Source organism: Nipponia nippon, unplaced genomic scaffold, assembly GCF_047370975.1.
Source record: "Nipponia nippon isolate SJK-2023a ecotype South Korea unplaced genomic scaffold, ASM4737097v1 scaffold_66, whole genome shotgun sequence".
Classification (NCBI taxonomy): Eukaryota; Metazoa; Chordata; class Aves; order Pelecaniformes; family Threskiornithidae; genus Nipponia; species Nipponia nippon.
In genome coordinates this window covers 299853-366511 of record NW_028262387.1, presented here as the reverse complement: position 1 = coordinate 366511, position 66659 = coordinate 299853, and the positions used below count along the sequence as shown (strand labels likewise).

Sequence of the window (66659 nt, the reverse complement as noted above, 5' to 3'; positions counted from 1 at the left end):
ATCCTCCTTGTGCCGGCAGGCACCGCTGTCCCCAGGCCGAGCCCAGCAGTCCTGCAGAGATGGCTCTGTCCCCCGGCACTCCACCTGCTCCAGCCAGATGGGGCCCGTCCCCTCCCCAAACGCAGCCTCGTCCAGGGCAGACACCGCGGGGCCACAGCCCAGCTGCCTGCAGGCCACCTCGGCATCCCGCATGTCCCAGGAGTCGTCGCACACCGTCCCCCAGGAGCCGCGGTGCCAGACCTCCACTCTGCCCGAGCACCCACTCTCGCCTCCCACGGCACGAATCTTCTCCCTGTCTGGAGAAGGCAGAGACCTCCCAGGGCACCGGGACAGCAGGCAGAGCCCTGCCAGGCCAGAGGGGCATGCAGAGGAGCAGCTACCTGTGCAGCTCGTGGAGTTTGGGCACACGGTCCCCAGGGCCGGGGGTGTTTCTGGCCGTCTCCCTGCAGAAGGAAATGCTGCGGTGAAGGGGCTGCTGAAGGGGGTCGTGCAGCAGAGCGTGGGGCTGAGCTCTGCTCACGCCTCCCCGTGCCGCCTCGCTCACGGCAGCAGCTGAACCCCAGTCCTTCAGGGGACACGCACGGCAATGTGGGGGACCCTGACTGCTCAGCCCCAGAGGGACCCTGGTTCACAGAGCAGCAGGAGGGTGTCCATGGAGGGGACGCTCCTTGGAGCCCTGGCTGGTCTCTTCTGAGACCTTGCCTGCAGACACCTCTGCCTCCCCCGGGCGCTGCTGGGAGCCTGCATGACAACTCCAGGGGAATGTGTGGGGCTCTGAGAGCTGAAGTCCCATTTGTGCCACCACAAGCAGCAGGGTCTGGCACGTAAAGTAAAAGCCCCTGAGGGCCCTGTCTCTGCGCTTGACTGTGCCCAGCAGGGAGCAGGAGCTGGGGGGATGCTGGTGCCCGGGGAGCTCCGAATTACCATTGCAGGTGATGTGGGTCTCGTCTCGCAGGTCATCACACGACTGTGGGTCCCAGGGAGCAGAAGGACACTGCCAGAAGGAGCTGTTTCTCTCCCCACACTCCACGCGATCCAGCCAGGTGGGGCCAGACACCCTACCATAGGGCAGGCGTGTCTCCAGCGTCCCTCCATCCCCACAGCCCAGCTCCTTGCATGCCAGCGACACCGTTTGGGGAGTCATTGAGTTGGAGCAAACGGTCCCCCATGTGCCATTGTAGAACACCTGCAGGCGCCCGGAGCAGTTGGTGCTGTTGTGCAGCCTCAGGGCCATGAAATCTGGGAGGAAAGACCCCAGAGGGGAACAGGCTGGTGTGGGGCTATGGGAGCAGAGAAGCCTCTTCACCCCGCAGGCCCTCAGCCAGGCAGAGGCACGGCCAGCAAGTCACCCTTTTGCTGGGGCAGAGAGAAGTCCCTGACGGACAGACACCCATGCCCTCCCCGCTAAGCCTTGGGGACAGCTCAGCTTCCAAGGGGCCCCCAGTGGGACCGAGGGGGTTCGTGCATGGGTGTCCCCAGGACAGGCTCAGGCAGGGGCTCAGAGGCAGCCAGGGACAGCCTCGGCCGTTGCTGGATCTCCCCTCGTCCCGGCCTCCCCGGGCACTGGGCTCCCACCACAGCTCCCAGCACAGACCTGAGCAGACGACTCCTGCGTCCTCTTTGTGCCCGCAGTCGTGCTGCCCCCAGGACCCTGCCGGGCAGTCCCAGAGAGCAGCTTCGGCCCCGGAGCAGTTCACGCTCTCCAGCCATATCTGACCGGAGCCTTCCCCAAACCAAGCGGAGCCAACCGCCTCCACCACCCCTCCACAGCCCAGCTGCTGGCAAACGACGGCGGCATCAGACAGGTCCCAGCCGTCATCGCAGACAGTCCCCCAGCTGCCCTGGTGGTAGATCTCCACTCTGCCAGCACAGCGCCCGGGCCCGTTCACCAGCCGGACCTGCCGGCTCCCTGCAGCAGGAAGAAACCCCAGCTGCCCTCAGGGGCCGGCTGCCCACCCAGCCCAGAGCCTGGGGGGGCCTGTGCAGTGCCACTCACCCCAGCAAACGACCCCCACGTCCTCTGCAATCCCTGCTGCCAGCGCGCTCTCAGGCACGGAGGTGTTGCAGAGGGTCAGGTTGGCCTCGTGCCCTGCGCACCGGACCCCTCGCAGCCCCACGGGACCCGTCCCTCTCTGCGGCTTCGGGGGGTTGTAGGCTCTCTCTGCCTCTCCGCACCGCAGCTGCCGGCACACCACGCTGGCCTCCTGCATGTCCCACTGCTCATCCAGGACTCGGCCCCACGTCCCGCGCTGCAAGATCTCCACTCGCCCGTCGCACCGGCTCCCTCCACCCACCAGCCGCAGGGATGTGGAGCTGCCTGGGCCTGGGGAGAGCAGCCATGCCCCAGCCCTCAGCACCACCAGACAGCCCACAAACCTGCAGCACCTCTCCAGGTTCTCCAACCCTCACAACCCCCTGCAGCTCACCCACCTGCCCCCAGCCCTCTGCGGTCAGCTTCAGGAGCAGCTTTCCACAGGCTTGGTTCCCCAGTCCCTGAGCCTTCCTGAGCAAGACACTCTCTTTACTCTTGGTGGGGCAGAGCCACCCAACACGTCCCTGCTGAGGCAGATGGGGCAGCTCCCGCAGGAGGGAGCAGCAGCCGGCAGTGGCCTGGGGACAGGCAGCCCCAGGACAAGCCTTGCCCCACCTCAGCGCTGCCATTGGCACTGCTGAGCCATGGGGCAGAACACCCACGCTTCTGCCCCTCTGCATCCCTGGGGATCTGGGCCTGGGAGCCTGTGTCCCTGGCAGGGAGCAGAGCAAGGGGGGCCTTCCCGATCAAACAGGACAGGATTGGGACTTGTGCTGACCAGAAGCGAGGGCAAAGCCCAGCCCTGCTCTGTAGTTCACACCCAGGCCTGCTGCTGGGGGCACCTGGGCAGCCCCCACGGGTGTGGGATTGGGCTCTGTGGGGGTCTCTGTGGGGCTGGGACAGGGCTGCCTGCAGCCAGAGGGATGGAGCTGAAGCCAGGATTTCTGAAGGGAGAAATGCAGCCCGGTGCTGCCATGGGGTCCCTCGCTTTGGGTGGCCATGTCGCACCCAAGGGACAAATGGAGTTAACACAGCGCTGTCCCAGCACTCACCTGAGCAAATGACAGCAGCATCGTTCTCATGGGAGCATGGTGAGGCCCCCAGGGCGGTCACTGGGCACTGTCCCAGGTGGGCTTCAGTCCCATCACAGTGGAATGAGTCTCTCCAGACAGGTCCCGTGCCTCTCCCAAAATGCCCTCCTCTGGGAATGGACTCAGCAAACCCGCAGTCGAGGTGACGACAGAGAACGTGGGCGTCCGAGAGATCCCAGCGGGAGGCACAGAGGGTGCCCCAGGTCCCCAGCACCTGGACCTCCACCCTCCCCTCACACGCCGTGCTGCCGTTCACCAGCCTGAACCCTGTGTACTCTGGGGACAGAGAAGGATGAGACAGGGCAGAATGGTGCTCTCGCTTCCACTGGAGCTGGAGGAGCAGCCAAATGGAGGAGAGCCTGCCTTTCTCCTCTTTTTGCATGATTTTAGGGCTGGAGGCAACGACATCACCCTTCCAGCCCTCACACCCAGCACAGCATGGCACTGTCCCTGCCCTGCTCCCCTTGGCCCCAGCACACCCCCAGATATGGAACACCCCACCCTCAGTCCTTACGTGTACAGGTGACACCAGCGGCGTTCGTGTGGGTGCAGGGCTGGTCTCGGGGGGATCCCCTGGCGCAGGAGAAGAGAAGGGATTCATTCCCCACACACTGCAGCTCTCTGTCCCACATGGCACCAACACCTTCTCCAAAGTGAGCTGCCCTGGGCACAGGCAGGGCTGCACCACACTGCAACTCCCCGCAGACCACGTCGGCAGCTTTGGGACCAAAGTCTGAGTCACAGACAGGTTTCCACTGGTTCCCATCGCGGATCTCCACGCGTCCTGAGCAGGGGCTCTCCCCTCCGACCAGCTGGACAAATCCTGGAGCAAGCAAAGTCCCCAGAGAGTTCCCAGAGCCCTCTGGCAGTTACATGCCCACGTCCCACCTGGTCTGCAAGGTGGCCACAGGCAAAGAGCCCCACGACCCTCCCAGCAGCTCCCAGTGGCTGCTGATGGCTCAAACACACCAGGGACACCCTGCCGCTCCTCAGACATCAGCACAGCACTTGTGGCCTTGCTTCTCTCCCAAACCCCCAGCCTTAGGCACTGCTCAGACAAACTGCTGCCATTTTGGAGACGCTGGGCTTCCTGGCAGCGCTCCGAGCACTTGGGGCCCAGGGCCACTGGCCAAGGCACTGTTGGCTGCTGCAGCCTGATCTGCCCACTGAGCTCAGGGCCTGGCTGAGGAACCCTTGGAATCGCTAGAAACACACCCTTCTCTCAGGGCAGTCTCAGGCTGTTGGGGCACTGCTGTTAGATGGGCCATTTCACGGGGTACAGCTATGGCACAGCTCTAGGTACAGTCAGTGTCTGTGCCAGCCCCCCACTCTGGCACCTGCCCGGGGAGGGGGTCCTCAGCCAGGGCCAGAGTGCACTGCCAGGCACGCACATCCCCACCAACGGCCAGGCAGAGGGCAGGAGAGCGGGCAGAGGAGCAGCCCTGCGCTGACACGAGCTCCCGGTGCAAGGACAGGCACCGAGCACACTGCAAGGGCTGGCAAAGCCCCTGTGGCACAGGGCAGCCGGGGCTGGGGTAGGCAGGAGAGGCTGGGCAGCGGGTCAGCACTGACAGCACGGGGCCATGTCCACGTGGGCTGGCTCTCGCGGGGTGACCCTGGGAGAGGAATGGGGTGCTGTGTGCCCCTCTGCTCCTCTGCTCAAGGCCAGCACTTTCCCCCTCTGAGCAGCCCCTTTGCTTAGGCCGAGGGACTCATGCCTGCCAGGAGGCACAACCTGAAAGTCCCCCGTTATTCTGCACCCTTCCCTGGGGCTGTGGGTGGCCGCATGAGCAGCTCTCAGTGCCTCTGGCATGGGGGGACCTGGCCCCTGGCAATGCCAGACAGGTCCTGGCTGAATGGGAGGAGAAAGATGGGCACCAACAGACACCAAGGGGCAGGGAGGGGGTTTCACCTGAGCCCCAGGCACCAACGGAGTCTGGGCTGAGTCACCTCAGGGACCAGGAAGGGTGTGCGCACCCAGGGTGGGCTCTCACGGGGCTTTCCTCAGGCACTGGCAGAAGCAGCAACATATGTCCCAGCTCAGCAGTGCGACCGGCCACACTGGGCCCTGATCTGGTGTCTGCTCATTTCTTCCTGAGGGCACAGCCAGTTCCCTCCCTGCATCCTGGCCTCAAAGGTGGGGAAATGGCTGACCCCTTACCTGAACACGTCACTCCAGCATCCTCACTGTGATCACAGTTGTGTTTACCCCATCCACTGTGTCTGCAGTCAGACAGGGCAGACTCGGTGCCACCACAGTCAACATCATCCATCCAAATGGGGCCAGATCCTGGCCCAAAGTGTGCGTACTGAGGAGCTTCAACAGCAGACCCACAGCCCAGCTGCTTACAAACCACTGCAGCATCGTCCATGTCCCAGGAGTCACTACACACGGTCCCCCACTGGCCCTGGTGTTTCACCTCCACTCTCCCAGCACAGCGCCTGCCGCCAGCCTCCAGCCTCACCTCCGCAGCCCCTTCAAACACCAAAACACGGGACCGGTCAGGAGAGGGCCGAGCCCCAGACTGCAGGTCTGGGAGTCGAGTCACAGCACCAGGCTGGGAGCCCTCTCCTCCCTGAGCTGTCCCTGGGGAAGTGTGGGGGTCCCTCCTCTCCCCATGGGCTGTGCAGGCTGCAGGTGCCAATTCCGGCCCTGCTGGGCCATTCACTGCCCCACAGCCCTTGGCACCTCCTCCCACTCCAACAGCCCCCTGCCCATGCCCACCCACACACCGTGCCCCCAGGCCCTGCACAGGGCACCGTCTCCTCCCCAGCCAAGCACACCCTGGAAAGCCCCATGCCCCCAGGCCCGCAGCTTCCCCTGCCCACCACCTGCCCTGCCACCACCCAAACCCACACCGCCCCCAGGGCTTCCCATGTCCTCAGGGAGCACCGAGATGATCCCAAGTGTGTCCCCTCCTCATCCCAGGCATCAGCCCAGCCCCTGTGCTTGGCCGGAGCCCCCAGGAAGGAAACTTCTCTGCCACCTGTGGATGCAGACAGCCCGGGCCCCTTCTCTCTGTGGGCACAAACCCCATTCCCAAAGGGATCCCGATGACCCTGCTGGTAACTGCTGCCCCTGGGCTGTGAGACAAGGGAACCGGCACTTACCCCTGCACAGCTGCACCCAGAGGAGCAGCCACAGCACCCGAGGGGACAGGACTGCCTCCATCCCCATCCTGAGCCTCCTGCCCTGCTGGCACAGCCCTGCTGAGCCCCACTCCCTGCCACGGCTCCTGGGGACTCACGGGGACAACGACGATGGGAGGGTAATATATCTCTGCAGATGCCGACCCAGCTGCAGGAGGAGCCAATCAAAGCAGCAGCACCTTTTGAGACATTATCGGGAGCTATCTCCCCTCCGACACAGCCCAGCCCTCCAATGAACTTCTCCAGCGCCGTTCATGACCATATATGAAGGACATATGTGTCCCGCTGCCGGTGTCATGGTCACTGCGGCAGGGGATCGTCATGGGAGAAGCTGAGCAGGGAGGGGAAATGAGTCCGTCACCCCTTGCACCCTGCTGTGGGGACTGGGAGCACTGAGCATCTTCTACGGTGGGCTCATCCAAGAGGCCAAGAGACAAGTGTCCAGCTCCACCATGAGACGAGGGAACCACGGAGCTGGGACTGCACCGGGGTCTGTGTCAGGATGGGAAGGAAACAGCCCCTGCCCCTGCTACAGACCCCACTGTGCTGGGAGCAGCAGCTGGGCAAGGGCCTTGGGCAGGGGAAGAGCTCCATCCCAGGAGGGCTGGCTCGCCCGTCCCTCCCTGCGCAGCCCCACCCTGGGTCCCTCGCAGGAGCCAGAGCTGGGCCATGGCCTTGCCCTGGCAGCAGACCTGCAGCCCAGAGGCTCAGGCAGGCCCCTGACTCTCAGCCTGTCATCGAGCGGCCGTTCTTCCCCACAGGCGGATCGGGAGCTGGAGCCTGCAGGTGCACAAACCACAGCCCACGGGGCCTCGCAGCGCTCGCCGCGCTCCCCCCGCAGCGCAGCGCCCGGGCAGGAAGTCTGTGGTTTCCTCCTGGCACCGTGCCCAGGCACATCCCTGCGGTGCCCCCGAGCCACCCCCAGCCCGACTGCTCCAGCCAGGGCTGCAGGGGCTGCTCCTTCGGCCTCGCAGACACGGGGCCGGGCAGCTCCCAGCCCCCGGCATGCCCCGCTGATGCACACGGCCGCTCTGCACCGAGCCCCACGGCCACGCGGTGCCATCGGTGACGGGACTTCAGACCCTCCTCCTGCCACAGCTGGGTGCTTCTGAGTTATAGTGACGGTGACCTCACACCCTCCTACAGCCACCACTGGGTGCTCAGCAGTTATAGGGACGGTGACCTCACACCCTCCTGCTGCCATTGCTGTCTGCTCAAGAGTTACACTGTCACACGGGTGTGGGTGCTGTGCATGGGCTTCTGCTGATGATGGTTCTTCCAAAAAGCCATGTTTGGGTGGGATCTAAATATTATTTTTGGTGACATCAGAAGCACCCACACAAGCCCTATGCCTGCTCTTGGCCTATAGCTGATCCAATACTGGTGAAATCACAAGCTTGTACACAAGCCATGTGCGTGCTCCTGGCCTATCCGACTCTCAGCCACAGGTGATGTCATAACATCTAAACCTGCCACGTGCCTGCTTCTGGCCTGTCAGGTGTTCTGACACCAGTGACCAAACACCTACACAAACACCTACACAAGCCATTGTTCTGCTCCTAACCTATCAGCTCCTCAGGCACCAGTGACACCACAGCAACCTACACCACCCGTGGCCCTGCTCCTGGCCTATCAGCTACCAGGGCAGCAGTGACTTCACAAGCACTTACACAACCCAGGGGCCTCTTCCTGGCCCATCAGCTCATCGGTCACAAATGACCTTGCAAACACCTACACAAGACAGGTGCCTATTCCTGGCCTACCAGCTTCTCAGGCACCTGTGACCTCAAAATATCCAGCGCAAGACATGTTTCTCCGGGCCTACCAGCTACTCAGGCACCACTGACATCACAAAGACATTCACATGCCATGTGCCAGATCCTGGCCTACTGTCTGCTCAGGCACCACTGACCTCACCAGCACTTACACAATCCATAGGCCTGCTCCTGGCCTCCTAGCTCCTCAGGCAGGAGTCACCTCAGAAGCACAGACACAAGCCATGGGCCTGCTCCTGGCCTAGCAGCTACTCAGGCAGCAGAGCCCTCACAACCAGCTGCACGTGCCCTGAGTCAGCCCCTGGCCTATTGTCTGAGAGTGGCCTCACAAGTACGTATCTGCCCATTTCCATGTACTTGCCGTTGAGGTACTCAGGCAGGAGTGACGTCACAAGCACATACCAACCTATTTGCTATGTACTCCTCTGGTGATATATTGTATATATATGGTGATATATATTATATATAATATATATCATTATATATTATATATATCATAATATAGTTTAATATAATATAATAATTATTATATTTTTAGAATTATAATACTTATATTACAATCATATTAATTGTATAGTTATAATAATTATTATTTTATAATAATTTTGATAATAAATACGATAATTACACTAATTAATATAATATAATATAATATAATATAATATAATATAATATAATATAATATAATATAATATAATGTAATGTAATGTAATGTAATGTAATATAATATAATATAATATAATATAATATAATATAATATAATAATTGGTATAATATTATATTATAATATAATTTAAAAATACAATTTATAATATATTATTATATAATTCTGTATTATATACATTGTGGTATACATAATATCACATATTATGACATTTTATACATATTATATATATAATATAGATATATGTGTTGATATCTATTCAATATCGTGTGGCAAATGAGTCTGTTATTCCTTGGAGGTGGCTGTAGCCCCTGGGCACGTTCCAGCTTGTCCACACCCCACCACCTCTCAGGCACCCTTCTGCCCTGCTGAAGCCCCCCCACCCCAGACCTCTCAGGGCTCACTCCAGTAGCTCTTCTTAAAAAAGGTTTTATACATTTCATCCCTATGTTTTAATAGCTACCTATATTTACTTGCTATAGCTCTATAAATATTTACAAAGATATATAAATCTATACATAAATACATATATAGGGGTACATCTATTTAAAAATATTGTACCTATTTATATATATGTGTACGATTATTTATAAATATATATATTACATAAATGTATCTTTATATCTGAGCACTTCCTGGACAAAAGGTGGTGGGCAGCCAATCACAGGGCTGCCTGAGAACATGTGGGTATGAAGGCGTCATGAAATGGCTGTCAGCCTCTTCCTTTTGTTTGTATTCACATTTAAACTTTAAGTGCTCACTCCAGGAGCTCCTATTAAAAAAGGTGTATCCATTTCGTACCTATGATTTTATGGCTACATATATTTACTTTCTATACCTTTATAAATGTTTACATATACATAAAAAATTCTATACTGAAGTACATATACAGAAGTATATATATAAAAAAACTGTACCTATTTAGAAATAAATAAAAGATGTATTTGTACATATTCGTACACTTATTTCTAAATATATATTATATAATTGTAGATATTTTTATATCTGAGCACTTCCTGGACCAAAGGAGGTGGGCAGCCAATCACAGGGCTGCCTGAGAACATGTGGGTCATGAAATGGCTGTCAGCCAATCACAATGCAGGATGAAAAGACGTGGGGAATGAGGCTGGCAGAAGTGGCGGTCTCCCTGTAGGAAATGACAAGGGCCTTCCTTTGGGACGTGCCCCTGGGGACAGCGGGACGGGTGGCCGGTCCTGCCAGCCAATCACAGGGGCTGCTGAGAACACACGGGTGTGACGGTGTCGAGAGATGGCCATTAGCCAATCACAGAGCAGTATGAGCTTTAACAAAAGGGCAGCTCACTGCCATGGAATGGCGGCACCCTGTCCCAAAATGGCGACCAACCCAAAATGGCGGCCCCTGTGGATGCAGGGGAAGGGCCTTCCGGGTCTGATGTATCTCTGGGCCAACCGGCAGGGGTGGCCGGTCCTGCCAGCCAATCCCAGCGGAGCACATGGCCGGTAGAGGAGAGCCACTTCCGGGGCACAGGGCCCCTGCGGGTGCTGGGAGGGGGCGGGGCTTCCAGCAGAAGCTGGTGGGCGGGGCCCCGGTCCCGTCATGTCTCCCGCAGCAGCGGTGCCCGTGCTCTGGCGTGTTCCAGGGCAGGGATCCCAACAGGCACCGGGAAGGCACGTGGGGAGGTGAAAATGCTTCTTGGGAGCCGTGGGCAGAGAAGGGCTCACTGTGGGGTCAGAGCTCCCGGCTTTGTGCCGGACGTAAGACCTTTCCCCACCTCCCAGGGCTTCGAGGCTGCGCCACCTTCCTAAGCAAAATAATTACAGAAACACCTCCAACAACAAAAAGTCCCCACTTAAATTCCAAAACACCCTAGGAAAAGAGGATGAGGGGAGAGAGGCAAGGGTTAAAGGAATAAAAACCTCAGAGTTTCTGCATCTGGTCAATGTGACGGATACACTTGGCTCCGAGCCGCACTTTGGTTCAGGCTGACGCAGGAGCAACAGCCCTCACGTCCTTGGGGTGAACGTGTGAGCTGGAAAGCCCCTGGCTGACGTACAAGGCAGTGAAGGTGTCTGGAACAAGATTTCAAAAGGTGGTTTTGAAAGCCAAAAGTACAAGATGCCAGAGCTAAAATGAAGACATCTTGTCTATACTGCTGACTAGCAGCCAGCTACTTCACCCTAGAAATATTACCATCAGGATGGGCCCAATGTGAGCTCTGTCTGCATGGCAGCTGGACGGCAGGCGAGGTGACTCTCCCCTCGAGCAGGGACGCCTCTCAGGGTTTGAGATCCCTTTCCTGAGACTGAGAGATCCTTCCTTACCCAAGGCAGAGAGATCCCTCACCTGCGACAACACCCTCGGTAAGTGACTGCGAGCACGCTGAATTAATACTATGAAACAGTACTTAATCCATGTAGCTCCTCAGATATTATAAACATGGTATGGAGAATTCCATTAGACATGAACCGTTGATCAAGTCTGAGACTAATTAATAAGGTGAACCTTGCCGTCAAATTTATTGAACCTTAGTAAACCACTGTTAGACCTTTGTTAAATTCCATCTAACTTATTGAACGTTTTCAAATTATTCCTTTACCTCAGTAAAACCTATTGCTGCTTCTCTCTTTTAAGTGGGGTGCATTCTGCTCTTCTGCGACACCATGGAAGGCTAAGGTCCTTCTTTTCCGCTCTCTCCTAGTAGGACACCTGTGAGGAAGAACCTTTTCCTTCTTTGTTCGTTGCTTAAAGAAATGGAGAAGGAAGTTCAGAGAGGTGAAACATGGAGGTGTGCGCTTCTGGGTGTGTTACTAATCCCTAAATGTGCTCTGTGCCTTCTGAAAGGTGAGAAGGGCCTTCTTCTAGAGGGCAATGTCGCTGCTGCGTGCAGAACCCCTTCTGACTGCCCAGGTGAGATGCTCCACAGGCGTGCTGCTTTCCTGCTGTGTATTTGAAGGCACAGGCCAGAAAGCCAAGAATGAAAATCATAGCAGCCAGAGGAACTGGCAATGAGCGTTTCCAAGGCGAGTGATATAAATCACCCTGGGACGGTGGGAGCTGCTCCTGGAGTCACACAGAGAAATGTCCGGGCTCTGTGAGGTGCCCACGTCTGAGCTGTCCTCATGCACTCCTCATGTACACAGGGGTGTTCAGAGATACAAGTCCTTCCCTTGCCCAGGCACAGGCAGTGCATTGCAGCAGTCGTAGTGTCTCTGGCCTCCTGTTGCCACTCCCAGAGGCTGGCAGGCACCTCAGCCTTGCGGTGTATCGCCCTGCTCTGCACTCCTCTGAGATGCCCCAAGGCATGAGGAATGGACACGGGGACCTCAGTTCTGGGAACCACATCTCAGTGCTGCATGCGGGTGGTTTCCCAGGGGATGTTACTCTCAAGGGGAAGTGACTTGGAGACACCGTGTGTCCCACAGACATTCATTCATGGGATCCCCAGGAGCAGCTGATGGCATTTGTGCTCCCTCAGGTTCATCTCCCCACGCACACACCATGTGCATGCTTACGACTTGTCTGTACAATGCAAACATGGACTTCTGACCTAGTCATTCCGTGTCCCTCGGTGGAGGGACAACCAACCTCTGGGAGCTGGGGTGAGAGGCCAGTGCTGGCAATGGTGGGTGTTATTGGCTGGTGTGTGACGATTACCCTGGGGCAGCTTTCCCAGGGTGTCCAGCACACATGGGCAGAGACCAGGTCCTGCTCTGCTGGTCCTTCACGTCTCTGCCAGGAGGCCTGGCTGGGTGTGCGAGGACGCTGCTGTGTGCCCCTACCCTGCACACTCACACACTTCAGCAGTACACTGGTGTTTCCCTTTCCCCAGCACTTCCCAGCCCAGGCATCCCAGCCCCTTCCCAGCTCTCCCCACTCCCCAGCCCTCTCCCCAGCCGAGCAGGGCAGCCCAGTCTGGTGTGGCCCCGCAGCAAGGAGGAAATGGAGGTCAGTGGCAGTGTCTCTCCTGCTGTCATGTCCTGGAGATGCCATCCCAGGAGCCTGCAGCCCCCTGGGCCAGCCCCGCTCCCCAGGACAGCACAGAGTCCTGGCCCTGGGGCTCCTCAGGCAGCTCCCGCTGCCCCAGCCACAGGGCACCCTGCCCTGAGCTGGCACCCACAGCAAAGGGTTTCTCTTCCCATCTCTCCCCTGCACACACATGGTGTCCTGCTCTTCTCCCAGGACATCCCATCTCTCCACAGAGCCTTTCCTCAAGGTGGGCACATCTGTGCTGGCCTGGCCGGCCATTTCTGCGCCCCCTTCCCATGCTCTCCACAGCCCCTGAGCTGGTGGGGCTGCTCTGCAGAGCAAGTGGGCTGTGGGACCTGGGGTCACAGGGTGACTCCCCAGGGCTGTGCTGGTCAGGCTGGGAGGCAGAGCCAGCTCAGGGGCATCACTGCCACTGCCTGCCTCCCACAGAAGCTCTTCTGTGGCCACGGAGGGTGCTCAGAGCTACCCTGCCTTATTGCCAACACCATGAGATGCGTTTGGGTGCTGCACTGGATGCAGTCTACAAAAGTCCACTGACGGTAAAATGAATCACTCACCAGGCTCCTTTCCCTGTGCCTGCTGCACCCCCTGGGCTTGCAGAGCCCTCGCTTGGCGGTTCACACCCAGATTTAGCACTTTATCTCTGGGTCCCTCCACCTTGCGCAGGCCTGTGCTCAGTTCAGTGGGCTCCACTCACTGCTGACCTCCTGGCACACGCTGTCCCTGCAGATCCCCTGTGCTCTGCTGGCAGCTCCTGATCCCTTCCAGGAAAGCACTCATCTGCCATCAGCCCTAGCACATGCTGTAGAGCCCCAGGCAGGTTAATTGGAGACCCTTCCCCATCTGTGTGGGTGCTGTCCCCCAACCAGTAACACCTGAGACATGGCTCAGTCCCTGGAAGACCATACTGGGACCCATCCCACTGAGCCCAGGGAGAAACAAGCAAAGCAACAGTCCTCTGGAGACTCTGTTCCTTGGGCATGTTCTTGAGAACGACTTTGGACAAAGACCTCAGCCTTCGGGCACTGCCCTGAGGAGATCCCCTTTCCTGATGGAAATGGTGCTAGAGAGGCCAGCTCTGTCACCGATCTGCTGTGCAGGGACTCTGGACACAGGAACTGGCTCTGCAGCTCCAGAGAAGGTCTTGGAGGAAAAATCTCAGACAAAAAACAACCCTGCAGGGTCCTTCTTAATGTTGAAATGCACAGAGGGTGTGGAAATTCATTTGTGCTCTCTCTGGGTCAAACCAGACAGGTAGATAATGAATTTGAAATGGTATGAGTAATGAAAATTCCTTGTGGACAACATTATCAGAAGTGAAAAAAACAAAACAAAACAAAACAAAACCCCAGTAACATAAACAACTACAAAACATATAAAAAACAGGTTGGGCCTGTAATGGGTTATGTTACAAGTGATACGTAGAAGAAGATGGGCAGTATATTGCTTCTAAAATACCATCTAGTCATCAGTTTCCGCACTGCATCCTTGAGCTCCCGGTTCCTCATGCTGTAGATGAGGAGGTTCACTGCTGGAGGCACCACTAAGTACAGAACTGCCAGCACCAGGTCCTGGGGTGGGGAGGAGATGGAGGAGGGCTTCAGGTAGGCAAACATGGCGGTGCTGATAAACAGGGAGACCCCAGCCAGGTGAGGGAGGCACGTGGAAAAGGCTTTGTGCCGTCCCTGCTCAGAGGGGATCCCTTAATGGAAATGTTCAGTATCTGCACTCCTGACTCCTAAGCCTGTGGGCTGCAGAAGAGAGGCTTAGCATGTCTTGATGACAATTTTCTCTGTGTCTTTTATTTTCCACCATCACATCTGGAGAGTACTATTTGTAGGGGTAGAAATCCTCATTTTTATGACTGAATGTGTGGAGTCTTGAGACAAGACAGGCCAAAGGGCTCAGCTCCTGTGGCTCAGGGCAGAGTCAGGGGAGCTGCAGTGTCCATCAGTCTTGTTCCCAGCTGCCCTCTGCTTTCACTTCTGCTACCTCGAGCATGACTGCACGCACGTTACTCTTGAAGAAAAGAAAAGCAACTGGACTCTGATGAAAGCAGGGGAGTCCTGTTTCAATGGGCAGATCTGCAAACTCTTCTTTTGCCAGCACAGAGGTGTAGTTGTGATGGAGAGGGCAGGACACGGCCCCTCTCACAGAGAAGCAAAGGAATCTGAGAGGAGACTGGCGCCCCACAAGGGATGGCTCAGCACTCCCTGGGATCCTACAGGAGAGCCGTGCCTTTCTGGGGGCCAGCACGCAAGCCCGGCAGGATGGGCAAAACAGACAGTCGGGTGTCCTGAGGATGGGGTGTCTTAAATGGAGAGTCAGCTCATTGCCCAGCAGACAACGGCCAGCAGACATCTCCAGTGAAGGCCCAAAAGAGAGCTGCCTGAACGCAGCCTCTCCCAGTGCTTCTTTGCAGTTGCCTCCCACTCCCTGCCCACGGCTCTGCTGGTTGGAGCTGGAGTTGCCAGGAGCTGTTTCTCTTTCCCCAGGTCTCCTCCCTGTCCCTGCTCACAGATCCCATCCCACGCGCTGGGCACTCAGCTCTGCCCTGCAGACACCTCCTGGCAGCAAGGCACTGCCCAGGGGGATCTCCCTGCTGGCAAGTCTTCAAGAGAATATCAGGATAACCCTGAGGAGACCACAAAGCTGAGGTTAATGCTTTCAGTACGCTGAGGCAGGTGAAGTGACTTCATCAGGTTCCTTGAAAAGCCTATCCATCACTCACTGTAATGCTGTAGGAGTCCCTGTCTCTTGTGCAAACCTGACAGCTCCATCACCATTTCCACCTACCATCACAGCTGGGAAGTGAAAGCACCGACCCCGGCAAGCGCCTTTCCTCCCAGGTAGCCCCTGCCTTGATGTCCTTCTTGAAGAGTGCCCTGTGAAATGTCCCAGGGGTGATATGGAGCTGTGAGCAGCCCTCACCCATGCAGCACCCTCTCGACAGCAGAGTGACCCTGCCCTGCCCCACGGGGGGTTGCTCCTTCCACGCAGAGCTGCTCCCCGCAGTGCCATGGGGAGCTCCCCGGGCAGGCTGAGTGCTGACCCTGGCAGGGGGCAGAGTCCCTGCCCCAGCACACAGCCCCCTGGGGTGCGGGGACCCTGCTCGGAAGGACAGCCCTGGGCACCTCCAGCTGCACACCGTGGCTTCACAGCAATGCAAAATTGCCTAAGAAGAGCCACCTCCTTACAGATGCCACAAGCTGTGGGCTGTGCCAGCTTGAGGAGATGCCTCCAGGAGCTACAGCTGCATCGCCCTGCACCCAGAGACTGACCGTGTCCAGGGCTGCAAAGATTTCTCCTCTTTTGAGCTCTCAGTCCTCCTCCCAGTCCTGACCGCCTTTAAGCTCTCAGTCTGCCTTGCTCATCTCCCTGAGAGACCCTGGGAGGGCCCTTCGCCCTGCTGCGCTTTGCAGAGGAGCTGCTCCTGGGCAGAGCTGTCTCTCTGCAGCACAGCGTAGTTGCCAGGAGCTCCTTCCATCCCAGCCGCCTGGACCAGCTCAGCAGCAGAGGACCAGCCCAAGGCATTTTAACGACCCCTCTGGTGGGTTTGGTGCCGAGTCCATGAACCTCAGACCCTGAGAGAAAGTTGATGAAACCTCTCAAGAAGTCAAAGTCAGGTGCAACCTCCAACGTCCCTTGGAGCTTTAATGGCTCCCACTGAGGTACATCACTGAACAAAGCAAGCCTGGGGGCTGGTTAGAGCAGACAACTGGAGGCAGGGATGAAGGGTAGGCAAGGGCTTTGTAAAGGTGGCTCTGGTGCTGAGTAAACCTGGATGTGTTTTATCAGGCCAAGGCCTGGCCCCAGCCCCTGGGAAGGGAGATCCCGTCCCACACACATGGCTCGGGGCAGTGTTTTGTGGGGACGTGCAATGCCAAGTGCAGGACTAGGGTACGAGACCTCCCAGGCTCTTGGGTGGAGACAAGGAGGCCATGAGGCCCTAGTGCTGTAAGCAGGAGGTGTCTCCTGGCAGGCCTTGGTGACACAGACAACAGCCGCAGCCAACAGGAGAAAGACCTCAGCTCTGTTGGGGGCTTTCAGCCTTGTCAGCTCCCTTGACCATCTCCACCACAGGCTGTCCTATGGTGTCCTAGGCCTGCACCTGCTTCCTTGAAGGCTGTGGACATCCACTGTGGACTTTATTCCCTCCTGTCCCTACGAGCAGTTCTGGGATCACGCACAGGGTGTTTATAACCCTTTAGACCGATCCGTCTCCAGGCACAGGCCAGTCAGTCCAGCTGGGAACAGCCCCAGAGCTCTTTATTTTGGAGTTAGAGGTGGATCTCGGCAGCTGAGAAGCCACCCAGCCCCTTTGCTAACAGCCACTGCTACAGCTGCTGCTCCCGGCACCTTCCCCTCTGCTGCGGTACCAGCATCTAGTGCTAGGGAGGAAGAAAGAAAAGTGCATGATCGTCTGACCAGGGAGAAGGCAGAGAAATGCTGCAGGCGTAGCTCAGGCCGCCTGTGATGGGATCTGCTTGCGCTGAAGCCTCAAGGTGCCTGTGAAGTGGGAGAGGTCCCTCGTGCCCAAGCCCATGAGAAGGTCCCAGGTGCAGCCTGGGGCTGAGTCAGGTTGGGCCAAGACCTTGAGTGTCCCATACAGGTGTCCCCCCTTGGGGCAAGGTGTCTTGGCCCAGGACTCTGCAAGGGAAGGACATGCTCTCTGGTTTGGCAAGGGGAGAGCCAGCCATCAGAGGGATCCCTCGGTCTTCAGCCAGGACTTTCACATCGCCCATGGAAAGCCAATCCTGGGTGCCCAGGCAGACCCCTTGGGTGTCAGGGAGGTCCAGCCCAAAGGCAGCCTCCAGAACCTGCTTTGGTCTTGCGAGGGCTGTCAGAGAAATGCCTCTTTCCCACAGGGCTGCCCTCCGTGCAGGGATGGGCCTTGCAGCTGGGGGAAACACCACCCCTTTTTGGAGATAGTTACCAGGGGAGCTGCCTCTGCTGCTCCTGCCGCTGCCTGTTGTTCTCAGCGACGTGCTGGAGTATCTTCCTCTGCACGTGATGTGGCTCCAGCCTTCTCAGGACCTGGACCGCTCGTGGGGAAAGGTGGCTGCAACAGCAGGGAAACATCATCCCTCAGCCCCTGCCGGAGACCCCTTCTGCCTCTCCCCTCGTCCAGCCTCTGCACCCACCCGGTCCCGCATGTGCCCACCCTTTCACCCTGTGGGGAGTTTTGGGCCTTGGCTGTGGGGGTGACCCACGTCACGCCCATGTTAGGAGACATCAGAGGGTGTCCTACACAGCCCCAGGATGCAGGGATGGGGGTCCTGGACATCTCTGTGGGGTCACGACTGCTCGACTGCCCCAGGCTGTGGCCAGAGCCAGTGTACACTTACTCAGGCTGGAGTCTGTGCAGCTGGGCTGCTGCTGCCATCTGCTCTGCTGGGAGAGGCTTTTCAGCCCTTCTCCACCTCTCGTTGAGCTCCTTTCTCCTGGGCTGGGCTGGAGGGTGGGGAGTCCAAGTGCCTCCAGTGCCGAGTGCCTGCCAAGGAGGAGACGCTCTCAGCAAAGCGGATGGCAAAGAGGGGTGCTGCTTCCCAGAGGACCTCTTGAAAGGGGCCTGCAGCAGGACCTGGGAGCTGGGTAACTCAGCACCACGTGCCCGTCATCACAGCTGACGGCTGCTTTTCCCCCTCGGATCCTGCTGCTGATCTCTCCCTCACGGGGATGAGCAGGCAAACCCCTGCCCTGCAGCTGGGTGTCAGTCCTGCTCCCAGCCCCTGGAGACCTGCCGCCCTGGGTGCCCTGACAGAGAGGGTCGCTGCTGCTCTCAGCGGTGTCAATCACTGCCCGTACCTGGGGCGGCTGTCGGTCCTCCCCTGCAGCCCAGGCTTCCCACGCCGCCCATTCTGCCTGTGCTTGCTGTCGCCGCTCTTGCCAATGGGTCTTTGTTTGCTCCCACTCTGCAGACAGCTGCCAGACCTCCTGGAGGGCATGGAAACGCAGCAGCAGGCAGGATTAGTCTCAGCTCCTGGAGGGGGATCCCTTGGGTCTGACCCGCCTTGGTGCCCCTTGCCTCAGCTTTGCCCCTACCAGGTCAGGGGCCGTGGAGTCATGCCAGGCTCCTCAGCTCAGGGCAAACACAGCTGAGTGACCAAAGACCTCCACTGTCAACGGCCTACAAAGGACTTGTACATTTTCCAGAGCCCCTGGCCACAATCAAGTGTTTCACGACAACCCAGGGGGCAATAACAGGCGGGAAGGATGCGCAGCACCTTCCTTTTTGTGAAGAAGATGTGAAGGAGGTGACGGACCGGTTACAGTGAACGCACGCCAAGGGATCCTTTCAGGATGGCTCTCTGCACAAAAAGGCTTTTGCCCAGTCTCAAGCAGCACGGTCGTTACAGCAAGGCAGAGCACGTACCTGCAACGCTCTCTTGCAGCCTTCAGAGGACGGGAGTGCAGCGGTGCGCCTGGCTGGAGGAGCTGGCTCCTGCCTGCCTGCCTCCTTCGTCCTGGGGGAGCTGCCTGGACATGGCGGGAGCACACTGCCAAGAGACACCAGGAGGAGTCGGCGTGAGCACGGGGCAGTTTGCTCTCCCATTTTCATCTGCTATCAAAGCTCCACAGGCTGGCAGAAGCAGCAGGGGAGGTGGGGCCGTTTCCCATGGCAAGGGCAAGCCTTTCCTGAGCCCCATCAGATGGATGGGAGAGGACTGCACCTCAGGTCTGTTGTAAGGGCAAGCAAAGTGATGAGGGCTGCACTCAACATCTGCCGTCTTCCCCACTAAGGGGCCTGCGATGGGGCAAGCAAGCTCCCAAAACCCGTGGGGCATGTGTCATGGACCTTCCCGAGTCCCTACAGCCGGAGTGTCCAGAGGGGATGTCTCTCCTACACGGGTGCAAGGATCCCTTTCATCCCTTCCCACAAGGGGCTCACCTGGCAGAAGTCTTCTTCCCCACGTCTTGCTGCCTTGGGCCTGGCCCCTGGCTTGGCAGCACGGGGGAGGAAAACGTCACCCGCCTCTGCAGCAGCTTGTCAGGACGCCCCTCTGTACCTGGGAAAGGAGGAAGCTCTTCAGAGCAGCCCCGTGGAGAGTGCCTTTGAACCGGGCTGTGGTCACCCTCCGTGGGGCAGGGCCCCACCTGCACAGCAGGGACCCGTTCCTGTACCTCTTCTGGTCCTGTGCTTTTCTGCAGCCTTCTTGTGCCAGGTGGAGAAAGCCTTGGCCACCCTTCTGCTGATCACCAGGAACTTAAACCTGGAAAGCAGATGATGACAGAGGCTTGAGGAAGGGTGACCCCCTACCCTCTGCAGCTTCCCAGCACTGATCCTCCTGACTGCCGTGCCAGGCATGGCATCCCTTTTCCTTTGGGGCCACGCACGGCTTTTATTGGCAGTCTCCCCCCAACACCAGAAAATACAGCTTCAACTCCTCTCCGTGTGCAGCTGGTTCTCTCTGATGGGAATGACGGCAGGCCAGGCGTGAGAAACACAACCACGACGCCTGGTCACTCCAGGACAACATGCGTGGAGCCCAAACTCAGCATTAGTTAACCAGAAAGCAGTCACTTCAGGATTGATCCCTGACGCAACGCTGAGTGACGAGTCCCAACAACGTGCGCTGCTCAGCAGGAGCTGGGAAGCCGCCCGCTCGGTCGGTCGAGGGCTGCAGAGGAAACGCACTCACCTCGGGAACGCGCGGGCAGGAGCAGCCTGCATCCCCTGAGCGGCGGTCGCTCCACCGGAGACAGCTGCACCTGGCATCCACAGCCTCTGCAAAGTGACACAGAGCTGTTAGGAGGTTTCCAAGGCAGTTTTCTCTTGGCTCCCAAAGGCAGCAGACCTGTCTCCTGCTCCAAAAGAAAGCCATTTCTCCAAACCCCTCTTCCAAATCCTCCTCCAGGAACTTTAGCCCTTGCTCTGCTCTCCAGAAGCTGCACAGCAAACACTGAGATTGCACAACAGTGCTGCTGGGCTTTTTGTAGGGCAAGGGCCCAGGAACTCACAAGAAACTTTCTTTGCTAATGGAGAAGTCCGTGGGGGTGAGCATGGGGAAGGGCGTTTGACTGGCCTGCCACGTCCAGGCCGGCCAACGGCGATTGGGTTGCTCACCCTTCAACAGGCTTCCCAAAGACATTGAAGCAGCCCTCAAAACCTGAGCAACTCACGCTGTGAAGCAGTGCAATCCGGCTGGCCTTGCTCTCCAGCCCTGTGACGCAGTCGTAATAAAACCGCATGCACAGGACATCGTCTTTGCAGGACAGAACGCCAATGTCCTTGAAGGCGAAGGAGAGGCGCTGCCTGTTCCTCAGCTGGAACGAGTACAAGAGTATGGTCTCTTGCACACAGCCCTCCACCACGTGCCGCGGGAAGGAGGTGGCTCGCGACAGCCACCTATAGTCCAGCGGCTTGATCTTGACATCGCCTGTAAGGAGAAGCACCATCGTCACTGCCACAGCAGGCCAAATAGCCATGTGAGATGCATAACAAAAGAAAATTCTCCAAAGAGCAGAGAGCACGCACCCCACCCCCAGACATGGAGGGGCAGAGGGGAGGGTGGCCGCTGCCTTCTCACCGGGCATAACCACTGTGGGGAACGCAAACTCCTGCAGACGTAACAAATCCGTGTCCAGCTGGAAGACGGGTCTTCGAACCACATACACCTCTTCTTTGCCCTGGAAGCGCTCATGCAGCATAGCGAAGGTCCCGAGTCCTGTGACCAGGACACCCTGCCCAGGAAAAAGACAAAAAGGCTGATGAGTGAGGACTTGAGAGAGGGGAAAAGTGAAGGCTTTGGAAAAGGGCCACGATCTCCATGTGTTTTCTTCCCCTCCTCAAAAAAGTTGCTAACATCCCTTGGCTAGAGAAGAGGCCAGGCATTCCCAGCACAGGGAATACCCCAAGGATTATCCTTGTCACAGACCCAGCATAATCCCCTGTCTCTCTGCTTGTCCTCTCCACTCTGAGCACAGGGAAGAGTGAAGCCCTATCGTGTGCCCAATGCTTTCTCAGACTAGATCTGGACTTGGTTTCTCTCCGGGTTGACCAAGCAGCAGCTCTGGGCACAACGGGTTGTCTCGGTGTGCTGCCACGATGCTCAGGGAGGGATCGCTCCCCAGGGCCCAGGCTCCCCAGGGCAAAGGAGGACCAAGACGCCAGCCCACCTTGTCCAGCTTCAGCTGTCCCAGGATGTACGCGGACACAGCATCCCAGATGGCCACAACCTCTGGAAAGCAAGGGAAGGAGGTGTCAGGCTCCGGGCCAGCCAGCTCACAGCCTCTCGGCAGGCTCCTCGCCCAGGGGGTGACAGATGCAGGTGTCCACCAACAGCCCAGACCAACACTGCCATGGCTGCGGAGCTGGGCTGTGCCCCAATTTCAGACTGCCAGCCTTACCCTGCTCCCGGGGCAGGGCTGGAGCAGAAATGGGCATGTGGGAAGGGCTCAGGACCAGGGCTGTGACCATCTAACCCCCAGCAAGGGATGGTGCCCCAGAGCCCAGGATGTGATCTGCCAGCCTGGTGGCACAAGAGGACCCCATGGGAAAGAACAGAGGTTCTCCCAAAGGAGACTAGCTCAAGGCAAAGGGCTGATTTACAGCAGAGGCATTTCCAGCTGGCTCGTGAGAGCCCTGTGGGAGCTGAAGGACACCCCAGCCTCCAGGACGCAGGGCCCCTTTTCATCCCAGAGCCAGAAGCCCAAGAGGTACCAGCTCCCAGGGGAAGCTGGCCCTGGACAGCCCCCTGAGCAAGGGCAACGAGCCATTCCCATGGGAGCCTGGGGGCTCAGGGCAGCCGGGCGTCCTGGTTGCCACATTGTCCCCTGAGCCCGGTGGGACCCTCAGGCAGGGCTCTCGCGGCAGCCCCCAGCCCTGTCCAGCCACCCCCACAGCCCAGCAGCTGCAGCTTTTGACAGTGGACAGCCCCGGTGCGACCCCTCGCGAAGCAGCTCCCAAAAGCCTTACCCTCGGTGGAGAGATGCAGGAGCGTGGGGAACAAGCGGCTCAGCTCCAAGCTGACGGCCACGGTGCAGCAGCCCTCCATCACGCTTGCTGCTTGCCCTCAGCTCAGGGGCAGCTCTTGGCAGCTCCTTGCCCAAAACTCCTCGCCGACGTGCCCCTGCTCTGCCTGTCAGCAAGGGTCCTGCCTCTCAGCGAGGGTCCCCCAGCGCAGCCCCGCTGCCTCCCGACCCCGCTCCTGGCTGTGGAGCAGCTCCGAAGGGCAGCAGTGGGGAGCCCCTGAGCAGTGCCCAGCAGCACCCAGGCCTCACTGGGAAGTGCCACGGTGCTGGGGAGACCTCCCTGTCATGTGGGGCATCCCCCTGTGACATCAGCCTGCATCATCTGAAGGTGCATTATGACGCCAGCAGGGAGACGGCACAACTGGGTACAGAGGAGAGAGATTTCCCCTCTTGTCCTGGGAAATGCTCATCCCCTTTATCGCCAGTCCTTTCCCAAAAACCCGTCTGCCCCTTGCACCAACGTCTCTGCTACTGGGAGCCCGTCTGGGCAGGTGGGGTTTGGGGGCTGGCTGCGGTTGGGCAGTTACAAGAGATGGGAGCAAAGGCCTGTGGGATGCAACAGCCCCTCCAGCAGGCCCAAACACTCCTCTCTGCTGCGTGTCGCTTGCGTGGCAGGAGTAGGACGGGCTTTGCTGCACTGGTTTTGGCTGGGATGGAGTTAAGTTTCTCCAGAGCAGCCCATATGGTGCCGTGTGTTGCACTGGTGACCAAAACAGTCCTGATAACACACCGATGTTTTAGCTGTCGCTGAACAGTGCCTGCACAGCATCAAGGCCTTCTCTGTTTCTCACGCTGACCCACCAGCAACGAGGCTGGGGGTGGGCAAGAAGCTGGGAGGGGACACAGCCGGGACAGCTGACGCCAACAGCCAATGGGATGTCCCACACCATGTGACGTCATGTTTTGCAATAAAAGTTGGGGAAAGAACGAGCAAGGTGTGTGGGGGGTGTATGGTCAAGGATACGGCATTTGTCTTTCCGAGTTGCTGTTGTGCTGATGAAGCCCTGAACATAATGAGCAGCGAAAGGTTCAGTTGCCCTAACTTTTGCCATCTGCTGTCATTTCAATTGGCCAGAGGAATTTCCCAGCAACCTCCGAGCAGATGCCCCCAGATGCTGCCCTGTCTCTCAGAGCTGCTCCAGCAGAGCTTGCAGTTACCTGCACATAGCCTGGACCATCTCCAGTACCTCCTGTGTCCCCAGGTGTTTGTGTCTGAGCAGCTCACTGCTGCCCTCCATCTCCATTCATTAGCAGCAGAGCTGAGAGGAGGAGCTCACATGCAGGTGGCCATTTGGTGCACGGTACACGCCCATTTGTGTCGGGGCAGTACCTGTGTGCTGGTGCAGGGGGGGGATGGGAGCAGGGGAATGCAGGGACCTTTCCCTCAGCGCTGTGGGAGGCAGAGGAGGGAGAGCCCAGGGGCAGGGAGCCAGGAGACATGGACTGGTACCCATCCCATCACCCAGTCCCTGGCCTGGAGAAGGGCCTGTCTGGGAGGAAGCTCACGTGGACACATTTAAATGGCAGAGGGTATTTTGTGTCCCTCCCCTAAAGCAGGCGCTGATGGGAGTTGAGCCAGGGTCCCTCTCTCTCGGCAGGGGCTTTCACCCAAGAAGAGAACTTCTCACACAGGAGTCGGGTGGGAAAATGATTTGGCACTTGTGCAGGAACCTGGAGCCCAAACTGCCCTCCCTGCTCCCGCTCAAGGATCTCCACAGCCCTCTGGCTCTTCCCCAACAGGCTCCTCTGCTGCTGTTTGCAAGGTGTGTTGGTGTCCATGGCAGGGCTCCCTGCGGGAAGCAGCCACAGCTCCTTAGCACTGCAAACAGCAGGATCCATAACCAGAGCAGAAGAGGGGAGGAGGTGGCTGTTGCCATCAGCCTCTCCCACAGCAGTGTTGCCCCGTTCCCTGCTGGGAGCTCCTCCAGCCCTGGGGTGACCCTGGGGGGGCCCAGGGGGAGCCCAGGCTCACACACCCCTCTGCCCTGGTCCCGAGAGCTTTCCTGCTGTCAGCCCCCGGTCCCAAGCCAGCCCCTCCACCCCCAGCCCTGAGCCCATCTCTCCCTGTGGAGATGCAGAGCTGGAGCCTGCCCCGGTGGGGGTTTCCCATGGGATGGAGGCTGTGTTTGCAGTGCCCATGTGTGTCACCCATCCCCTTGGTGGGTCTCGCCCTGGAAACACTGCTTTCCCGTGGACTTCCCACAGTCGTGCTCTGCCCAGCGTGGGGCAGCAGTGCAGAGGGTTGGGGTTTCACTGTCACACCCTCGGGTAGGTCCTCGGGAGCTGCAGGAGCAAGGCCAGATGGGTTGGCTGAGCTTTCAAAGTCATGGCTACACCTGATGATTCAGTAGGGTAAACTAGATCCAAAGAATTTGCGGGAACATGACTTCTGTGAAGTAAAAAAGGAAAAACTATGCTCCAAAAGAAAATGGACATTGGTTGTCTCCGCCAGGCCTCTGATGCCACGTGCTCTGCAAGCCCTGCTGCCCTCCTTGGGAAGGATTCCTAAACCAGCATGTCACTCGGGAGATGTCAGACCACTAGGTCTCCCCATGAAGAATGGCAACCGGTTCCTGGCTGAGTCAGTGGTGACAAGGCAAATGCAACAGAAGGACGCTGACAGCCCACCTGCTAACCATCTCTGTTGAAAACACGTCTCTCTCTTCATACCCTGATCTTCCTGAGAGGAAAAGGCAGAACAGGGAACACACAGTCTGTGGGGTCTATGAATTGTACCTGTCTCCTAGAGCCGAGCTAAGAAAGCTTCCTCAGAAAATCACTGAATCGTAAAATCAGGGCTATTGAGTACACAAGATGATCCGCACTTGTCCGTGGGAGGGCACGAGACCAAAACTTCCACACCAGCCCATGTCAAATGCTGTCTCAGTGGAGAAGAGCCTCCACTGAGTGTGCGCTGAAACCTGAGGAAAGATCACTGAACCTCTGGAGAAAGATCACCCTCCTTCGGCTTAGTTTGTTAGTGTGAAAAGCAGCTCATTCTAGGGTGTTCTAATGGCAAGCATTAGGGAACCTTCACCCAAGGTGATGTTCAGGAACCGAATGGAGTAGGTGCAGCCAGATCCACGAGTTTAGATTGGGTTTAGCTTAAATTAAAAGCCCTTCAGCATCCTACCTGTCTGCACATCAGCATGCTCCCTGCCATCTTCAGGCTCAGGTGCTTTTGGCTACAGCTGCCTCTGGGCTCCCTGTTTGGGCACTGCTCTTCCGTGGATTCCTCTCTTTCTTTGAGTCTGAGGACAACTACGTGAGATCCTCTGGGCTGAGGGAAGGGGGAAAAAAATCCAGATTACTTCCTATATGTAAACGCTACTCAGGCTACATGCTGGCCAGACTTATAGGGAGAGCTTTAAACTCTTCAAAATTAGATTTAGTGAGGGATGAGGAGGAGGAAAAGGACGAACAGGAGGAGGATGAGAAAAAAGATGAGGAGGAAGAACAAGAGACGAATACACAGTAAAAGGGAGAAGGCGGAGAAGGAGGAAAAGGAAGATCAGGGGGAGGAAGAACGGGAGGAGGAAGAACAGGAGAAGGAACAGGAGGAGGAAGAAGAACAGGAGAAGTAGGAGAAGCCTTGAGGAACAGGAGAAGGAATAACAAAAGGAGGAGGAATAACAGGAGGAGGAGCAACAGGAGGAGGAGGAAGATGAGGAATAAAAGGAGGAGGTAAAAGATAAGAAGGAGGAGAAGAAAGAAGAGGAGGAGGATAAGAAAGAGGAGGAAGAGGAGGCAGAGGAGGTACAAGAAAAGGAAACAGAAGAAGAGGAAGAAGATGGAGGAGGAAGGAAAAGGAAGAGAGAGAACAGGAGGAGGAACAGGAGGAATAGGAGGAACAAGAGGAAGAGGCCAAAGACAAAAGGAACAGGAAGAAAAGAAGGAGGAGGAGGAGGAGGAGGAAGAAGATGGGGAGGAAGAACTGGAGGAAGATGAAAAGGAGGAGAAAGAAGAAGAACAAGAGGAGGAGAAAGCAGTAGGAAGAACAGGATGAAGGACGTGAGAGAAAACAAGAAGAAGAGGAAGAACAAGAGCAGGAAGAGGAGTATGAGGAAGAAGATAAGGAGGAAAAGAAAGAAGGACAAGAGGTGGAGGAGGAAGAACTGGAGGTAGAAGAGGAGGAAGAAAAGAAGAAGGAAGGACAAGAGGTGGAGGAGGAAGAACTGGAGGTAGAAGAGGAGGAAGAAAAGAAGAAAGAAGACGTAGAGAAGGAGGAGGAACAAAAGGAGGAGGAACAAGGGGAAGAAGAACAGGAGCAGAGGAAGGAGGAGAATGATGAAAGAAGAGAAGGAAGATCAGGAGGAGGGGGAGGAGAAAGAAGAAAAGAATGAGGAGGAGGAGGAGGAATAAGAGGAGGAAGAACACGAGAAGGAAGAACAGGGGGCAGAGGACGAAGAATCAGAGGAGAAGCAGGAGGAAAAAGAACAGGAGGAAGAGGAGGAAGAAAAAGGGGAAGGAGGAGGAGGAGGAAACGCCTCCAAATTTACTCTAGATTGCCAGCATATCAAAATCAAGGAATGGAGCACCTGGCCCATCCGTTTATCCATGGGGATTCACAAAATCCAAGCCTACTGGTGAAGCCATTACAGGAGTTTTTCCAGGTCGCCGAGATTGGAACTTTCGGGAACCGAGGGGACAGCTCTGGACGACAAAGGCTGTCAGGGGACACTCCAGAAAGAGAAGATCAGTGCAAGAAGATCCCTGTCACCTAATGACAAAGAAATAATTCTAGCTCCATGTAATGAGTACCAAACCCAAAATACACAGAACAGCATCCATCATCAAAACTGTTTCAGTGGTAGCTTTAACTGCTGCGGAGCTGCAGGCAGACAAACTTACTGTCACTGTCACAGGACCCCAAAAGAATTAATAATTAGCAAACATAACTCTACCCGTAGCCCGTATCTAGCCAGCCTTTACAGGTAGAATAGCTCAGCCAACAGCTCTGGAGGTATAGACCAGCCTAGAATAATATCCTGCGTCTACCTACTCACTGATCTGTCTAGACACTCAAATCATAATTCCCCTTGAAAGAGGATGGAACCTGGGGGGAAAGGGGGAGAAAGAAAGACATTGGTGGAAAAAAGGAAAAGAGTAGGCACGCAATTATAAAAAGAAGGAGCCAAGTTATCCCAAAGACCAGCTCAGCCCAACTTGCCTTTGCTGGTGAAAAGCTGTGCAGCTTGGAGGAAAAAAAGCTGACTTTGGTGCTGGGCTGCACACAAATGTCTGGGTTCAGCTGCGAAACAGCAGACAAACCCTGACAGGGCTCCTTGCCACTGTCCCCTTACCTGTGTGCGTGCTGGGACTGCCTCACTTCCCTGAAGTCCTCCCAGGGACGTGGCCTCTCTCCAGTCTCCACACACCACGAGGACTCTATCAGTCTGGGTGGGCTTCCTCTCCTTCTAGACTGAGCCCAACTTCTCAGTAGGAGGACTACGCTGCTGCCCCATTGCTTGCCTGTTTTAGAATATGGAAAAGAATTTATAATTGTCAAACAGGAACTCTACGCACAGCCTGTATCTATCCAGCCTACAGCTCCAAAGGTATAGACCAGCCTATACTTATATCCTGTATCTACCTGCTCTATGATCCATGCAGAAAGTCAAGTCAAAATTACCTTTAATAGAGCATGGATCTGGGGGAAGAGGGCAAAAAAAAAAAGGTGAAAAAAAGAAGAAGTGTAGGCACGCAATTAAAAAAGAAAGGAGCTGAGTTTTCCCAAAGGCCAGCCCAGGCCACCTTGCTTTCACTGTCAGAAAGCTGTGCAGCTTGGAGGGGAAATAGCTGACTTTGGTGCTGAGATGCACACAGATGTCTGAGTTCAGCTGTGAAACAGCAGACAAACCCTGACAGGGCTCCTTTTCACTGTCCTTCTACCTGTGTGCGTGCTGGGACCTCCTCGCTTCCCTGAAGTCCTCCCAGACTAACAGGGACATGCCATCTCTCCAGTCCACGCACCACGAGGACAAACAGGGTTGACCACGAAGGGGGCAGCAAACAACTGCATCTGCAGAAGCAAAGGGGCAGCCGCACCTCGGCTTCGGAGATGCCCAAAGGCGCCCTGAGCCCCAGGAGCCCCTGCCGCCTGGACACTTGCATGGCCCTGAAGCCCTGCGGGGCCTGCCAGCGCTGGGGAGCCCCGGGGACAGAAGCCAAGGACAGTGGTCAGCCCCCGTGGGGAGAGGGACGGGGCTCCGTCCTTCCTTCTGGCCGCAGGAGGATGCCCTGGGCCCCGCCAGCACAGGACGTCTCTCCTCCTCACCGCCCGGGGCAAGGCGAGGCCTGAGGGAGGCCCTGGGCGCTGGGCTCAGCACGGGCGCTGGGAGCGGGGGCAGAGCCCCGTCTCCTGCCAGCTGCCGGCCTGGCCGAGGCCAGCGGCTCCCGTCACGCAGCTCCTCCTGCCCAGGGCTGGGGCTGGAGCACAGGCAGACCCGCAGTTTGGGGAAGACTTGCCGATCCTGAGCAAGTCCAGGGCAGCTCCTCAGTGTCCCGGCGGGCTGAGGAGCCTCTGTGCTGCAGGGGGCAGTGGGTGCAGGGCAGCTCTGGGAGGAGAGGCCCAGGCTGCCTGAGCCTGCCCGGCAACAGCCGCCCCATTGGCCACGGCTGAGCCAATCAGCGGCGCCGGAGGCGGCCTGTCAGTCAGAGCCGGGCTGGGGCGGGGCCGGAGGGGGCCGAGGCCGAGGGGCCTGAGGAGAAAGGGGGGAGAGGCGGGGTGGGGTCAGCCGGGGCCCGGGGGAGCAGGGCCAGGGCCAGGGGAGCTGCAGGAGCAGGAGCAGGAGCAGGAGCAGGAGCAGGAGCAGGAGCAGGTATCTGGCAGTGCGGATGGGCCTGGAGGGAGGGCAATGGAGGTCTCACTGCCCATGGGCCCCGCCATGGCCCAGTCCCCAGCCCTGGGCCCGAGTGCTCAGCCCAGGGACAGCCCCAGCAGCAGGGTCAGAGCGGTTCCTGCTGCTGCCCCGAGGGTCGCCAGCCCCAGCCCTGACAGCTGGGGGTGGGTGTTTGATGTCGGCAGGCCAGGGGAAGGTAGAGTGGCCTCCTCTCTGCAGGCGGCTCCAGGCTTTGGAGCAGGCATGCTGTGGTGGGGAGAGGCCAGGGGCCTTTGCTGTCCCCAGGCCTTCACATGGGTCTGGTGCTCATGGACGGCCCCGTCTCTGCTGACAGCCTCTGAGAAATGGGGATTGCCAGACATGGAGGTGTTTCTCCCTGCTGGTGGGAGCACACAGCAGGGCTTTGTTGCCAGAGCAGCCAGTGGGGAGCGCTGCTGGTTGGATGCAGCTCCCCTGGCAGATGCTTGTGCCCCTCTCTCGGCCCCAGGCTCTGATACCTGCCTTTTCCCAAACCCAAGCTGTGCTGCCGGCTTTTGGGAAATGGGGGTACCGAGGGCGGATGGTTTTACCACAGCCGGGAAGTTGCTGTCAACCTGTCAGGGATTTCTTTCTTCCTGGTTCTTGCAGTAACAGGTTTGTTTTGGGGTTTTTTAAATGTTATTTCCAAGGAAACGTGACCAAGGAAAGTGCAGCATTTAGCTCTGGTTGCTCTCTATGTGGATTGTGTCTGTCCTCATCCAGGCACACAGCAGCTTTCAGAGGAGGAATGGGACTATTCCAGGGTGAAGTGAGCAGTGGGGATCCCGAGCCTGTTTTGTTTAAGGCGGTCAGGTGAAAATGTGCAGTTAGAGCTCTCTGCGTTGCTGACCCTTTTGCTTGGTGCTCTCAGGGTGTTTTCTAACCTTTTCCAGTGCTCATCAGCAGAGAGCCGACGGCCCTGGGGGAAGGGCAGCACCCCCTGCTTTGTGCACCCCAGGATCTTGTCGCGCTGCAGAAGCTGCTGCGCCAGCAGAAGTGGCCGATGGTCGACTTCTTCAAGGAGGCTGGTGTGGGCACAAGGAAGATCCCGGGTACAGACTTCCTTCAAGTCATCAAAGGGGTACGTAGGGGTCAGAACGGGAGTGAACTGCTGCCACTGCCGTATGTCCTTGTGTTCAGACCCAGGGTGGTTCCAGTGGAGGCAATGGTGGTGGTTCAGCAAGGGGCACTTTGTCTTGTCTTACCCTCAGAGGACAACTCCCACAGTCAGGAAAGCTGGAGGGGAAAGGGAGGGCAAGGATGCGAGAAGTGGGATATCATCTAGAGCAGGTTGTGCTACCCGTTGCCTCATGGTCTCCAAAGGGAGTCGCTGCTTAATTCTGTGGCTGCCCGGATCCTGCTGCAGACACTGAACTGGCATCACATTTCCCAGTGTCGATACTCGACCTTTCCCCCACCAGTCTCGTATCTCTGTTCCCATTGCGCTGCCTTCCAGCACATATCTGTGCAGCACGGCTCACCCTGGGCCTCACTTCCCACAGGGCACAGCGGTACGGAGCTGTGAGGAGCACGCTCAGGTGTACGAGGGTTCAGCAGTGCAGTGTTACCCGATAGTCTAGTCCAAGCCAAAATAAGCCTTCTCAAAACCCAGGGGGCTGGGAGGTTTGGCATGTTAACAGTCGAGAGGTCTGCAGAAGACAGCGAACGCCCAGTAAAGCCCAATAAAATTGTTAATGCTTAAACCTCACCAGGTTTTCTTTGTGCTGTGCTTCCCTGCAGAACACCAGCACATCTCATCCCACCTCCCTCTGGGGCAAGCCTTGATGTTTTTCTGATCACGCTGCCATTTTCTGTACTGGTTACCAGACCAAAGTTCCCATGAGAGACAAGGATCAGGAGGACGTGGTCATCTTGTTGATTTCCTTGAAACAGGGGAATTTTGCAAGGAGTGGAGATGGGGCTGAAGGTGAAAACCAGTGCCTGGAGATGAGGAAAGGACAATGCAGCGAGAGCAGAAGAGGTGAGAGGAGCCCAGTGTGCTGGGAGAGCATCTCTGCATCCTCACTGATGGGAGATGCCAGCGTGGTTCCAGAATCTGGTTCCCTGAGACCATATAGCGGCCTACAGCAGCGTGGCCGGGAGGAGACTGCTGGGGATGAGCTTGAGAAGGCAGGGGATGTGCAATACTGCAGTCGGCGCAATGGCAGGAGGGAGGTTATTCAGTTGTTTGGGTTGGGCTCAACATCTGAAGCCTGAGGTTTAACGTCTTGTACTGGATTTTGGTAGTTAGCATTGATCATCCAGCTGATCAAAACCAGACCGTTTCCAGCTGTTGGCAGCAGCTGGAAAACAGAGGTTCAGGAGACCTTGCTTTTTAAAACCTAGCCCAGAGCAGGCGGCTTGTCATGGTACCTGTGTTGTCTTTCACTGCAGTTTTCCTGTCTTTGAGAGAAGAGGCATGTGGCTGCTTGTTTGTCGTAGAATCATAGAATGCTTTGGGATGGAAGGGGCCTTTAAAGGTCATCTAGTCCATCCCCCTGCAATGGCAGGGACATCTACAACTCAATCAGGTTGCTCAGAGCCCCATCCAGCCTGGCCTTGAATGTTTCCAAGGATGGGGCAGCTACCACCTCTCTGGGCAACCCCTTCCAGTGTTTCACTATCCTCATCTTTCTTGTAGGCCCCCTTGAAGTATTGAAAGTACTGCAGCGTTCTCTTCTCCAGGCTGAACAACCCCAGCTCTCTCAGCCTTTCCTCATAGCAGAGGTGTTCCAGCCCTCTGATCATTTTTGGGGCCTCCTCTGGACCCTCTCCAACAGGTCCATGTCCTTCTTGTACTGAGGACCCCAGAGCTGGATGCAGTGCTCCAGGTGGGGTCTCACCAGAGCAGAGGAGAGGAGCAGAATCCCCTCCCTCGCCCTGCTGGCCACGCTTCTTTTGATGCAGCCCAGGAGACGGTTGGCTTTCTGGGCTGTGAGAGCACATTGCCAGCTCATGTCCAGCTTTTTGTCTATCAGTACCCCCAAGTCCTTCTCGGCAGGGCTGCACTCAATCCCTTCATCCCCCAGCCTGTACCGATACCGGGGATTGCCCCGACCCAGGTGCAGGACCTTGCACTTGGCCTTGTTGAACCTCATGAGGTTCCCACAGGCCCACCTCTCCAGCCTCTCCAGGTCCCTCTGCATGGCATCCCGGACTGTCGTACTGACTGTTTTGCAGATTAAACATACCTTGTAAGCATGGAAGAGAACTGGGCATGGGCAAGCAAACGCTTCAGGCAACTGCAAAGTAGAGCTGGGGGCAGTCTGTAATATTTCTGTCAGGATCAAAAGCGAAAGGATGTTTCCATTCCAAGAGCCGAGTCTGTTGGCAGCTCCAGTCTCCCAAATTCCAAACCCCATGTGTTAAACAGTGATCAGCCCTGAGGTTTCTTTCTGCTACTCTCTAACGCAGGTTCTCTGGGCTTTTTCTTTGGTTGGCTTTTAATCTCTGGTAGGTGTCCGAGCTCCATTCATCAGACCACTTGCAAACCTGCCACTCTCCCACCTTCTGCTGGGGGCGAAGGCAAAGGCATGAAGCCTCGTGCTCGTACCAAGCCCGAAGCAAAGTTCATGCCCTGAGAAGTTCCCCCAGTCAACCCTGAGCCAGAGTGCAGGTATCTAAGCTGCGATGAGACGGAAGAGCCTGGAAAGCAATTCATTGGCAGGAGGCGATGGAAGAAGGCACAGTGCACGTGGCACCTGGGATGAAGCGATACGCTGGGTTTCGTGTCTGGCTCAGTACTGTACTTGCACTTTGACTAAGGCCCAGTTCAGAGCAGAAATTGTTGTTGCTCATCGTGGGTGCCAGAGCGCTGCATCTCCTCTCCCCTCCCCGGTGCATGGATTTAATCTTTTGCGTATATGCAGGGCCTTGATAATGCTCCTGTGTGGGCACCGTGTATGTGAAGGGCAGGTTTTCTGCACATTTGTGACTGATCTTTCTTGTTTCTTTTAAACAGGGAAATCTTGATATGTACTCCCCAGGAACTGAAGAAATGCAAAGAAGTGATGAAGAAAGAGGTGCCAGTCAAGGAGGGAGTGTAGGTTAGTTCTGGTTTTCAATTTTCTGGACTGTGTTCTAGCCAAAAGCCTTGTCTTAAACAACTGAAATGAGCTGAACTACTGGCTATTTTGAATCCCTACACAATTCTGTAGAGCTACAAACTTTGCCAGCCGTAGTCCTGGAGTCTGGGCCTGTACTGTAGTGAGGTCAAAGCAGGTATTAAAAAAAAAAAACAAACAAAAAAGTGTGCTTTTCTAAAATGCCGACCAGATTGGAAACAAGAGATGGCTGTGAGCAGGTGGGAATACACAGCCATGGGCAGTGTCAGTCAGAATGAGGAACAGTGACGTGGGTACAGCCGTAGCGTGACAGTTTTCGTGGCCTTGAGCAGCACAGCAAGGATTGTCAGGCAGCAAGGCCGGCTGCAGGGGTGTGTGAGCAGCTCCTCCCGAGCATGGAGATGGGCATGGGAGGAGACAGCGCTGTTGCTGTTGGTGTGTAGCAGGTGAGAGTGGTGGAAGCTGCTCTCAGGACATGTAATTAGGAGCTGTCGTTGTGGTACTCGGTGGGAAATAACATGAGGGAGGAGGCTAAGTCATGAAAGGCCACATTAACTGTCTGTGTGAAGTGAGGGAAAGAATCATAGAATCATAGAATCGTTAAGGTTGGAAAAGTCCCTTAAGATCATCGAGTCCAACCGTTAACCCAGCACTGCCAAGTCCACCCCTAAACCATGTCCGCAAGCACCACGTCTACCCGTTCTTTAAACACCTCCAGGGATGGGGACTCAACCCCTGCCCTGGGCAGCCTGTGCCAGTGTCTGACAGCCCTTTCGGTGAGGAAGTTTTTCCTGATATCCAACCTAAACTTTTCCTGGTACAGCTTGAGGCCGTTTCGTCTCGTCCTGTCACTTGTTACTTGGGAGAAGAGACCTGAAGAGAACTTGAGGGTGTTAAGGAGACTGTCAGTTGTGATTAAGGCAGTGAGTGAGATGATCCTTGTAGGAGCTTTCTGAGTGGGTGAGAATGGGGCAAGACTGCACGTAAGGACAGAAGAGGCTGTGGCAGCTGTTGAGCTGATCAGATCTCAAATAAGAGATGATGATTTGGGCAATATCTGGTGAAGTCAGTGCCTTGTACATGTTGCGGAGACTGTGTAAGGCGTGAGTGCTGGCGAGGAGAGGAGTGTGAAAGGAGTGTTGGAGTGGCAGGGAATGGGGATGGAAGTGCTCACAGAGTCATTTCTCAGTTTTCCATGGGCTGTCCGTAGAGCCCGTGTAGCTCGTCTTGCATTCCAAAAGAAGTGCCACCCTTTGGTGAAAAGAGAGGGAAAAAATAGAAAAGGTAACCTGTGGCAGAGCTCGAACTTGGAGTGAGATTGCCATGCTTAGTCTTACCATTCTAGAGTATTAAAAACATTTCCTTGAAACACTTTCCCAAAATAGCAAGGCATGACTTTCTGAAATAGCTGTTTTGCTAGGAGCTGCATCTGAGCTACGCCAGATGAGAGAGTCTTGCCTGCTGTCAGTCACCAAGGCTAATGACAGGTCACGCAGCACTTTTGGCAAGGACAGAACAAGGTAGATGCATGTGCTACTGTGTGCTGATTGTAGTTTCTGGAACATGTCTTGCATAAAGTGGTCTTCAGGTTTTGCAGGCTGTAGGTTTGGCAGGATCTAGTGTGTCATTAACATGATGGTAATGACAAAACCCGGTGGGATGGGGTTGAGAATCAGAAGGGTAAAAGTGCGAAAGAAACACGTGGCTTGAGATAAAACCAGTTTAAGAATTGAAAAGAAATTAAAAAAAAAAAAAAAAGTAAGGAAAAAAACTAACAGGGAGAGGAAAATAAAACCCAAGAAAAACAGGCGATGCAAATGAAAACAATTGCTCACCACCGACCGACCGATGGTCAGCCAGTACCTGAGCAGTGGCCCCCCACCACCCTCTCCCCCAGTTTTATTGCTGACCACGATGTCATATGGTATAGAACAGCCCTTTGGTCAGCTGGGGTCAGCTGTCCCAGCTGTGTCCCCTCCCAACTTGCTGCGCACCTCCACCCTACTCGCTGGCGGGACAGAAGAGGCCTTGACGCTGTGTCAGCACTGCTCAGCAGTAAGTAAAACGTTGGTGCGTTATCAGTGCTATTTTCACCACAATTCCAAAACACAGCCCCATGCAAATTACTGTGAAGAAGTGTAACTATCCTGGCCAAAGACAGGACAGTAAGGCATTCTGGATTTCATATAATTTTCAGGAGTGCTTGAACAGTTCAATGTTACGTTGAGGTACGGTAGTTATAACGTCATCAGAAGAAAGTGAAGAGAGAGAAGATGAAGATGGCAAAGAGCCCCATCCAGCCTGGCCTTGAATGTTTCCAAGGATGGCGCAGCTACCACCTCTCTGGGCAACCCGTTCCAGTGTTCCACTACCCTCATTGTAAAAAATTTCTTCCTTCAATCTAGTCTGAATCTCCCCTCTCTTAGTTTAAAACCATTACGCCTTGTCCTGTCGTTACAGGCCCTGCTAAAATGTCTGACCCCATCTTTCTTACAGGCCCCCTTGAACACCAGACGCCGCAGCACCTCCTTGTGCCTCTGTGACGCAGCAGAACACTGCGTCAGGCGCTCCCGGAGCATGCGGAGCTCTTGCTTCCCCACTTCTGCCTGCATGGCTGCACCTGCGCGTCGGGAGCCGGCAGGGCCATTCAGGAGGTGGCAGGCCGGGTCGCTCCGGCCTCCATCTGACAGGGCCTTTCCCCTCGTCAGCCAAACCTGTGAGTGGCTGGAGAAGGTGGCAGGGAGCAGCCGGGGCTGTGCCGGCCGGTGGCTGTGGGGTCAGCCGGGACACGGGCCTTGGGGACAGAGCCAGCGGCTCCGAGACTGCTAGAATGGGTCCCATGGGATGGGGTGCGACAGGTGATGGGGACAGGGGCCCCCGCGGCTGTGGGGCCAAGAGGGATGGGAGCATTTGGAGGAGAGGAGAGCAGGGTGGTGGGGACAGTGGGGAGGGAGAAGGGCAGAGGCTGGGGGGCTGTGGCATGGGGGGTGTGGGTCCATAGGGGCCATGGGGCACAAGGGCAGGTGGGCAGCCGCGGGGTTGTGGGGGGCTGTGGGGAGGAAGGGAGGGGGCTTGGGGGGTCTAGGGGGCTGTGGGTGAAAACGTTTGCCGGCCGCCGTGTAAATGTGTCCCCGGCTGCTGGAACCCAAGTAGCCTCAGACGCTTACGGTGGTTGGCCTGCGCATGGCTAAATGGTTGCCAAAAGGTGGTGTAAAAAACTAGGGTGGCCTGAGAAGAGGGTGGTTCCCCCTGAGCGTACAGCAGCATAAATACTTTGGGGACGGCGGGAGGGAGGGCAGGTGCGGCTGGCACACAAGGACCTGGCTTGTGGCAGGCAGGGTGGTGGCACCCAGTGCCTAGCAGAGGAGGCTGGGCCTGGCCTCGAGGAGCTGCGGGGACCAGCACACGGGGCAAGACCCTCTCTCCCCCTGTGCCCCAGCAAACACGCCTGAGCCCATGGAGTTGGAGGTAGAAAAGGCTTTATTGGGGGGGCGGGCTGTCAGAAGGGCAGCAGCCCCTCACTGCGCACGGGGAGGATCTTCCACAGGCTGCATGCCAGGGTGGTGTAGGTCTCCTCAGGCAGCACACACACCAGCAGGCGGTAGAAGAGCTCGGGGTCGTACCAGGAGGCGTAGAGCACCGCAGCAGCCAGAGCGAAGCCGACGGCCAGCTGCAGGCCGATGAAGAGCAGGCCGAGTGTCCTGTGGGGCAGAAGAGGGATGGGAGGCAGGGCAGGCTGGATGCATCCCAAGCCCATCTTGCCTCTGGGATGGAGGGGGCCATCCTGGGAGCCCCCACGGGCTGCCTCCCCAGCCGCTTCTCATTGCTCCCTCGGGCAGGATGGGACATGAGACTCCACAAGCCCGGGAAAGCACCCCGGCCCAGGGAAAACCGCCGCTGAGCACTTCCCAGCTGCCAAGCCCACAGCCGGCCAGCAGCTCCCCAGCAGCCTGGACTTGTGAGCCCCGCCGGCGGGAGCAGGTGTCTGGCCCATGCCACCCGCTGCCCGGGAGCAGGCCCCAGGGGCCCCAGTGGGGACACTCACTCCAGCCAATAAATGAAGCCGCGTCTTCTCGCCAGCATCTCCCTCTCCTGCAGAGAGATGGACGCTTGTCAAGCACTGCTGCGCAGTCGGGACAGCTGGAGTTGCACGGTGCCCCCGGCCTCCGCCTTGCGCAGGAGTACAGCCCACGCGTGGCTGTGACCTCCACGGACCCCCCTCCCCAGGGAGACCCACGCTGGCCGGGGCAGGGGCTGGCACAGGCTCTCCCCCTTACCAGCTGTGCTTCCACCACCTCCGGCAGCGCAGTCCCCGGCGCCTCTGCCTCCTTCTTCCTCTGCAGCTGGCTGCAGGCAACAGGGCTCGGTTGGAGGAGTTAGAGACCTCCGTGGCCACGCGGGCAGGCCCCTTGCGCACATACAGCACCCCAGGCAGGGCTTGGGCTCCCCTGTCACACCGCGTGCTGCACATTCCCCCCACCCCATTGCCTAGCACCAGCACTGGCAGCCCCAGCGCTCCGGGTGCTGCAGAGACACCCCCCCCCCCCGCCCCCGGACACCCGCGTGGGGCGAGGGGCCCAACTCACCAGGCCTCTTCCTCCTCCAGTGCCTCTTCGAGTTTCTTCATTTCCTGACGCAGCACCTGGGAGAGGGAAGGGTGCGAGTCCCTGAGCCCGCTGCCAGCCTCCTCCAACCCCCCCACCCCAGGGCCCGGGGGCACCCACCCGTTTTCCCCCAGCCCTTTCGGCACTACCTCATTCTCCTCCTCATCCTTCCGCAGCCAGGCCACCATCTGGGCACAGTGCTCTTGCCCCTGCAAAACAACGGGCGTTATCGTGCGGGCGGCTGGGCTGGGACCTGGGCACCCTCACCCCTCTCCAGCCCCAGGGCCATGCCCACTCGCTACCCCACTGCCCCAGGGCACGGGGAGACTGGGCGACTGACAAGGCCGGGCAGAGGGAAGTGACAGACGCCCCCCGATCCTGGGGAAAATGTCCTCCCCAGTCCCGCTTCTGCCCGCGGACGCTGGGCAACCGGCGCTAGGTGACCCTCCTTGAGCAGGGGGGTTGGGCAAGCCAAGATGACCTCCAGAGGTCCCTTCGAGCCTCTCAGCCCCAGCCGCTGCAGCTCTGGGACATGGGCAGGAGAGGACACCAACCTTAATGTTGAACGCCTCTATGGCATCGTGCAGGCGTTGGTTCTCCTCCTGCATGCGGAAAGGAGAGCAGGGGCTCAGGGTCTGCAGCCCCAGGGTCTGCAGCCCCAGCCCCCACGGACCAGGAACCACTCCACTCCTACCATACGCTGCAGCAGCTCCATGCTCCTTGCCCTTTGTGTGGAGCCCTGCCCAGAATCTCTGCCGGCTCCGCCATCAGTCCCTGGAGCCTCTGCTGCCTGCAGGCATGGGGAACCATCAGATTCCCTGTCACAGACATCCCCGCCCTCGCACATGGCTCTGCCCCAGCTTCCTACGTCCCAGCGCCCATCAGCCATCTGCACACCCAGCACCCTCGCCCTGTGCCGGGCTTGGCCTGCGCCAGCTGGGTGCTGAGCCCGTGGCAGGAGGTGGTGGGGGGCACCAGGGACCGCTGAGGAGAGAAGGAGCTTCCCCATCCCTGCTGTGCCGGGCGCCCGCAGGACCACTCCTGGTCGTGGGGCTGCCCTGTTCTAGGGCCACTGCGACGCCTCCAGTGTCGCCACCCTGCCCCGTGAGGTCGCAGCGCCCTTGCCCCCAGGACCCCCCTTCCTTTTGGTCCCCCACCAGCCCCAGCAGCGCACGCGTCCTCCCCACACATTGCAGGGAACCATGGCGGGAAAGGGCATCCCCAGTCAGTCCCCAGGGCCCCGGAGGTCAGGCCAGGGCCAGGGCAGCAGGCGCCCGGGTGACCTGGGGCTAGCACCATTGCCCAGCAGCTCTGGCCACCCCCTCGAGGGATTTCTGGATGCAGGTCACAGACCTTCATCAGCTCCCACACTGCTGTGCCTCCCTCTGCCTCTCCCTGGGAGAGGCCTGCCTGGGAGAGAAGAGGGAACAGGAATGTCTCCAGGAGGGTCACTCATCCCTCTGCCTTCCCCAAAGCCATACTGCTGTGCCTGCAGACCCACAGCAGGCTCCCCTCTGCAGCACAGCCACAGCCAAGAGCCTGGCGGATCTGCACAGGCCCAGTCCCTCCATCACGGACACCGTATCCTGGAGGAAATCTCCTGCCCAGCCACACCACTGCCCGTGGCTGCTGGGGTGCACGGACCCACCGCTGGCACCCCCCTCCCTGACCCTTTCAGGACGGGCCTCCTTTTCCCCTGTACCTTCTGCGTCTCTTCCAGGCTCACGGCTGCCTCCCTGCTTGCCACCTGAGCGTGCTCCTGTGGGAGAGGAGGGGAAGAAAAGCAGCCATCAGGGCAGCGGGACACCGCCACGAGTGCATTCCCCTCGGCATTATCCCCTCCCAGCTCCCCTCGGGCACTGCCGTTGCCCTCGCGTCCCCTCTCCTTCCCAGCCCTGCAGGCACCAGGGGCAGACAGAGGGACCCCCAGGCCCAACGCTGCGCACGGGTCCACATCTGGAGCAACTGGCTCTAAGTGACCCTGCTTGAGCAGGGGCATTGCACAAGACAAGACGATCTCCCGCCCAACCTCAAGCACTCTGTGATTCTGTGAACTCACCTTCGTCCGGGCCACCAGCCGCTCCAGCTGCTGGAGCTCCTGGCCATTGCTTTGCAAGCGCCGCGCCACAGCACCCTTCTGGGAAGAGGAGCCGGACACAGGCACTGAGCCCCTGCCACAGCCCCAGGGGCTGCAGCTGGGGGAGGTGGGCAGAGGAGGGCACGCTGACCTCCATGGAGAGCCGCTCCACGGTTTCCTGCAGCTCCTGCTGCTTCTTGCCCTGTGTGGGGAAAAGAGGGCTCAGGGGCTCAGGTCTCGCAGCCCCAGCCCCCGGGGACAAGGGGAACGCTCCACACCTACCAGACGCCACAGCACCTCCTTGTGCCTCTGTGACGCAGCAGAACACTGCGTCAGGCGCTCCCGGAGCACGCGGAGCTCTTGCTTCCCCACTTCTGCCTGCATGGCTGCACCTGCGCGTCGGGAGCCGGCAGGGCGTGAGGGGCACGGCCGCAGGCACTATCCGGCACGGACACTGGCGGGGACGCTGCCCTACCCTGACACACAAGCGCACAGGGACACGCGGGTGGGCTCAGGGGAACGCACCCCCGCACGACTGTGCCCAGGCGCACAACCCCGCTCACCTGCAGCTGTGCCCGGCACCGCGGGTGCTGGCACAGGTCCAGCCGTACGCCCGCGGGCACAGCCACGCACCGCCTTGTGCTCCGCAAACGCAGGCGCACCCGCGCTCTCTCACGCAAAGGAAGGCCACGCACGTGCACAGTCAGGGCTGGCACGGGAGCCTCCCTCCAGCGTAGGGCACCGTCCGCCGTCTGCACTCACGCGCCTGCGCCCCCTCCCTCTCCCCAGCAGTCCTGTGCGCTCACACGCACTAGTTCCGTGCCGCGCTTGGCCCGCGCCAGCTGGGTGCTGAGCACGTGGCAGGATACGGTGGGGGCGCCAGGGACCGCTGAGGAGAGAAGGAGCTTCCCCTGCCCTGCTTTGCCAGGTGCCCGCGGGGCCCCTCTGCACGGCGGACACAGCACAGGTCGTTGGCGCGTACTCTCCAGACTCCTGCCCAGCACCACTGAGGTTCTCCTCCAGGTGCTGCCCTGCCTCTGGGAGCAGCCCCCTTTGTACCCACGGCGGTGACCGTGTTGTCACAAGCCCCGAGTGACGTCACGGTTACAGGGCCACCACTGCCCACTGTGACGTGGCAATCACCTCCCTGGGGCTGGCGCCAAGCTGGCCGTGGGGCCCAGCCATGGCCAGGGGGAAACAGGGCAGCACTCTCAGCGTCCACTCTTAGCGCATGGGCGGGAGCGACCTGGGGCACCGCGTGTCAGCATCTCTCCGCGGGGTACGCCTGTCCCACAGCTGTCCAGCTCCAGCAGCAGCTCCCCACCCCAAGTCCAAGCAGGAGCCAGGCTGCACGTGTACTCCCAGCAGGCACAGGCAGGCACTCACAGCCACGCGCGTGCACCACGGCTGCGCGCGTGTGCACAGGTGGCCAGACCGCATGGAGTCCAGCACAGGGCTCAAGCATCCAGCCCCCGTTTGGATCCAGCATCCAGCCCCGGGGGGAGAACTACAGCCCCGGAAGGGGAAGAATAAAGCCTAGCCCCCTGCTCCAGCCTGGGCAGACGCCGTGCTTGCAGGCTCCCCAGAGGAATGGTCTCTCTCTCTTGCTCCGAGCCGCAGCTGCTGGCCCGTGGCGGGGACAGCAGGAGGGAAGGGGTGGGGGCACGCGGCAGGCAGGCAGTGACCCACGTGCTCCAGCTCTCTGGCCCTTCGAGGGGCTGCATGCAGCAGCGCCGCATTCAGGAGGTGGCAAGGCCGGGTCGCTCCGGCCTCCATCTGACAGGGCCGTTCCCCTCGTCAGCCAAACCTGTGAGTGGCTGGAGAAGGTGGCAGGGAGCAGCCGGGGCTGTGCCGGCCGGTGGCTGTGGGGTCAGCCGGGACACGGGCCTTGGGGACAGAGCCAGCGGCTCCGAGACTGCTAGAATGGGTCCCATGGGATGGGGTGCGACAGGTGATGGGGACAGGGGCCCCCGCGGCTGTGGGGCCAAGAGGGATGGGAGCATTTGGAGGAGAGGAGAGCAGGGTGGTGGGGACAGTGGGGAGGGAGAAGGGCAGAGGCTGGGGGGCTGTGGCATGGAGGGGTGTGGGTCCATAGGGGCCATGGGGCACAAGGGCAGGTGGGCAGCCGCGGGGTTGTGGGGGGCTGTGGGGAGGAAGGGAGGGGGCTTGGGTGGTCTAGGGGGCTGTGGGTGAAAACGTTTGCCGGCCGCCGTGTAAATGTGTCCCCGGCTGCTGGAACCCAAGTAGCCTCAGACGCTTACGGTGGTTGGCCTGCGCATGGCTAAATGGTTGCCAAAAGGTGGTGTAAAAAACTAGGGTGGCCTGAGAAGAGGGTGGTTCCCCCTGAGCGTACAGCAGCATAAATACTTTGGGGACGGCGGGAGGGAGGGCAGGTGCGGCTGGCACACAAGGACCTGGCTTGTGGCAGGCAGGGTGGTGGCACCCAGTGCCTAGCAGAGGAGGCTGGGCCTGGCCTCGAGGAGCTGCGGGGACCAGCACACGGGGCAAGACCCTCTCTCCCCCTGTGCCCCAGCAAACACGCCTGAGCCCATGGAGTTGGAGGTAGAAAAGGCTTTATTGGGGGGGCGGGCTGTCAGAAGGGCAGCAGCCCCTCACTGCGCACGGGGAGGATCTTCCACAGGCTGCATGCCAGGGTGGTGTAGGTCTCCTCAGGCAGCACACACACCAGCAGGCGGTAGAAGAGCTCGGGGTCGTACCAGGAGGCGTAGAGCACCGCAGCAGCCAGAGCGAAGCCGACGGCCAGCTGCAGGCCGATGAAGAGCAGGCCGAGTGTCCTGTGGGGCAGAAGAGGGATGGGAGGCAGGGCAGGCTGGATGCATCCCAAGCCCATCTTGCCTCTGGGATGGAGGGGGCCATCCTGGGAGCCCCCACGGGCTGCCTCCCCAGCCGCTTCTCATTGCTCCCTCGGGCAGGATGGGACATGAGACTCCACAAGCCCGGGAAAGCACCCCGGCCCAGGGAAAACCGCCGCTGAGCACTTCCCAGCTGCCAAGCCCACAGCCGGCCAGCAGCTCCCCAGCAGCCTGGACTTGTGAGCCCCGCCGGCGGGAGCAGGTGTCTGGCCCATGCCACCCGCTGCCCGGGAGCAGGCCCCAGGGGCCCCAGTGGGGACACTCACTCCAGCCAATAAATGAAGCCGCGTCTTCTCGCCAGCATCTCCCTCTCCTGCAGAGAGATGGACGCTTGTCAAGCACTGCTGCGCAGTTGGGACAGCTGGAGTTGCACGGTGCCCCCGGCCTCCGCCTTGCGCAGGAGTACAGCCCACGCGTGGCTGTGACCTCCACGGACCCCCCTCCCCAGGGAGACCCACGCTGGCCGGGGCAGGGGCTGGCACAGGCTCTCCCCCTTACCAGCTTTGCTTCCACCACCTCCGGCAGCACAGTCCCCGGCGCCTCTGCCTCCTTCTTCCTCTGCAGCTGGCTGCAGGCAACAGGGCTCGGTTGGAGGAGTTAGAGACCTCCGTGGCCACGCGGGCAGGCCCCTTGCGCACATACAGCACCCCAGGCAGGGCTTGGGCTCCCCTGTCACACCGCGTGCTGCACATTCCCCCCACCCCATTGCCTAGCACCAGCACTGGCAGCCCCAGCGCTCCGGGTGCTGCAGAGACACACCCCCCCCCCCGCCCCCGGACACCCGCGTGGGGCGAGGGGCCCAACTCACCAGGCCTCTTCCTCCTCCAGTGCCTCTTCGAGTTTCTTCATTTCCTGACGCAGCACCTGGGAGAAGGAAGGGTGCGAGTCCCTGAGCCCGCTGCCAGCCTCCTCCAACCCCCCCACCCCAGGGCCCGGGGGCACCCACCCGTTTTCCCCCAGCCCTTTCGGCACTACCTCATTCTCCTCCTCATCCTTCCGCAGCCAGGCCACCATCTGGGCACAGTGCTCTTGCCCCTGCAAAACAACGGGCGTTATCGTGCGGGCGGCTGGGCTGGGACCTGGGCACCCTCACCCCTCTCCAGCCCCAGGGCCATGCCCACTCGCTACCCCACTGCCCCAGGGCACGGGGAGACTGGGCGACTGACAAGGCCGGGCAGAGGGAAGTGACAGACGCCCCCGATCCTGGGGAAAATGTCCTCCCCAGTCCCGCTTCTGCCCGCGGACGCTGGGCAACCGGCGCTAGGTGACCCTCCTTGAGCAGGGGGTTGGGCAAGCCAAGATGACCTCCAGAGGTCCCTTCGAGCCTCTCAGCCCCAGCCGCTGCAGCTCTGGGACATGGGCAGGAGAGGACACCAACCTTAATGTTGAACGCCTCTATGGCATCGTGCAGGCGTTGTTGGTTCTCCTCCTGCATGCGGAAAGGAGAGCAGGGGCTCAGGGTCTGCAGCCCCAGGGTTTGCAGCCCCAGCCCCCACGGACCAGGAGCCACTCCACACCTACCATACGCTGCAGTAGCTCCATGCTCCTTGCCCGTTGTGTGGAGCCCTGCCCAGAATCTCTGCCGGCTCCGCCATCAGTCCCTGGAGCCTCTGCTGCCTGCAGGCATGGGGAACCATCAGATTCCCTGTCACAGACATCCCCGCCCTCGCACATGGCTCTGCCCCAGCTTCCTACGTCCCAGCGCCCATCAGCCATCTGCACACCCAGCACCCTCGCCCTGTGCCGGGCTTGGCCTGCGCCAGCTGGGTGCTGAGCCCGTGGCAGGAGGTGGTGGGGGGCACCAGGGACCGCTGAGGAGAGAAGGAGCTTCCCCATCCCTGCTGTGCCGGGCGCCCGCAGGACCACTCCTGGTCATGGGGCTGCCCTGTTCTAGGGCCGCTGCGACGCCTCCAGTGTCGCCACCCTGCCCCGTGAGGTCGCAGCGCCCTTGCCCCCAGGACCCCCCTTCCTTTTGGTCCCCCACCAGCCCCAGCAGCGCACGCGTCCTCCCCACACATTGCAGGGAACCATGGCGGGAAAGGGCATCCCCAGTCAGTCCCCAGGGCCCCGGAGGTCAGGCCAGGGCCAGGGCAGCAGGCGCCCGGGTGACCTGGGGCTAGCACCATTGCCCAGCAGCTCTGGCCACCCCCTCAAGGGATTTCTGGATGCAGGTCACAGACCTTCATCAGCTCCCACACTGCTGTGCCTCCCTCTGCCTTTCCCTGGGAGAGGCCTGCCTGGGAGAGAAGAGGGAACAGGAATGTCTCCAGGAGGGTCACTCATCCCTCTGCCTTCCCCAAAGCCATACTGCTGTGCCTGCAGACCCACAGCAGGCTCCCCTCTGCAGCACAGCCACAGCCAAGAGCCTGGCGGATCTGCACAGGCCCAGTCCCTCCATCACGGACACCGTATCCTGGAGGAAATCTCCTGCCCAGCCACACCACTGCCCGTGGCTGCTGGGGTGCACGGACCCACCGCTGGCACCCCCCTCCCTGACCCTTTCAGGACGGGCCTCCTTTTCCCCTGTACCTTCTGCGTCTCTTCCAGGCTCACGGCTGCCTCCCTGCTTGCCACCTGAGCGTGCTCCTGTGGGAGAGGAGGGGAAGAAAAGCAGCCATCAGGGCAGCGGGACACCGCCACGAGTGCATTCCCCTCGGCATTATCCCCTCCCAGCTCCCCTCGGGCACTGCCGTTGCCCTCGTGTCCCCTCTCCTTCCCAGCCCTGCAGGCACCAGGGGCAGACAGAGGGACCCCCAGGCCCAACGCTGCGCACGGGTCCACATCTGGAGCAACTGGCTCTAAGTGACCCTGCTTGAGCAGGGGCATTGCACAAGACAAGACGATCTCCCGCCCAACCTCAAGCACTCTGTGATTCTGTGAACTCACCTTCGTCCGGGCCACCAGCCGCTCCAGCTGCTGGAGCTCCTGGCCATTGCTTTGCAAGCGCCGCGCCACAGCACCCTTCTGGGAAGAGGAGCCGGACACAGGCACTGAGCCCCTGCCACAGCCCCAGGGGCTGCAGCTGGGGGAGGTGGGCAGAGGAGGGCACGCTGACCTCCATGGAGAGCCGCTCCACGGTTTCCTGCAGCTCCTGCTGCTTCTTGCCCTGTGTGGGGAAAAGAGGGCTCAGGGGCTCAGGTCTCGCAGCCCCAGCCCCCGGGGACAAGGGGAACGCTCCACACCTACCAGACGCCACAGCACCTCCTTGTGCCTCTGTGACGCAGCAGAACACTGCGTCAGGCGCTCCCGGAGCACGCGGAGCTCTTGCTTCCCCACTTCTGCCTGCATGGCTGCACCTGCGCGTCGGGAGCCGGCAGGGCGTGAGGGGCACGGCCGCAGGCACTATCCGGCACGGACACTGGCGGGGACGCTGCCCTACCCTGACACACAAGCGCACAGGGACACGCGGGTGGGCTCAGGGGAACGCACCCCCGCACGACTGTGCCCAGGCGCACAACCCCGCTCACCTGCAGCTGTGCCCGGCACCGCGGGTGCTGGCACAGGTCCAGCCGTACGCCCGCGGGCACAGCCACGCACCGCCTTGTGCTCCGCAAACGCAGGCGCACCCGCGCTCTCTCACGCAAAGGAAGGCCACGCACGTGCACAGTCAGGGCTGGCACGGGAGCCTCCCTCCAGCGTAGGGCACCGTCCGCCGTCTGCACTCACGCGCCTGCGCCCCCTCCCTCTCACCCAGCGGTCCTGTGCGCTCACACGCACTAGTTCCGTGCCGCGCTTGGCCCGCGCCAGCTGGGTGCTGAGCACGTGGCAGGATACGGTGGGGGGCGCCAGGGACCGCTGAGGAGAGAAGGAGCTTCCCCTGCCCTGCTTTGCCAGGTGCCCGCGGGGCCCCTCTGCACGGCGGACACAGCACAGGTCGTTGGCGCGTACTCTCCAGACTCCTGCCCAGCACCACTGAGGTTCTCCTCCAGGTGCTGCCCTGCCTCTGGGAGCAGCCCCCTTTGTACCCACGGCGGTGACCGTGTTGTCACAAGCCCCGAGTGACGTCACGGTTACAGGGCCACCACTGCCCACTGTGACGTGGCAATCACCTCCCTGGGGCTGGCGCCAAGCTGGCCGTGGGGCCCAGCCATGGCCAGGGGGAAACAGGGCAGCACTCTCAGCGTCCACTCTTAGCGCATGGGCGGGAGCGACCTGGGGCACCGCGTGTCAGCATCTCTCCGCGGGGTACGCCTGTCCCACAGCTGTCCAGCTCCAGCAGCAGCTCCCCACCCCAAGTCCAAGCAGGAGCCAGGCTGCACGTGTACTCCCAGCAGGCACAGGCAGGCACTCACAGCCACGCGCGTGCACCACGGCTGCGCGCGTGTGCACAGGTGGCCAGACCGCATGGAGTCCAGCACAGGGCTCAAGCATCCAGCCCCCGTTTGGATCCAGCATCCAGCCCCGGGGGGAGAACTACAGCCCCGGAAGGGGAAGAATAAAGCCTAGCCCCCTGCTCCAGCCTGGGCAGACGCCGTGCTTGCAGGCTCCCCAGAGGAATGGTCTCTCTCTCTTGCTCCGAGCCGCAGCTGCTGGCCCGTGGCGGGGACAGCAGGAGGGAAGGGGTGGGGGCACGCGGCAGGCAGGCAGTGACCCACGTGCTCCAGCTCTCTGGCCCTTCGAGGGGCTGCATGCAGCAGCGCCACATTCAGGAGGTGGCAGGCCGGGTCGCTCCGGCCTCCATCTGACAGGGCCTTTCCCCTCGTCAGCCAAACCTGTGAGTGGCTGGAGAAGGTGGCAGGGAGCAGCCGGGGCTGTGCCGGCCGGTGGCTGTGGGGTCAGCCGGGACACGGGCCTTGGGGACAGAGCCAGCGGCTCCGAGACTGCTAGAATGGGTCCCATGGGATGGGGTGCGACAGGTGATGGGGACAGGGGCCCCCGCGGCTGTGGGGCCAAGAGGGATGGGAGCATTTGGAGGAGAGGAGAGCAGGGTGGTGGGGACAGTGGGGAGGGAGAAGGGCAGAGGCTGGGGGGCTGTGGCATGGGGGGTGTGGGTCCATAGGGGCCATGGGGCACAAGGGCAGGTGGGCAGCCGCGGGGTTGTGGGGGGCTGTGGGGAGGAAGGGAGGGGGCTTGGGTGGTCTAGGGGGCTGTGGGTGAAAACGTTTGCCGGCCGCCGTGTAAATGTGTCCCCGGCTGCTGGAACCCAAGTAGTCTCAGACGCTTACGGTGGTTGGCCTGCGCATGGCTAAATGGTTGCCAAAAGGTGGTGTAAAAAACTAGGGTGGCCTGAGAAGAGGGTGGTTCCCCCTGAGCGTACAGCAGCATAAATACTTTGGGGACGGCGGGAGGGAGGGCAGGTGCGGCTGGCACACAAGGACCTGGCTTGTGGCAGGCAGGGTGGTGGCACCCAGTGCCTAGCAGAGGAGGCTGGGCCTGGCCTCGAGGAGCTGCGGGGACCAGCACACGGGGCAAGACCCTCTCTCCCCCTGTGCCCCAGCAAACACGCCTGAGCCCATGGAGTTGGAGGTAGAAAAGGCTTTATTGGGGGGGCGGGCTGTCAGAAGGGCAGCAGCCCCTCACTGCGCACGGGGAGGATCTTCCACAGGCTGCATGCCAGGGTGGTGTAGGTCTCCTCAGGCAGCACACACACCAGCAGGCGGTAGAAGAGCTCGGGGTCGTACCAGGAGGCGTAGAGCACCGCAGCAGCCAGAGCGAAGCCGACGGCCAGCTGCAGGCCGATGAAGAGCAGGCCGAGTGTCCTGTGGGGCAGAAGAGGGATGGGAGGCAGGGCAGGCTGGATGCATCCCAAGCCCATCTTGCCTCTGGGATGGAGGGGGCCATCCTGGGAGCCCCCACGGGCTGCCTCCCCAGCCGCTTCTCATTGCTCCCTCGGGCAGGATGGGACATGAGACTCCACAAGCCCGGGAAAGCACCCCGGCCCAGGGAAAACCGCCGCTGAGCACTTCCCAGCTGCCAAGCCCACAGCCGGCCAGCAGCTCCCCAGCAGCCTGGACTTGTGAGCCCCGCCGGCGGGAGCAGGTGTCTGGCCCATGCCACCCGCTGCCCGGGAGCAGGCCCCAGGGGCCCCAGTGGGGACACTCACTCCAGCCAATAAATGAAGCCGCGTCTTCTCGCCAGCATCTCCCTCTCCTGCAGAGAGATGGACGCTTGTCAAGCACTGCTGCGCAGTCGGGACAGCTGGAGTTGCACGGTGCCCCCGGCCTCCGCCTTGCGCAGGAGTACAGCCCACGCGTGGCTGTGACCTCCACGGACCCCCTCCCCAGGGAGACCCACGCTGGCCGGGGCAGGGGCTGGCACAGGCTCTCCCCCTTACCAGCTGTGCTTCCACCACCTCCGGCAGCGCAGTCCCCGGCGCCTCTGCCTCCTTCTTCCTCTGCAGCTGGCTGCAGGCAACAGGGCTCGGTTGGAGGAGTTAGAGACCTCCGTGGCCACGCGGGCAGGCCCCTTGCGCACATACAGCACCCCAGGCAGGGCTTGGGCTCCCCTGTCACACCGCGTGCTGCACATTCCCCCCACCCCATTGCCTAGCACCAGCACTGGCAGCCCCAGCGCTCCGAGTGCTGCAGAGACACCCCCCCCCCGCCCCCGGACACCCGCGTGGGGCGAGGGGCCCAACTCACCAGGCCTCTTCCTCCTCCAGTGCCTCTTCGAGTTTCTTCATTTCCTGACGCAGCACCTGGGAGAAGGAAGGGTGCAAGTCCCTGAGCCCGCTGCCAGCCTCCTCCAACCCCCCCCACCCCAGGGCCCGGGGGCACCCACCCGTTTTCCCCCAGCCCTTTCGGCACTACCTCATTCTCCTCCTCATCCTTCTGCAGCCAGGCCACCATCTGGGCACAGTGCTCTTGCCTCTGCAAAACAACGGGCGTTATCGTGCGGGCGGCTGGGCTGGGACCTGGGCACCCTCACCCCTCTCCAGCCCCAGGGCCATGCCCACTCGCTACCCCACTGCCCCAGGGCACGGGGAGACTGGGCGACTGACAAGGCCGGGCAGAGGGAAGTGACAGACGCCCCCGATCCTGGGGAAAATGTCCTCCCCAGTCCCGCTTCTGCCCGCGGACGCTGGGCAACCGGCGCTAGGTGACCCTCCTTGAGCAGGGGGTTGGGCAAGCCAAGATGACCTCCAGAGGTCCCTTCGAGCCTCTCAGCCCCAGCCGCTGCAGCTCTGGGACATGGGCAGGAGAGGACACCAACCTTAATGTTGAACGCCTCTATGGCATCGTGCAGGCGTTGTTGGTTCTCCTCCTGCATGCGGGAAGGAGAGCAGGGGCTCAGGGTCTGCAGCCCCAGGGTCTGCAGCCCCAGCCCCCACGGACCAGGAGCCACTCCACACCTACCATACGCTGCAGTAGCTCCATGCTCCTTGCCCGTTGTGTGGAGCCCTGCCCAGAATCTCTGCCGGCTCCGCCATCAGTCCCTGGAGCCTCTGCTGCCTGCAGGCATGGGGAACCATCAGATTCCCTGTCACAGACATCCCCGCCCTCGCACATGGCTCTGCCCCAGCTTCCTACGTCCCAGCGCCCATCAGCCATCTGCACACCCAGCACCCTCGCCCTGTGCCGGGCTTGGCCTGCGCCAGCTGGGTGCTGAGCCCGTGGCAGGAGGTGGTGGGGGGCACCAGGGACCGCTGAGGAGAGAAGGAGCTTCCCCATCCCTGCTGTGCCGGGCGCCCGCAGGACCACTCCTGGTCATGGGGCTGCCCTGTTCTAGGGCCGCTGCGACGCCTCCAGTGTCGCCACCCTGCCCCGTGAGGTCGCAGCGCCCTTGCCCCCAGGACCCTCCTTCCTTTTGGTCCCCCACCAGCCCCAGCAGCGCACGCGTCCTCCCCACACATTGCAGGGAACCATGGCGGGAAAGGGCATCCCCAGTCAGTCCCCAGGGCCCCGGAGGTCAGGCCAGGGCCAGGGCAGCAGGCGCCCGGGTGACCTGGGGCTAGCACCATTGCCCAGCAGCTCTGGCCACCCCCTCGAGGGATTTCTGGATGCAGGTCACAGACCTTCATCAGCTCCCACACTGCTGTGCCTCCCTCTGCCTCTCCCTGGGAGAGGCCTGCCTGGGAGAGAAGAGGGAACAGGAATGTCTCCAGGAGGGTCACTCATCCCTCTGCCTTCCCCAAAGCCATACTGCTGTGCCTGCAGACCCACAGCAGGCTCCCCTCTGCAGCACAGCCACAGCCAAGAGCCTGGCGGATCTGCACAGGCCCAGTCCCTCCATCACGGACACCGTATCCTGGAGGAAATCTCCTGCCCAGCCACACCACTGCCCGTGGCTGCTGGGGTGCACGGACCCACCGCTGGCACCCCCCTCCCTGACCCTTTCAGGACGGGCCTCCTTTTCCCCTGTACCTTCTGCGTCTCTTCCAGGCTCACGGCTGCCTCCCTGCTTGCCACCTGAGCGTGCTCCTGTGGGAGAGGAGGGGAAGAAAAGCAGCCATCAGGGCAGCGGGACACCGCCACGAGTGCATTCCCCTCGGCATTATCCCCTCCCAGCTCCCCTCGGGCACTGCCGTTGCCCTCGCGTCCCCTCTCCTTCCCAGCCCTGCAGGCACCAGGGGCAGACAGAGGGACCCCCAGGCCCAACGCTGCGCACGGGTCCACATCTGGAGCAACTGGCTCTAAGTGACCCTGCTTGAGCAGGGGCATTGCACAAGACAAGACGATCTCCCGCCCAACCTCAAGCACTCTGTGATTCTGTGAACTCACCTTCGTCCGGGCCACCAGCCGCTCCAGCTGCTGGAGCTCCTGGCCATTGCTTTGCAAGCGCCGCGCCACAGCACCCTTCTGGGAAGAGGAGCCGGACACAGGCACTGAGCCCCTGCCACAGCCCCAGGGGCTGCAGGTGGGGGAGGTGGGCAGAGGAGGGCACGCTGACCTCCATGGAGAGCCGCTCCACGGTTTCCTGCAGCTCCTGCTGCTTCTTGCCCTGTGTGGGGAAAAGAGGGCTCAGGGGCTCAGGTCTCGCAGCCCCAGCCCCCGGGGACAAGGGGAACGCTCCACACCTACCAGACGCCACAGCACCTCCTTGTGCCTCTGTGACGCAGCAGAACACTGCGTCAGGCGCTCCCGGAGCATGCGGAGCTCTTGCTTCCCCACTTCTGCCTGCATGGCTGCACCTGCGCGTCGGGAGCCGGCAGGGCGTGAGGGGCACGGCCGCAGGCACTATCCGGCACGGACACTGGCGGGGACGCTGCCCTACCCTGACACACAAGCGCACAGGGACACGCGGGTGGGCTCAGGGGAACGCACCCCCGCACGACTGTGCCCAGGCGCACAACCCCGCTCACCTGCAGCTGTGCCCGGCACCGCGGGTGCTGGCACAGGTCCAGCCGTACGCCCGCGGGCACAGCCACGCACCGCCTTGTGCTCCGCAAACGCAGGCGCACCCGCGCTCTCTCACGCAAAGGAAGGCCACGCACGTGCACAGTCAGGGCTGGCACGGGAGCCTCCCTCCAGCGTAGGGCACCGTCCGCCGTCTGCACTCACGCGCCTGCGCCCCCTCCCTCTCACCAGCGGTCCTGTGTGCTCACACACACTAGTTCCGTGCCGCGCTTGGCCCGCGCCAGCTGGGTGCTGAGCACGTGGCAGGATACGGTGGGGGGCGCCAGGGACCGCTGAGGAGAGAAGGAGCTTCCCCTGCCCTGCTTTGCCAGGTGCCCGCGGGGCCCCTCTGCACGGCGGACACAGCACAGGTCGTTGGCGCGTACTCTCCAGACTCCTGCCCAGCACCACTGAGGTTCTCCTCCAGGTGCTGCCCTGCCTCTGGGAGCAGCCCCCTTTGTACCCACGGCGGTGACCGTGTTGTCACAAGCCCCGAGTGACGTCACGGTTACAGGGCCACCACTGCCCACTGTGACGTGGCAATCACCTCCCTGGGGCTGGCGCCAAGCTGGCCGTGGGGCCCAGCCATGGCCAGGGGGAAACAGGGCAGCACTCTCAGCGTCCACTCTTAGCGCATGGGCGGGAGCGACCTGGGGCACCGCGTGTCAGCATCTCTCCGCGGGGTACGCCTGTCCCACAGCTGTCCAGCTCCAGCAGCAGCTCCCCACCCCAAGTCCAAGCAGGAGCCAGGCTGCACGTGTACTCCCAGCAGGCACAGGCAGGCACTCACAGCCACGCGCGTGCACCACGGCTGCGCGCGTGTGCACAGGTGGCCAGACCGCATGGAGTCCAGCACAGGGCTCAAGCATCCAGCCCCCGTTTGGATCCAGCATCCAGCCCCGGGGGGAGAACTACAGCCCCGGAAGGGGAAGAATAAAGCCTAGCCCCCTGCTCCAGCCTGGGCAGACGCCGTGCTTGCAGGCTCCCCAGAGGAATGGTCTCTCTCTCTTGCTCCGAGCCGCAGCTGCTGGCCCGCGGGGGGGACAGCAGGAGGGAAGGGGCGGGGGCACGCGGCAGGCAGGCAGTGACCCACGTGCTCCAGCTCTCTGGCCCTTCGAGGGGCTGCATGCAGCAGCGCCACATTCAGGAGGTGGCAGGCCGGGTCGCTCCGGCCTCCATCTGACAGGGCCTTTCCCCTCGTCAGCCAAACCTGTGAGTGGCTGGAGAAGGTGGCAGGGAGCAGCCGGGGCTGTGCCGGCCGGTGGCTGTGGGGTCAGCCGGGACACGGGCCTTGGGGACAGAGCCAGCGGCTCCGAGACTGCTAGAATGGGTCCCATGGGATGGGGTGCGACAGGTGATGGGGACAGGGGCCCCCGCGGCTGTGGGGCCAAGAGGGATGGGAGCATTTGGAGGAGAGGAGAGCAGGGTGGTGGGGACAGTGGGGAGGGAGAAGGGCAGAGGCTGGGGGGCTGTGGCATGGGGGGTGTGGGTCCATAGGGGCCATGGGGCACAAGGGCAGGTGGGCAGCCGCGGGGTTGTGGGGGGCTGTGGGGAGGAAGGGAGGGGGCTTGGGGGGTCTAGGGGGCTGTGGGTGAAAACGTTTGCCGGCCGCCGTGTAAATGTGTCCCCGGCTGCTGGAACCCAAGTAGTCTCAGACGCTTACGGTGGTTGGCCTGCGCATGGCTAAATGGTTGCCAAAAGGTGGTGTAAAAAACTAGGGTGGCCTGAGAAGAGGGTGGTTCCCCCTGAGCGTACAGCAGCATAAATACTTTGGGGACGGCGGGAGGGAGGGCAGGTGCGGCTGGCACACAAGGACCTGGCTTGTGGCAGGCAGGGTGGTGGCACCCAGTGCCTAGCAGAGGAGGCTGGGCCTGGCCTCGAGGAGCTGCGGGGACCAGCACACGGGGCAAGACCCTCTCTCCCCCTGTGCCCCAGCAAACACGCCTGAGCCCATGGAGTTGGAGGTAGAAAAGGCTTTATTGGGGGGGCGGGCTGTCAGAAGGGCAGCAGCCCCTCACTGCGCACGGGGAGGATCTTCCACAGGCTGCATGCCAGGGTGGTGTAGGTCTCCTCAGGCAGCACACACACCAGCAGGCGGTAGAAGAGCTCGGGGTCGTACCAGGAGGCGTAGAGCACCGCAGCAGCCAGAGCGAAGCCGACGGCCAGCTGCAGGCCGATGAAGAGCAGGCCGAGTGTCCTGTGGGGCAGAAGAGGGATGGGAGGCAGGGCAGGCTGGATGCATCCCAAGCCCATCTTGCCTCTGGGATGGAGGGGGCCATCCTGGGAGCCCCCACGGGCTGCCTCCCCAGCCGCTTCTCATTGCTCCCTCGGGCAGGATGGGACATGAGACTCCACAAGCCCGGGAAAGCACCCCGGCCCAGGGAAAACCGCCGCTGAGCACTTCCCAGCTGCCAAGCCCACAGCCGGCCAGCAGCTCCCCAGCAGCCTGGACTTGTGAGCCCCGCCGGCGGGAGCAGGTGTCTGGCCCATGCCACCCGCTGCCCGGGAGCAGGCCCCAGGGGCCCCAGTGGGGACACTCACTCCAGCCAATAAATGAAGCCGCGTCTTCTCGCCAGCATCTCCCTCTCCTGCAGAGAGATGGACGCTTGTCAAGCACTGCTGCGCAGTTGGGACAGCTGGAGTTGCACGGTGCCCCCGGCCTCCGCCTTGCGCAGGAGTACAGCCCACGCGTGGCTGTGACCTCCACGGACCCCCCTCCCCAGGGAGACCCACGCTGGCCGGGGCAGGGGCTGGCACAGGCTCTCCCCCTTACCAGCTTTGCTTCCACCACCTCCGGCAGCGCAGTCCCCGGCGCCTCTGCCTCCTTCTTCCTCTGCAGCTGGCTGCAGGCAACAGGGCTCGGTTGGAGGAGTTAGAGACCTCCGTGGCCACGCGGGCAGGCCCCTTGCGCACATACAGCACCCCAGGCAGGGCTTGGGCTCCCCTGTCACACCGCGTGCTGCACATTCCCCCCACCCCATTGCCTAGCACCAGCACTGGCAGCCCCAGCGCTCCGGGTGCTGCAGAGACACCCCCCCCCCCGCCCCCGGACACCCGCGTGGGGCGAGGGGCCCAACTCACCAGGCCTCTTCCTCCTCCAGTGCCTCTTCGAGTTTCTTCATTTCCTGACGCAGCACCTGGGAGAAGGAAGGGTGCAAGTCCCTGAGCCCGCTGCCAGCCTCCTCCAACCCCCCCCACCCCAGGGCCCGGGGGCACCCACCCGTTTTCCCCCAGCCCTTTCGGCACTACCTCATTCTCCTCCTCATCCTTCCGCAGCCAGGCCACCATCTGGGCACAGTGCTCTTGCCCCTGCAAAACAACGGGCGTTATCGTGCGGGCGGCTGGGCTGGGACCTGGGCACCCTCACCCCTCTCCAGCCCCAGGGCCATGCCCACTCGCTACCCCACTGCCCCAGGGCACGGGGAGACTGGGCGACTGACAAGGCCGGGCAGAGGGAAGTGACAGACGCCCCCCGATCCTGGGGAAAATGTCCTCCCCAGTCCCGCTTCTGCCCGCGGACGCTGGGCAACCGGCGCTAGGTGACCCTCCTTGAGCAGGGGGGTTGGGCAAGCCAAGATGACCTCCAGAGGTCCCTTCGAGCCTCTCAGCCCCAGCCGCTGCAGCTCTGGGACATGGGCAGGAGAGGACACCAACCTTAATGTTGAACGCCTCTATGGCATCGTGCAGGCGTTGTTGGTTCTCCTCCTGCATGCGGGAAGGAGAGCAGGGGCTCAGGGTCTGCAGCCCCAGGGTCTGCAGCCCCAGCCCCCACGGACCAGGAGCCACTCCACACCTACCATACGCTGCAGTAGCTCCATGCTCCTTGCCCGTTGTGTGGAGCCCTGCCCAGAATCTCTGCCGGCTCCGCCATCAGTCCCTGGAGCCTCTGCTGCCTGCAGGCATGGGGAACCATCAGATTCCCTGTCACAGACATCCCCGCCCTCGCACATGGCTCTGCCCCAGCTTCCTACGTCCCAGCGCCCATCAGCCATCTGCACACCCAGCACCCTCGCCCTGTGCCGGGCTTGGCCTGCGCCAGCTGGGTGCTGAGCCCGTGGCAGGAGGTGGTGGGGGGCACCAGGGACCGCTGAGGAGAGAAGGAGCTTCCCCATCCCTGCTGTGCCGGGCGCCCGCAGGACCACTCCTGGTCATGGGGCTGCCCTGTTCTAGGGCCGCTGCGACGCCTCCAGTGTCGCCACCCTGCCCCGTGAGGTCGCAGCGCCCTTGCCCCCAGGCCCCCCCTTCCTTTTGGTCCCCCACCAGCCCCAGCAGCGCACGCGTCCTCCCCACACATTGCAGGGAACCATGGCGGGAAAGGGCATCCCCAGTCAGTCCCCAGGGCCCCGGAGGTCAGGCCAGGGCCAGGGCAGCAGGCGCCCGGGTGACCTGGGGCTAGCACCATTGCCCAGCAGCTCTGGCCACCCCCTCGAGGGATTTCTGGATGCAGGTCACAGACCTTCATCAGCTCCCACACTGCTGTGCCTCCCTCTGCCTCTCCCTGGGAGAGGCCTGCCTGGGAGAGAAGAGGGAACAGGAATGTCTCCAGGAGGGTCACTCATCCCTCTGCCTTCCCCAAAGCCATACTGCTGTGCCTGCAGACCCACAGCAGGCTCCCCTCTGCAGCACAGCCACAGCCAAGAGCCTGGCGGATCTGCACAGGCCCAGTCCCTCCATCACGGACACCGTATCCTGGAGGAAATCTCCTGCCCAGCCACACCACTGCCCGTGGCTGCTGGGGTGCACGGACCCACCGCTGGCACCCCCCTCCCTGACCCTTTCAGGACGGGCCTCCTTTTCCCCTGTACCTTCTGCGTCTCTTCCAGGCTCACGGCTGCCTCCCTGCTTGCCACCTGAGCGTGCTCCTGTGGGAGAGGAGGGGAAGAAAAGCAGCCATCAGGGCAGCGGGACACCGCCACGAGTGCATTCCCCTCGGCATTATCCCCTCCCAGCTCCCCTCGGGCACTGCCGTTGCCCTCGCGTCCCCTCTCCTTCCCAGCCCTGCAGGCACCAGGGGCAGACAGAGGGACCCCCAGGCCCAACGCTGCGCACGGGTCCACATCTGGAGCAACTGGCTCTAAGTGACCCTGCTTGAGCAGGGGCATTGCACAAGACAAGACGATCTCCCGCCCAACCTCAAGCACTCTGTGATTCTGTGAACTCACCTTCGTCCGGGCCACCAGCCGCTCCAGCTGCTGGAGCTCCTGGCCATTGCTTTGCCAGCGCCGCGCCACAGCACCCTTCTGGGAAGAGGAGCCGGACACAGGCACTGAGCCCCTGCCACAGCCCCAGGGGCTGCAGCTGGGGGAGGTGGGCAGAGGAGGGCACGCTGACCTCCATGGAGAGCCGCTCCACGGTTTCCTGCAGCTCCTGCTGCTTCTTGCCCTGTGTGGGGAAAAGAGGGCTCAGGGGCTCAGGTCTCGCAGCCCCAGCCCCCGGGGACAAGGGGAACGCTCCACACCTACCAGACGCCACAGCACCTCCTTGTGCCTCTGTGACGCAGCGGAACACTGCGTCAGGCGCTCCCGGAGCATGCGGAGCTCTTGCTTCCCCACTTCTGCCTGCATGGCTGCACCTGCGCGTCGGGAGCCGGCAGGGCGTGAGGGGCACGGCCGCAGGCACTATCCGGCACGGACACTGGCGGGGACGCTGCCCTACCCTGACACACAAGCGCACAGGGACACGCGGGTGGGCTCAGGGGAACGCACCCCCGCACGACTGTGCCCAGGCGCACAACCCCGCTCACCTGCAGCTGTGCCCGGCACCGCGGGTGCTGGCACAGGTCCAGCCGTACGCCCGCGGGCACAGCCACGCACCGCCTTGTGCTCCGCAAACGCAGGCGCACCCGCGCTCTCTCACGCAAAGGAAGGCCACGCACGTGCACAGTCAGGGCTGGCACGGGAGCCTCCCTCCAGCGTAGGGCACCGTCCGCCGTCTGCACTCACGCGCCTGCGCCCCCTCCCTCTCACCAGCGGTCCTGTGCGCTCACACGCACTAGTTCCGTGCCGCGCTTGGCCCGCGCCAGCTGGGTGCTGAGCACGTGGCAGGATACGGTGGGGGGCGCCAGGGACCGCTGAGGAGAGAAGGAGCTTCCCCTGCCCTGCTTTGCCAGGTGCCCGCGGGGCCCCTCTGCACGGCGGACACAGCACAGGTCGTTGGCGCGTACTCTCCAGACTCCTGCCCAGCACCACTGAGGTTCTCCTCCAGGTGCTGCCCTGCCTCTGGGAGCAGCCCCCTTTGTACCCACGGCGGTGACCGTGTTGTCACAAGCCCCGAGTGACGTCACGGTTACAGGGCCACCACTGCCCACTGTGACGTGGCAATCACCTCCCTGGGGCTGGCGCCAAGCTGGCCGTGGGGCCCAGCCATGGCCAGGGGGAAACAGGGCAGCACTCTCAGCGTCCACTCTTAGCGCATGGGCGGGAGCGACCTGGGGCACCGCGTGTCAGCATCTCTCCGCGGGGTACGCCTGTCCCACAGCTGTCCAGCTCCAGCAGCAGCTCCCCACCCCAAGTCCAAGCAGGAGCCAGGCTGCACGTGTACTCCCAGCAGGCACAGGCAGGCACTCACAGCCACGCGCGTGCACCACGGCTGCGCGCGTGTGCACAGGTGGCCAGACCGCATGGAGTCCAGCACAGGGCTCAAGCATCCAGCCCCCGTTTGGATCCAGCATCCAGCCCCGGGGGGAGAACTACAGCCCCGGAAGGGGAAAAATAAAGCCTAGCCCCCTGCTCCAGCCTGGGCAGACGCCGTGCTTGCAGGCTCCCCAGAGGAATGGTCTCTCTCTCTTGCTCCGAGCCGCAGCTGCTGGCCCGCGGGGGGGACAGCAGGAGGGAAGGGGCGGGGGCACGCGGCAGGCAGGCAGTGACCCACGTGCTCCAGCTCTCTGGCCCTTCGAGGGGCTGCATGCAGCAGCGCCGCATTCAGGAGCTGGCAAGGCCGGGTCGCTCCGGCCTCCATCTGACAGGGCCTTTCCCCTCGTCAGCCAAACCTGTGAGTGGCTGGAGAAGGTGGCAGGGAGCAGCCGGGGCTGTGCCGGCCGGTGGCTGTGGGGTCAGCCGGGACACGGGCCTTGGGGACAGAGCCAGCGGCTCCGAGACTGCTAGAATGGGTCCCATGGGATGGGGTGCGACAGGTGATGGGGACAGGGGCCCCTGCGGCTGTGGGGCCAAGAGGGATGGGAGCATTTGGAGGAGAGGAGACCAGGGTGGTGGGGACAGTGGGGAGGGAGAAGGGCAGAGGCTGGGGGGCTGTGGCATGGGGGGTGTGGGTCCATAGGGGCCATGGGGCACAAGGGCAGGTGGGCAGCCGCGGGGTTGTGGGGGGCTGTGGGGAGGAAGGGAGGGGGCTTGGGGGGTCTAGGGGGCTGTGGGTGAAAACGTTTGCCGGCCGCCGTGTAAATGTGTCCCCGGCTGCTGGAACCCAAGTAGCCTCAGACGCTTACGGTGGTTGGCCTGCACATGGCTAAATGGTTGCCAAAAGGTGGTGTAAAAAACTAGGGTGGCCTGAGAAGAGGGTGGTTCCCCCTGAGCGTACAGCAGCATAAATACTTTGGGGACGGCGGGAGGGAGGGCAGGTGCGGCTGGCACACAAGGACCTGGCTTGTGGCAGGCAGGGTGGTGGCACCCAGTGCCTAGCAGAGGAGGCTGGGCCTGGCCTCGAGGAGCTGCGGGGACCAGCACACGGGGCAAGACCCTCTCTCCCCCTGTGCCCCAGCAAACACGCCTGAGCCCATGGAGTTGGAGGTAGAAAAGGCTTTATTGGGGGGGCGGGCTGTCAGAAGGGCAGCAGCCCCTCACTGCGCACGGGGAGGATCTTCCACAGGCTGCATCCCAGGGTGGTGTAGGTCTCCTCAGGCAGCACACACACCAGCAGGCGGTAGAAGAGCTCGGGGTCGTACCAGGAGGCGTAGAGCACCGCAGCAGCCAGAGCGAAGCCGACGGCCAGCTGCAGGCCGATGAAGAGCAGGCCGAGTGTCCTGTGGGGCAGAAGAGGGATGGGAGGCAGGGCAGGCTGGATGCATCCCAAGCCCATCTTGCCTCTGGGATGGAGGGGGCCATCCTGGGAGCCCCCACGGGCTGCCTCCCCAGCCGCTTCTCATTGCTCCCTCGGGCAGGATGGGACATGAGACTCCACAAGCCCGGGAAAGCACCACGGCCCAGGGAAAACCGCCGCTGAGCACTTCCCAGCTGCCAAGCCCACAGCCGGCCAGCAGCTCCCCAGCAGCCTGGACTTGTGAGCCCCGCCGGCGGGAGCAGGTGTCTGGCCCATGCCACCCGCTGCCCGGGAGCAGGCCCCAGGGGCCCCAGTGGGGACACTCACTCCAGCCAATAAATGAAGCCGCGTCTTCTCGCCAGCATCTCCCTCTCCTGCAGAGAGATGGACGCTTGTCAAGCACTGCTGCGCAGTTGGGACAGCTGGAGTTGCACGGTGCCCCCGGCCTCCGCCTTGCGCAGGAGTACAGCCCACGCGTGGCTGTGACCTCCACGGACCCCCCTCCCCAGGGAGACCCACGCTGGCCGGGGCAGGGGCTGGCACAGGCTCTCCCCCTTACCAGCTTTGCTTCCACCACCTCCGGCAGCGCAGTCCCCGGCGCCTCTGCCTCCTTCTTCCTCTGCAGCTGGCTGCAGGCAACAGGGCTCGGTTGGAGGAGTTAGAGACCTCCGTGGCCACGCGGGCAGGCCCCTTGCGCACATACAGCACCCCAGGCAGGGCTTGGGCTCCCCTGTCACACCGCGTGCTGCACATTCCCCCCACCCCATTGCCTAGCACCAGCACTGGCAGCCCCAGCGCTCCGGGTGCTGCAGAGACACCCCCCCCCCCCCGCCCCCGGACACCCGCGTGGGGCGAGGGGCCCAACTCACCAGGCCTCTTCCTCCTCCAGTGCCTCTTCGAGTTTCTTCATTTCCTGACGCAGCACCTGGGAGAAGGAAGGGTGCGAGTCCCTGAGCCCGCTGCCAGCCTCCTCCAACCCCCCCACCCCAGGGCCCGGGGGCACCCACCCCTTTTCCCCCAGCCCTTTCGGCACTACCTCATTCTCCTCCTCATCCTTCTGCAGCCAGGCCACCATCTGGGCACAGTGCTCTTGCCTCTGCAAAACAACGGGCGTTATCGTGCGGGCGGCTGGGCTGGGACCTGGGCACCCTCACCCCTCTCCAGCCCCAGGGCCATGCCCACTCGCTACCCCACTGCCCCAGGGCACGGGGAGACTGGGGCATAGGGAAGTGACAGACGCCCCCAGATCCTGGGGAAAATGTCCTCCCCAGTCCCGCTTCTGCCCGCGGACGCTGGGCAACCGGCGCTAGGTGACCCTCCTTGAGCAGGGGGGTTGGGCAAGCCAAGATGACCTCCAGAGGTCCCTTCGAGCCTCTCAGCCCCAGCCGCTGCAGCTCTGGGACATGGGCAGGAGAGGACACCAACCTTAATGTTGAACGCCTCTATGGCATCGTGCAGGCGTTGTTGGTTCTCCTCCTGCATGCGGAAAGGAGAGCAGGGGCTCAGGGTCTGCAGCCCCAGGGTCTGCAGCCCCAGCCCCCACGGACCAGGAGCCACTCCACACCTACCATACGCTGCAGTAGCTCCATGCTCCTTGCCCGTTGTGTGGAGCCCTGCCCAGAATCTCTGCCGGCTCCGCCATCAGTCCCTGGAGCCTCTGCTGCCTGCAGGCATGGGGAACCATCAGATTCCCTGTCACAGACATCCCCGCCCTCGCACATGGCTCTGCCCCAGCTTCCTACGTCCCAGCGCCCATCAGCCATCTGCACACCCAGCACCCTCGCCCTGTGCCGGGCTTGGCCTGCGCCAGCTGGGTGCTGAGCCCGTGGCAGGAGGTGGTGGGGGGCACCAGGGACCGCTGAGGAGAGAAGGAGCTTCCCCATCCCTGCTGTGCCGGGCGCCCGCAGGACCACTCCTGGTCGTGGGGCTGCCCTGTTCTAGGGCCGCTGCGACGCCTCCAGTGTCGCCACCCTGCCCCGTGAGGTCGCAGCGCCCTTGCCCCCAGGACCCCCCTTCCTTTTGGTCCCCCACCAGCCCCAGCAGCGCACGCGTCCTCCCCACACATTGCAGGGAACCATGGCGGGAAAGGGCATCCCCAGTCAGTCCCCAGGGCCCCGGAGGTCAGGCCAGGGCCAGGGCAGCAGGCGCCCGGGTGACCTGGGGCTAGCACCATTGCCCAGCAGCTCTGGCCACCCCCTCGAGGGATTTCTGGATGCAGGTCACAGACCTTCATCAGCTCCCACACTGCTGTGCCTCCCTCTGCCTTTCCCTGGGAGAGGCCTGCCTGGGAGAGAAGAGGGAACAGGAATGTCTCCAGGAGGGTCACTCATCCCTCTGCCTTCCCCAAAGCCATACTGCTGTGCCTGCAGACCCACAGCAGGCTCCCCTCTGCAGCACAGCCACAGCCAAGAGCCTGGCGGATCTGCACAGGCCCAGTCCCTCCATCACGGACACCGTATCCTGGAGGAAATCTCCTGCCCAGCCACACCACTGCCCGTGGCTGCTGGGGTGCACGGACCCACCGCTGGCACCCCCCTCCCTGACCCTTTCAGGACGGGCCTCCTTTTCCCCTGTACCTTCTGCGTCTCTTCCAGGCTCACGGCTGCCTCCCTGCTTGCCACCTGAGCGTGCTCCTGTGGGAGAGGAGGGGAAGAAAAGCAGCCATCAGGGCAGCGGGACACCGCCACGAGTGCATTCCCCTCGGCATTATCCCCTCCCAGCTCCCCTCGGGCACTGCCGTTGCCCTCGCGTCCCCTCTCCTTCCCAGCCCTGCAGGCACCAGGGGCAGACAGAGGGACCCCCAGGCCCAACGCTGCGCACGGGTCCACATCTGGAGCAACTGGCTCTAAGTGACCCTGCTTGAGCAGGGGCATTGCACAAGACAAGACGATCTCCCGCCCAACCTCAAGCACTCTGTGATTCTGTGAACTCACCTTCGTCCGGGCCACCAGCCGCTCCAGCTGCTGGAGCTCCTGGCCATTGCTTTGCCAGCGCCGCGCCACAGCACCCTTCTGGGAAGAGGAGCCGGACACAGGCACTGAGCCCCTGCCACAGCCCCAGGGGCTGCAGCTGGGGGAGGTGGGCAGAGGAGGGCACGCTGACCTCCATGGAGAGCCGCTCCACGGTTTCCTGCAGCTCCTGCTGCTTCTTGCCCTGTGTGGGGAAAAGAGGGCTCAGGGGCTCAGGTCTCGCAGCCCCAGCCCCCGGGGACAAGGGGAACGCTCCACACCTACCAGACGCCACAGCACCTCCTTGTGCCTCTGTGACGCAGCAGAACACTGCGTCAGGCGCTCCCGGAGCATGCGGAGCTCTTGCTTCCCCACTTCTGCCTGCATGGCTGCACCTGCGCGTCGGGAGCCGGCAGGGCGTGAGGGGCACGGCCGCAGGCACTATCCGGCACGGACACTGGCGGGGACGCTGCCCTACCCTGACACACAAGCGCACAGGGACACGCGGGTGGGCTCAGGGGAACGCACCCCCGCACGACTGTGCCCAGGCGCACAACCCCGCTCACCTGCAGCTGTGCCCGGCACCGCGGGTGCTGGCACAGGTCCAGCCGTACGCCCGCGGGCACAGCCACGCACCGCCTTGTGCTCCGCAAACGCCGGCGCACCCGCGCTCTCTCACGCAAAGGAAGGCCACGCACGTGCACAGTCAGGGCTGGCACGGGAGCCTCCCTCCAGCGTAGGGCACCGTCCGCCGTCTGCACTCACGCGCCTGCGCCCCCTCCCTCTCACCAGCGGTCCTGTGCGCTCACACGCACTAGTTCCGTGCCGCGCTTGGCCCGCGCCAGCTGGGTGCTGAGCACGTGGCAGGATACGGTGGGGGGCGCCAGGGACCGCTGAGGAGAGAAGGAGCTTCCCCTGCCCTGCTTTGCCAGGTGCCCGCGGGGCCCCTCTGCACGGCGGACACAGCACAGGTCGTTGGCGCGTACTCTCCAGACTCCTGCCCAGCACCACTGAGGTTCTCCTCCAGGTGCTGCCCTGCCTCTGGGAGCAGCCCCCTTTGTACCCACGGCGGTGACCGTGTTGTCACAAGCCCCGAGTGACGTCACGGTTACAGGGCCACCACTGCCCACTGTGACGTGGCAATCACCTCCCTGGGGCTGGCGCCAAGCTGGCCGTGGGGCCCAGCCATGGCCAGGGGGAAACAGGGCAGCACTCTCAGCGTCCACTCTTAGCGCATGGGCGGGAGCGACCTGGGGCACCGCGTGTCAGCATCTCTCCGCGGGGTACGCCTGTCCCACAGCTGTCCAGCTCCAGCAGCAGCTCCCCACCCCAAGTCCAAGCAGGAGCCAGGCTGCACGTGTACTCCCAGCAGGCACAGGCAGGCACTCACAGCCACGCGCGTGCACCACGGCTGCGCGCGTGTGCACAGGTGGCCAGACCGCATGGAGTCCAGCACAGGGCTCAAGCATCCAGCCCCCGTTTGGATCCAGCATCCAGCCCCGGGGGGAGAACTACAGCCCCGGAAGGGGAAAAATAAAGCCTAGCCCCCTGCTCCAGCCTGGGCAGACGCCGTGCTTGCAGGCTCCCCAGAGGAATGGTCTCTCTCTCTTGCTCCGAGCCGCAGCTGCTGGCCCGCGGGGGGGACAGCAGGAGGGAAGGGGTGGGGGCACGCGGCAGGCAGGCAGTGACCCACGTGCTCCAGCTCTCTGGCCCTTCGAGGGGCTGCATGCAGCAGCGCCGCATTCAGGAGGTGGCAGGCCGGGTCGCTCCGGCCTCCATCTGACAGGGCCTTTCCCCTCGTTACCTTTTTTATTTTTTCCCTCTCTTTTCACCAAAGGGTGGCACTTCTTTTGGAATGCAAGACGAGCTACACGGGCTCTACGGACAGCCCATGGAAAACTGAGAAATGACTCTGTGAGCACTTCCATCCCCATTCCCTGCCACTCCAACACTCCTTTCACACTCCTCTCCTCGCCAGCACTCAGGCCTTACGCAGTCTCCGCATCATGTACAAGACACTGACTTCGCCAGATATTGCCCAAATCATCATCTCTTATTTGAGATCTGATCAGCTCAACAGCTGCCACAGCCTCTTCTGTCCTTACGTGCAGTCTTGCCCCATTCTCACCCACTCAGAAAGCTCCTACAAGGATCATCTCACTCACTGCCTTAATCACAACTGACAGTCTCCTTAACACCCTCAAGTTCTCTTCAGGTCTCTTCTCCCAAGTAACAAATGACAGGACGAGAGGAAACGGCCTCAAGCTGCACCAGGGGAAGTTTAGGTTGGATATTAGGAAAAACATCTTCACTGAAAGGGCTGTCAGACACTGGCACAGGCTGCCCAGGGCAGGGGTTGAGTCCCCATCCCTGGAGGTATTTAAAAGATGGGTAGATGTGGTGCTTGAGGACATGGTTTAGGGGTGGACTTGGCAGTGCTGGGTTAACGGTTGGACTCGATGATCTTAAGGGACTTTTCCAACCTTAACGATTCTATGATTCTATGATTCTTTCCCTCACTTCACACAGACAGTTAATGTGGCCTTTCATGACTTAGCCTCCTCCCTCATGTTATTTCCCACCGAGTACCACAACGACAGCTCCTAATTACATGTCCTGAGAGCAGCTTCCACCACTCTCACCTGCTACACACCAACAGCAACAGCGCTGTCTCCTCCCATGCCCATCTCCATGCTCGGGAGGAGCTGCTCACACACCCCTGCAGCCGGCCTTGCTGCCTGACAATCCTTGCTGTGCTGCTCAAGGCCGCGAAAACTGTCACGCTACGGCTGTACCCACGTCACTGTTCCTCATTCTGACTGACACTGCCCATGGCTGTGTATTCCCACCTGCTCACAGCCATCTCTTGTTTCCAATCTGGTCGGCATTTTAGAAAAGCACACTTTTTTTTTTTTTTTTTTTACTACCTGCTTTGACCTCACTACAGTACAGGCCCAGACTCCAGGACTATGGCTGGCAAAGTTTGCAGCTATACAGAATTGTGTAGGGATTTAAAGTAGCCAGTAGTTCAGCTCATTTCAGTTGTTTAAGACAAGGCTTTTGGCTAGAACACAGTCCAGAAAATTGAAAACCAGAACTAACCTACACTCCCTCCTTGACTGGCACCTCTTTCTTCGTCGCTTCTTTGCATTTCTTTAGTTCCTGGGGAGTACATATCAAGATTTCCCTGTTTAAAAGAAACAAGAAAGATCAGTCACAAATGTGCAGAACACCTGCCCTTCACATAAACGGTGCCCACACAGGAGCATTATCAAGGCCCTGCATATACGCAAAAGATTAAATCCATGCA

General features: G+C 60.9%; 5 protein-coding genes across 10 annotated transcripts in view; all 5 read right to left on the bottom strand.

Moving 5' to 3' along the window:
- The window catches only part of LOC148051159 (antigen WC1.1-like), a 9520-nt gene extending 3176 nt beyond the window's left edge, over positions 1-6344 (bottom strand). For 4 of the 6 annotated variants that reach the window (XM_087738349.1, XM_087738351.1, XM_087738350.1 and 1 more), the window contains exons 1-9: positions 6235-6344; positions 5285-5599; positions 3638-3946; positions 3085-3399; positions 1997-2323; positions 1595-1909; positions 925-1239; positions 381-443; positions 1-296 (exon numbers count right to left, since the gene is read on the bottom strand). The exon at positions 1-296 is cut by the window's left edge and continues 19 nt beyond it. In XM_087738349.1, coding sequence (XP_087594475.1) covers positions 1-296; positions 381-443; positions 925-1239; positions 1595-1909; positions 1997-2323; positions 3085-3399; positions 3638-3946; positions 5285-5599; positions 6235-6301 — 2322 coding nt within the window. In that variant the 5' untranslated portion in view covers positions 6302-6344. The remainder of the gene's footprint in view (positions 297-380; positions 444-924; positions 1240-1594; positions 1910-1996; positions 2324-3084; positions 3400-3637; positions 3947-5284; positions 5600-6234) is intronic. The other 2 variants (XR_015700255.1, XR_015700256.1) reach the window with 1 other exon arrangement.
- A 30735-nt stretch (positions 6345-37079) lies between these two features.
- On the bottom strand, positions 37080-40645 carry LOC148051158 (uncharacterized). Its single transcript, XM_087738333.1, has 12 exons — positions 40544-40645; positions 40413-40463; positions 40244-40321; positions 39887-39943; positions 39082-39225; positions 38879-38974; positions 38739-38786; positions 38334-38393; positions 38167-38222; positions 37858-37927; positions 37626-37672; positions 37080-37281 (listed from the first exon to the last, which is right to left on the bottom strand). Exons 1-12 carry the CDS (start codon positions 40643-40645, stop codon positions 37080-37082), a joined length of 1011 nt encoding a protein of 336 aa, XP_087594459.1.
- A 2209-nt stretch (positions 40646-42854) lies between these two features.
- Positions 42855-46422, bottom strand: LOC148051157 (uncharacterized). Its single transcript, XM_087738332.1, has 12 exons — positions 46321-46422; positions 46190-46240; positions 46021-46098; positions 45664-45720; positions 44866-45002; positions 44686-44779; positions 44507-44563; positions 44110-44169; positions 43943-43998; positions 43633-43702; positions 43401-43447; positions 42855-43056 (listed from the first exon to the last, which is right to left on the bottom strand). Exons 1-12 carry the CDS (start codon positions 46420-46422, stop codon positions 42855-42857), a joined length of 1011 nt encoding a protein of 336 aa, XP_087594458.1.
- Positions 46423-48631: 2209 nt separating this feature from the next.
- Positions 48632-52196, bottom strand: LOC148051156 (uncharacterized). Its single transcript, XM_087738331.1, has 12 exons — positions 52095-52196; positions 51964-52014; positions 51795-51872; positions 51438-51494; positions 50640-50776; positions 50460-50553; positions 50281-50337; positions 49884-49943; positions 49716-49771; positions 49409-49478; positions 49178-49224; positions 48632-48833 (listed from the first exon to the last, which is right to left on the bottom strand). Exons 1-12 carry the CDS (start codon positions 52194-52196, stop codon positions 48632-48634), a joined length of 1011 nt encoding a protein of 336 aa, XP_087594457.1.
- Positions 52197-54404: 2208 nt separating this feature from the next.
- LOC148051155 (uncharacterized) lies at positions 54405-57973 on the bottom strand. The gene is made up of 12 exons (XM_087738330.1): positions 57872-57973; positions 57741-57791; positions 57572-57649; positions 57215-57271; positions 56417-56553; positions 56237-56330; positions 56058-56114; positions 55659-55718; positions 55491-55546; positions 55183-55252; positions 54951-54997; positions 54405-54606 (listed from the first exon to the last, which is right to left on the bottom strand). The coding sequence occupies exons 1-12, from the start codon at positions 57971-57973 to the stop codon at positions 54405-54407; spliced, it is 1011 nt and encodes a 336-aa protein (XP_087594456.1).
- Positions 57974-66659: the final 8686 nt, after the last annotated feature.

Excerpts from the sequence above, each read along its gene's own strand:
- LOC148051158 (XM_087738333.1), bottom strand. The coding sequence starts at position 40,645 with ATGCAGGCAGAAGTGGGGAAGCAAGAGCTCCGCGTGCTCCGGGAGCGC. Across the intron at positions 38,787-38,878 it reads TGGAGCTGCTGCAGCGTATG|GAGGAGAACCAACGCCTGCA; the intron begins GTAGGAGTGGAG and ends TTCCGCATGCAG. Across the intron at positions 37,928-38,166 it reads CTGGAGGAGGAAGAGGCCTG|CCAGCTGCAGAGGAAGAAGG; the intron begins GTGAGTTGGGCC and ends TGTTGCCTGCAG.
- LOC148051157 (XM_087738332.1), bottom strand. The coding sequence starts at position 46,422 with ATGCAGGCAGAAGTGGGGAAGCAAGAGCTCCGCGTGCTCCGGGAGCGC. Across the intron at positions 44,780-44,865 it reads AAGCCCGGCACAGGGCGAGG|GGAATCTGATGGTTCCCCAT; the intron begins GTGCTGGGTGTG and ends TGTCTGTGACAG. Across the intron at positions 43,448-43,632 it reads AGGTGGTGGAAGCAAAGCTG|GAGAGGGAGATGCTGGCGAG; the intron begins GTAAGGGGGAGA and ends ATCTCTCTGCAG.
- LOC148051156 (XM_087738331.1), bottom strand. The coding sequence starts at position 52,196 with ATGCAGGCAGAAGTGGGGAAGCAAGAGCTCCGCATGCTCCGGGAGCGC. Across the intron at positions 51,873-51,963 it reads TGGAGCGGCTCTCCATGGAG|AAGGGTGCTGTGGCGCGGCG; the intron begins GTCAGCGTGCCC and ends TCCTCTTCCCAG. Across the intron at positions 48,834-49,177 it reads GGCTTCATTTATTGGCTGGA|GACACTCGGCCTGCTCTTCA; the intron begins GTGAGTGTCCCC and ends TCTGCCCCACAG.
- LOC148051155 (XM_087738330.1), bottom strand. The coding sequence starts at position 57,973 with ATGCAGGCAGAAGTGGGGAAGCAAGAGCTCCGCATGCTCCGGGAGCGC. Across the intron at positions 57,272-57,571 it reads GGCTGGTGGCCCGGACGAAG|GAGCACGCTCAGGTGGCAAG; the intron begins GTGAGTTCACAG and ends CCTCTCCCACAG. Across the intron at positions 56,331-56,416 it reads AAGCCCGGCACAGGGCGAGG|GGAATCTGATGGTTCCCCAT; the intron begins GTGCTGGGTGTG and ends TGTCTGTGACAG.